Source organism: Rhinatrema bivittatum, chromosome 2 (assembly GCF_901001135.1).
Source record: "Rhinatrema bivittatum chromosome 2, aRhiBiv1.1, whole genome shotgun sequence".
NCBI lineage: Eukaryota > Metazoa > Chordata > Amphibia > Gymnophiona > Rhinatrematidae > Rhinatrema > Rhinatrema bivittatum.
In genome coordinates this window covers 10,921,041-10,992,862 of record NC_042616.1, presented here as the reverse complement: position 1 = coordinate 10,992,862, position 71,822 = coordinate 10,921,041, and the positions used below count along the sequence as shown (strand labels likewise).

At 47.1% G+C, this 71,822-nt stretch overlaps 1 protein-coding gene across 4 annotated transcripts; it reads right to left on the bottom strand.

Annotated features, from left to right (window-relative positions):
* Positions 1-15,436: 15,436 nt before the first annotated feature.
* Positions 15,437-60,386, bottom strand: LOC115083533 (gastrula zinc finger protein XlCGF57.1-like). 4 transcript variants are annotated; one of them, XM_029587414.1, is made up of 5 exons: positions 60,247-60,386; positions 59,029-59,494; positions 46,697-46,820; positions 17,169-17,414; positions 15,437-17,099 (listed from the first exon to the last, which is right to left on the bottom strand). In XM_029587414.1, exons 2-5 carry the CDS (start codon positions 59,302-59,304, stop codon positions 15,475-15,477), a joined length of 2,271 nt encoding a protein of 756 aa, XP_029443274.1. In that variant the 5' UTR covers positions 59,305-59,494; positions 60,247-60,386; the 3' UTR covers positions 15,437-15,474. The 4 variants fall into 4 exon arrangements, with proteins under 4 accessions (XP_029443274.1, XP_029443275.1, XP_029443272.1 ...); XM_029587415.1 differs by having other exon boundaries at positions 15,437-16,611; positions 17,224-17,414; XM_029587412.1 differs by having other exon boundaries at positions 15,437-17,414.
* Positions 60,387-71,822: the final 11,436 nt, after the last annotated feature.

Sequence of the window (71,822 nt, the reverse complement as noted above, 5' to 3'; positions counted from 1 at the left end):
TCAGCCTTTCCTCATAGGGGAACTGTTCCATCCCCTTTATCATTTTGGTTGTCCTTCTCTATCGCAACTATATCTTTTTTGAGATGCGGCAACCAGAATTGTACACAGTATTCAAGGTGCGGTCTCACCATGGAGCGATACAGAGGCATTATGATATTTTCCGTTTTATTAACCATTCCCTTCCTAATAATTCCTAACATTCTATTTGCTTTTTTGACTGCTGCAGCACACTGAGCTGACGATTTTAAAGTATTATCCACTATGATGCCTAGATCTTTTTCCTGGGTGACAGCTCCTAATCTGGAACCTAACATAGTGTAACTACAGCAAGGGTTATTTTTCCCTATTTGCAACACCTTGCACTTGTCCACATTAAATTTCATCTGCCATTTGGATATCCAATCTTCCAGTCTTGTAAGGTTCTCCTGAAATGTATCACAATCTGCTTGTGATTTAACTAATCTGAATAATTTTGTATATCTGCAAATTTGATAACCTCACTCGTCGTATTCCTTTCCAGATCATTTATATATATATTGAAAAGCACCGGTCCAAGTACAGATCCCTGAGGCACTCCACTGTTTACCCTTTTCCACTGAGAAGATTGACCATTTAATCCTACTCTCTGTTTCCTTTCTTTTAACCAGTTTGTAATCAACAAAAGGACATCGCCTCCTATCCCATTACTTTTTAGTTTTCTTAGAAGCCTCTCATGAGGGACTGTTGTGTCTGTCGGTCTCAGACGGCTTCGCCCGACATGCCTCACCTCTATTTCAGCCTTCTCCACCAGCCTCGGGAGAATGGCATCCTTAGCGTCTCCTTGCTGCACCCTCCGGCGTCCCCGGAGCGGCTTTGGCGCGGTGTCCCGCCATGTTGACCTGAGACCTCCTAGGGCACACGCGCGCGCATGCCTCACGTCTTGTAGCAGTGTTGGTGCGAACCTCGGGGGTGTCCCCCTCGAGTGACGTCACTGCTTCCGACTACAAAAGGTTGCCCATTTGCTGACTCTCGCCGAGTTAGCAAAGGATTGGATTTGTTCCAGTCTGAAGCTGCTCTGCCGCTTCTGCTGCTGCTGGAAGCTATCTTCACCCTCCGGGATTCTACTAACTTGGGTACCCGCTCCTCGGGGGCCCTTTGCTTATTTCCAGGTGCCTATCCTGAATCCAGGTACTTGCTCCTCGAGGGCCTGTGTGTCTATCCTGGTGCCTGCTACCAATTCTTTTACCTGCTGGAACATCACCTATCAGCTACAGAGAGTGAGTACAACTTCTTCCAGTCTGTTCATCTACAGCTCCTCATTGTCTATCTGCATCGGGCCCTACACCACCATTGTGGAACGGGACTCCTCTGCCGAGTATCACAGACTGTTGCTACCTATCCTCTCTACTGCTTATTAAGAACATAAGAACATAAGAATATGCCATACTGGGTCAGACCAAGGGTCCATCAAGCCCAGCATCCTGTTTCCAACAGTGGCCAATCCAGGCCATCAGAACCTGGCAAGTACCCAAAAACTAAGTCTATTCCATGTTACCGTTGCTAATAATAGCGGTGGTTATTATATAAGTCAACTTAATTAATAGCAGGTAATGGACTTCTCCTCCAAGAACTTATTCAATCCTTTTTTATTTAAAATGGTTTTTATTAATTTTTGCAAAAGATTAACAAATCAAGGGAAGAGTGGCGTAACTCTGAACCACTCCCCACCGTCAGTGAGATAACAGTTTAACAGAGTTTTCCCCCCGTCCTTGATCCCACCCCCCACCCCCTTCCCCAAGACATCAGTCCACTTGTAAAGTTCAGTATCCACTCAAAACAGCAAAGTCAGCCACCAGATAAAGTTAATGTCCATCCGGGATCACTCATTGAGGACGGAACTACGAACACGCTGTGGAAGTGACTGTAAGTAGACATCCCAAACATCCAGAAGCGCTTCCTGTGACGCGGGGAGGACCGCAACGCCTCTGCATCCATAAGCATCATACGGTGAAACAGGTTGCGCTATGTCCAATATGAGGGAGCTGACGATTCCCTCCAGTGTAATAAAATGACCTTTTTCCCCACTAGACATGCTTTACGTATAAGCAAACTGTAAAGCTTACTCTATGCTTATGGCCAGGGACACAAGAACACTTAGACTCAGTAAAAGTATAATGTATTTTTATTAGTCAATATAAGTGTTCTCGGGAGATGCTGGGTACTGGGTGCCCTTAGTCTTACAATCTGACCAGCATCTCTCTGGATACAGGAAGTGATCCTTCTTTTATAGGTAACATTCAAATACAGGAAAAGGATAGAAGGTTCTAGAGACTTGCATGACTGCCCAAAGAATCATTTACATAAGTTGTGATGTCAAATGCATGATTGAATCATCCCTAACTATCCCTGATTGGCTTCCCAGGATGTGTAGCCCATTTCCCATGGCTCTCTTTGTTCTGTTAAACTCTTACTGGTCAAGACAATCAACACATCTGTAACTGTGTGGATTACAAACTCCTGAGAATAGTTCCTGAAGCTCCCCTGTGGTTTCTTCTTTGTGACTCTATGAATAGACATCACCTGTCTGGTGCCAGCTTGCCTCCACAGATATCCAGGGACATTCTGTAAGTCACTCAGAGTCCATTCAGCCCAGGCAGGCCAAAGACACGCAGAGGGTTCTGGGGATTTCCTTCTCCATGTTGGTTTTGTGTTCAGGCATACTTCTCATTTCCCTCTTGTGCCACTTACAAATGGCAACGTGGTACACCCAAGTACCAGTTCGGAGGGCAGAACTGTATGAAGTCATTATGGCAAATGGGCTAAATGTGTAAGCTAAGCTAACCTTGTGTGTGTTATCCCTCTAGATCCCCCCTAAAAGTAAATGAGACTCATAGGCAGACATGCACTGTCTAATTGACAAATAATAACAGCATAACTAAGTTTCACTAGGTAGCCATTAGCTCTATGATTGAGCAATAAGGATACCTGCGTTATAAAAAGGACCTAATTTATAATAGCAAGACCACATATGTTATTTTTCAGAGTCAAGTAATTACACAATAGTGGTGTAACAGGTAAAGGTAAGGAGAACAAAGAGAGACTAGTATGAAAATATTATGTTTCTCATATAATACTAGGTATATTGGGCAAATCTTTACAAGGAATACTGTTATTGTAAACAACTACCCAGGATAATATTCATTACAATGGCAAGCAGGGATATAATCAATGCACATTACCAGAAAAGTGAAGGACAGCATAAGGACTCATACTGTGTTGTGCATACATCCTGTAGGACAAGTTATAAAAGTGTTGCAAAAAATAAGACATGTTCTGGTCATAGACAGAAATGGGCTTAGGTGAACAGAAGTGTCACACTACCAGAGCACATCTGTGAGCGCTTGTGACTAAACTCTAGGTAAAGAAACCAATAGGTAGTGTTACAGGAAGAAATGCTCAAAAAGGGAAAAATACTTGTGCAGAAGCAGCAATAGAGCAGAATTTACCTCAAGGGAATATTTGATTTATACCAAGACATATCACACTGTCAATTGGCCAGCAGTGGGTCAGGGTGTTTGGTTAGTGTGATCAGATTAGCTTTCATAGATTAAAGTAAAAAAAGAACATATCAAATAATCATCTCACTGATTCAGCAAGTAAATGCATATACTCATTATAAGGTGTAGGACTGCATAATGCTACAAAATACTGGAACTGTAAGGCTACTAAAGACTGCTTCAATTCAGACTGTGGTATTAACTTAAAATCTAAATAGTGACAGTTTTAAATGTGTACATAACTAAAATATTGACTAGGTGTATCATTTCATATTTTTTGTTATTGACAATCAGTTATCACATATGAAATTAATGTCCATCTGATGAAAAGTTCACAATGACTTCTGTGCATAGGATGGGATGATTTCTGAAGTCAATGACATTTGACGTATGCAGATCTCTCAGCTGGGTGGATTTCTGACATCCGAGCATAGCCTCTTAAATCAGTATTAGATGTATATGTAATTTAAAGCCTAATATAACAAGCAAAACAAATTCAAATTAATCAATGAGACAAATTCTGTCATGGCCTTAGCTCCCTATATCTGGTAATCCCTACATCTGCTATAATAATAATCCTTCTTTATTATTGGTAACATGCAATAGTCAGGACCACAAACAACTTAAGTGCTCAGACATTACACAGACTCATGCATTTCACTAAACTGACACACAGATTCATTCATTGCATTCTTCAGGTGTCATGACCCACACATAACACAAAAAAAAAGACAGATAACAATTAACATATTTGAGCTCAAAAAGTAGACAAAAAAGTATTTGGATCGATCCAGAATAAAACAAAAATTAAAATTAAAATGATCTATTTAAAAATGAGAAAATCAAACTGAGGAAAAATATAATCTTCAAGCTTTACAGCTCAAATGGCAAGGAAGGTGTTTTCTTTTTCAATCTGAAAAGATATAAACTCTGGCATACAATAAAGTAAGGTGATACAGTTAAAGTGAAATTGCAGCATTATTGAAATTAACATTATGATATATCTTAATTCAGCAAATAGCAGTCAAGCAAATTTCTTGTTTCTTTTGTTAAGTAACTGGGAAATAGTACACAAGGTGTGGTGAGTGAACTGTTCTCCATCTGGGATTTAAAACCCTTTGTGTTCCTTTTCTTAAGGTGATAATGAAACCTGGGACAGACAGTTTTGTACTTTGGTAGAATTTATTTTATTTCCTTTCTATGCTGCTTATATAAGTAGTTCTGTAGGGTGCCTTGCACATAGATCCTGTAAATACTGTACTTAATAGATCGTTTAGATAATCACAGATGCATCAGTTGGAAGTCTGAAGGTCTTGGACAAGGTTTAAAAAATAGAAGGGCTTCAATTGAAACAGGCACCTATAGAAACTGTTCCTGTCTGTATGTGAAAGTAACAAACTGGCTGAATGCACAACTTTGGAGATTGATGCAAAAGAAAGCTCTATTTCTGTGGCTTGTAACAAATCCCTACCTAACAAATTTACTGGATAATCTGGTGCATATATAAAACTGACTTGTTACTTCTTTTCATTGTAACTGTATGCTAGTCTTAGCTGTCTTATGTACCAGCTTATTCTGTCCTTCAAATCCTATCAACATTTCAATACCTGTGCTTCTGTCAGGATCAAAACTAACTCCTTATGAAGGGCTAAACACCTCTGCCATTTATCCTTCTTTTAATACAGACCTGGGCAAGGGGCGGCCCGCGGGCTGAATCCGGCCTGCCTACGGTCTGAATCCGGCCCGCCCACTGCTGAGGGCAGACGGAAGGCAGCAGTTCATTCTCCGCTCCCTCGCTCCCCGATTGGCCGGCCAATCGGGGAGCGAGGGAGCGGAGAATGAACTGGTTTTTTTTTTACAGCGTCCGGGGGGGGGGAAGGAGGGAGTGACTCGAGCGAAGGCACGCTGTCCGATTGGCCGGTGCTGGGCAAGCCTTGCCCAGCACCGGCCAAGTGGGCAGCGTGCCTTCGCTCGAGTTTCTTTCCTACATATGTCACGGAGTTTTTTGCTGGTCCGCAGCGCGCGCTCCCGGTCTTTCCCGCTGCCGTTGCCGCTGGGCTGTCAGCACGTTCAAGCCCAGTGGAAACGGCAGCGGCAGCCTCCCGCGGCCGAAGGGATTCTTCTTTCTTGGCCTGCGGGGGCTCATGCTGCTGACTCCTTTCTCGATTGCCGGCTGGTTCAATTGCTCGGGGACCGATGCTGCAGCCGACGCGGCACGGCTCTTTCTCCTTCCCGCGCACCGCTCCATGTATCACTTCCTGTTTCGGGTCACGGGAGGGGGGGGGCAGGCGCGGGAAGAAAAAAAGGCCAGCCGCTGGTGCCACAGCTTCTTCCAACACCGCTGCCGTTCCCACTGGGCTTGAACGTGCTGACAGCCCAGCGGCAACGGCAGCGGGAGAGACCGGGAGCGCGTGCCGCGGACCGGCAAAAAACTCCGTGACATATGTAGGGGGAAGAGGAAGTGAGTAAGAGAGAGTGAGAAGCAGCCAGCCAGCCTGTGTGTGATTGAATGGTCAGAGAGCTGATGTGTGTGTGTATGTGAGAGACAATGAAAGTGATTGCTCAGGGAGATGACTGATGTGTATGTGAGAGTGTGAGGCATTAGTCAGGGAGGTGACTGATGTGTGTGTGTGAGAGAGAGAAAAAGCATGGAAGTGAGAAGTCTGGGTATGTGGGAAAGCATGAGCGAAGGAAGCCTGGAGTTGTGGGAGTGAGAAACCTGGGTGAGTGTGCATGCATGAGAGAGAGAGAGAGACTGCTTGGTAAGGTGACTGTGTGTGTGAGAGAAAAAGACTGGTGTGTGTGAATGTGAGAGAATGTGATTCAGGGAATGAGAAGCCTGTGCACGTGGAGAGTGAGCATGGAAATGAGAGAGACTGGTGTGTGTGTAACAGAGAGAAAGTGATTATGGGAATGAGAAGCCTGTGCATGTGAAGAGAGTGAGCATGAGAGTGAGAAACCTGGGTGTGTGTGAGACACAGCAAGGGAGGGAGAAGCCTGTATATCTGAAAGAGAACTTGGGAGTGGGAAGCCTGTGTGTGTGTGTATGCATGAGTGAGATCAGGTGACTGGTGTGTGTGTGTGTGTGTGTGTGTGTGAGAGAGAGAGAGAAAAAGTGATTATGGGAATGAGAAGCCTGTGCATGTGAAGAGTGAGCATGGGAGTGAGAAACCTGGGTGTGTGTGAGGCACACCATGGGAGGGAGAAGCCGGTATATCTGAAAGAGAACATGGGAGGGAGAGACTGGTGTGTGTGTGTGTGAGAGAGAGAAAGAAAGTGATTTTGGGAATGAGAAGCCTGTGCATGTGGAGAGAACAAGCATGGGAGTGAGAGACTGGTGAGTGAGTGTGTGTGTGTGAGAGAGAGAGAGACAGAGAAAGTGATTATGAGAGTGAGAAGACCATATATGCAAGTAGAACACGGGAGTGGGAAGCCTGTGTGTGTATGTGTGTGTGTGTGTGTGTATGGCATGAGAGAAACTGTTCAGGAAGGTGACTGGTGTGTGTGTGCCAAAGACTGTTTGGGAGATGATTGGTGTGTGAGAGACAGAAACTGGTCATGGGGGCATGACTGGTATGGTGTGTGTGTGAGAGACATGGGCACTAAGGAAGAGGACCATAAGTATAGAGCTTAGCTTCTACTGCTGCTTCTGGTGTGTGCCATGGCCTGCAGGGAAGGGGAGTAGGAGAGCTGCTGAAGGGGGTAAGTAAAGGTGGCTTTAAGTTTATTTTTCTTGACTGCCATTTTAATTGTGTGATGTCTGCTTTTTTGAAATATTTTATTGGTGTTTGGAGAATGTTTAATAGTTTTTATGAGTTTTTAATTGTTGGATGTTATTCTGTTCATAGCTGTTTAGAAACATTTATTCTGCTTATTAGTATAGTTTTACAATTATTTCTGTTTGGGGATCTATAGCTGCTTGTTAGTTCTGTTTTCCTAATAAGAGGTGTATTGGTGTTTAGGGTCTGATGTAATATTTGTAGTGTTGCCTTTTCATAGATAGGGTTGCTCCTGTTTGAGTGTATTCCATAATACAGGTGTAACTGTGTGCGGATTAGTTTATGTGCATTACTACAGATCCTGGGAGTATGTTAGGTCGGTTCTGTGTCTGTTACCGAGATGAGATATTTTGCTAGCATGTAAGCGTTTGTATCGGTCTTATTTGTTGTGTTTTCTCAGAGGACATACATTGGTGGTAAACTGCTGTCTTTTCATAAGTAGGGCTATTGAGAACTGAGTTAATTATATTAGTCCGGCCCTCTAAAACCATCCCAATTTCTCATGCGGCCCCATGGGAAAATTAATTGCCCACCCCTGTTCTAATACTTCCCATCCTTCTAGATTACTGCACCTATTAATTAATTCTGGGAATACCAAGCATCACTTCCACTGGTTCTATATTCCGCATCATCTGAAACCTGTTTACCACAGATACTTTCTATCTAGAAACACTTTTCCCTCTTTCTGCTTATGTAATTCCTCCAAAAAATGAAAAACATTTCTAGCCATAGTTTATTTTCCAGCCCTGGTTACAGAGAACAAAGTGTCTGTAGATTTGGAACCTACATGCTGGGCATAGGCCAATGAGACCCATGTAATATCAAATTTAAACATTTAAAGCATAACAGATAATACCAGCTGGGTGTACCCAGTTTCTATTTCCTCACAAATTCATGCTGCTGCTGCACTGTTCATAATCCTTTGTGCTCTAGTTTGTACACATTCCTTAACTGCTAATTAACAAGCTTGTTTAGTAATCTCTTGTGCTGCAAAGTCTACAAATGTAAGAGAGAGATTTCTCCTATTCCATTTTCTTAGGTGAACACCCTGAACTGAAATCATTATACAGTACCTAGACTACCTTCTGCCACATTTGAAAATCTTAAAGGCAATTATTTTATCACTCCTATGAAGCCCTACTCAGCATGTGTTGGTTTCCTCAACTTGCTTTACATCTATAATTTAAAAATCTTTAGGGATCAACAAAAACATTTTATGCAGGTAATATGCAGCTCTAATGTTATTTGTTAGAAAAGGCTATATCAGATAATTTGGTTGACTAGTTCAGGTACATATTTGGGTCCCTGACAGCTTGTCTCCACAGATATCCAGGGACATTCTGTAAGTCACTCAGAGTCCATTCAGCCCAGGCAGGCCAAAGACACGCAGAGGCCTCTGGGAATTTCCTTCTCCATTTTGGTCTTCTGTGTTCAGGCATACTTCTCAGGCATTGAGGGACGTGGCCAGTAGGTCCATGACCGGGAGTCCCCAGCAATTTATCAGCTGGAAGCTTCTGGCTGACAGTGCCCAATCTCTGGGATCCAGGCTTTCCCTGCTGAGAAAGTCCGCTGACACGTTGGCTTTCCCTGCATTTGTGAGGCCGATATCCCTTGGAGGTATGCCTCCGCCCACTTCATGAGACCCTTGTTGGCTCCTGGTTCCTCCCTGGCGGTTGATGTAGGCCACCATTGTTGCGTTGTCTGACATCACTCGGACTGCTTGCCCTTGGATTCTGTGTTTGAACTGCTGGCATGCCAATCTGACTGCTCGAGCTTCCAGGCGGTTTATGTTTCATTCCACCTCTTCTTTGATCCACTGCCCTTGGGCTGTTAGCTCCTGCCAGTGGGCTCCCCATCCTTGGAGGCTCGCGTCTGTGGTGAGCACTATCCAATTTGGTGGGGATAGGCTTACGCCTCTGCTTAGGTGGTCTTCCTGTAGCCACTACTGCAGTTGAGAGCATACTTCCGCATGGAGGTGAAGGCGAATTGAGTAGTCCTAAGACAGTGGGTTCCAGCGCGACAGTAAGGAGCGTTGGAGTGGCTGCATGTGAGCTCTTGCCCACGGCACTACTTCCAGAGTTGATGCCATGAGACAGAGGACCTGGAGGTAGTCCCTGTTGCATCCGGTCTCAGATGGCATCGACCTTTGTGCCTCACCTTTCTCTCTGCTCTCCCTGCTAGCCTTGGGAAGATGGCTGCCGCCGCATCTGCATGCCACTCTCTCCGGCATCCCCAGAACGGCAATGGCAAAGCCTCACGCCATGTTTCTCCTAAGGGCCTCCTAGGGTACGCGCGCGCATGCCACCCACGTCTTTACCCACGTCGTGGCGGGAACCTCGGGGGCGTCCCCCTCGAGTGACATCACGCCATCTGGGTATTTAGCCTGCCCTTGTTTGCTAGTTAATCGAGTTAGCAAGGATCGTGAATGTATGGAAAGTCTCCGGTCTGAGCTACTCTGCCGCTTCCTTGCTGCCGCTGGAAGCTCTCTCTGCCCTTCGGGGTATTTCTCTAACCTGGGTACCCGTTCCTCGGGGCCCTTTGCTTTCTTTCAGGTGCCTACCTGGGATCAGGCACTCACTCCTCGAGGGCCTGTTCTCCCGGGCTCGGTGCCTATGTTCAACTACTTCTGCCTGCTGGGATCTCCACCTATAAGGCTAACAACTTAGTGAGTAATCTAACATTCTCAGTCTGTCTCATCTACAGCTCTGCTGCACTAGGAACCTGCATTCGGATCTCCCTATACTATCTCTGTGAGACGGGTCCCTGGACTGCTACCGCTGGATCACCTCACTACTGCCACCTCTGGTGGTATATCTCAGCTGTATAATAAAAGACAAATCTCTGTGTTTGTGCATCTTGAGTCTAGCCTAGTACTGTGGTTCCTCACGGGGCTCCTCCCCATGGGCGTGGTCATCTCCACAGTACCCAAGAATCTACTCAAACACCTCAAAACCATAACAGTCCTGTACCCTGGGCACATAGTGTTCTTCACTCGAAGTACTTGTGCCATCAATTTCCTCCTCCTCCTTGGGGGAGGAAGGAAGACTCTGTTCTGTTTGGTGTCGAATTGTATCCCCAGGTATTCCAGGGACTGGGAGGGCTGCAGACAGCTCTTGTCCGAGTTCATGACCCAACCTAATTCCTGAAGGAGGCTCTGGATTCTGCTGGTCGCCTGAAGGCTCTCCTCCTGAGACTTTGCATGGATCAGCCAGTCGTCCAGGTAAGGTGTACCAGAATCCCTTCCTTTCTCTGCGTTGCTGCCACCACCACCATGATTTTGGAGACTGTCCTGGGAGCAGTCACCAGGCTGAATGGTAGAGCCCTGAATTGGTAATGGCAACCCAGTACTGCGAATCGTAGAAAACGCTGGTGTTTTTTTTTTAATTTATAGTTTATTGAGTATTCAATGATATAACAACACATATGGAGCAAAAACAACCAGAAAGAACATGCATACACAATAAACAACAAAACCAGGATACTCTCGTCTATACATCGGAAAGTATAACAAACAGAATGTTGAGAATATAGCACAACTTGTTCTTTCCCTGTTGTCTTCCAGACTCGTCTATGAGCTTCCGCCCTTCCCCCCCCTCCCTCTGCGATATAAGGAAGCTATAAATCGATGGGTATCTGTAGAAATGTGACACATGATGGTTACAATGCTTAGTTATGGTAGGAATGTGCAGAACCTTAGAGCAATGTGTGTATGGTGGTGTATGCAGTCAGGCTGAGAATATCAAGTCTTGGAGAGAAATATCCTAGTTCATGAGGTATAAATAGATTGCCCCTTACAGAAGGGTCTGTTGTGATTTAGGAATATATAAGCAAGGATCCCCAATCTATCAAAGAGCTAACCAGTTTGCAAGAGGTTGCCAGATTAATAACTGCTGAGGATTTCGATGCCGGGTAGCTATTATCCCTGTATGTAGGCGCCATAACTTATATACCCGACTCTTCACCTCTAGGGCTGTGGGTATATTAACAGATCTCCACTTCATTGCCAATTCTCCGCGGGCTGCCATGATGACCAGATGGGTTACTTTCCTCTGGGCTGGGGGAATATCGACAGGTAAATTCAAGAGGGCATTCTCCGGACGTGAACGCTGGTGTTCTTGATGGACTGGGATGTAGAAGTAGGCTTCTGACAAGTCCAGGGAGGTTAGGAACTCTCCCGTCTGTACTGCCATTATGACGGAATGGATAGTTTCCATGTAGAAGTGTAGGATCTGCAGATGCCGGTTGACGCTCTTGAGATCCAGTATGGGTTGGAAGGACCTTCTTTCTTGGGCATGATAAAATAGATGGAATAACACCCTGTATTTTGTTGTGACACAGGTACCGGGGTTATTGCTTTTAGACTGAGTAGTCTTCTCAGTGTGGATTCCACTGCCAGTCTCTTGAGGTGAGAGTGGCAGGGCGATACCATGAACTTGTCTGAAGTAATGCTGCGGAACTCCAGTGAGTAACCTTCTCGAATAATGTTCAGACCACACCTCTGGCCGAGGTTCACACTAGGTCTGAGCGTGCATCTGTCAGGAAGGCTGAATCCGGTTCCATCGTCCCTCCGGCCTGGGTCCTGGAACTATCTGCCTCTCTCGAGAGGAGCAGGCAGGTGCGGGCTATCAGCGTGCAGAAGGAAGCGATCTGCAGTGTCATTGCTGTCGCATCAAAGACCTGCGCAAGGATGGACTCTAATCACCTATCCTGCGCATCCTTCACTGCAGCCCCTCCCTCAATGGGGATGGTTGTTCTCTTCGAGACGGCACAGACCATGGCGTCCACTTTCAGAAAGCGAAAGCGATCCTTGGTTGCTGGTTCTAGAGGATACAAGGCTTCCAATGCCCGCCCTCTTTTAAAATTTGCCTCTAGGACTTCCCATTCTAGGTCAATCAGTTCCTGGATAGCTTCCATCATAGGGAAGTAGCAGGAAGCCTTGCGGAGAGACACCAAGTTAGGATTCTTCTTTGGTTCCACGGCAGGGTCTGAACTCGGGATCCCCAGGGTTTCTATGGCCAGGGATACCAGGGTTGGAAATTCATCCCTGTGGAAGAAGCGGAGCATAGTTCTGTATGGCTCCAGGCCTGGAGGGATTTCTCCTTCCTCCAAGGTGTTACTATCGTCATCAGTGGTGTCTGGATCCCTATTCAGAACATTGGTAAGGCAAGGCATGTCCCGAGACCCCAGAGCTGGCCCGGGAGGGATAGATGCTCCAGGTGTTAGTTTCGTCTGGGGCACGGCCGGGTTGATTGTGCCTGCATGAAGGCTTGAAGTCCCTGGAGAAATTCTAGCCATGAGAATGACCCTGAGTCCAAGTTGGTTTCCGGGAGGAGCCAAGGTAGGAATTGTTGATCCTCCCTCTCCCGGGAAGGACGCCATCCCAGAACTGTAAAGTTCCAGGGAGCTGTCTGATATGGTCGCTCCCGACCCGTCCTCTGGTTGGGATGGACTAGATTTTGAAAATTTTTGAGAGTCTAGTCCTCCCTGGGCTTCTTCACAGTGCTGGCACTGATTGGATTCCAGGTCAGGTTGTGCGGCTCTGATGTGGCAGGCAGGGCAAAGGGAATGCCTTTGAATCTTCTTTGCCGCTGGTGCCATAGCCCTTTCTTACTTTCGGTGTGCCCAAAATGTGCTCAGTTGCGTGTTCAGTTGTGCGCGCAGCTATGTGCGTATATGTGCATTCGCCTCAGCTAGGCGCCCAAGCGGTGTGGCCTGCTATGCGCGTACCGATGGTCGGGAGGATAAAATGGCGCCAAAGACCCCCCCCCCGCGCGCAAGATGGTGAATCCGGGGGTCACCATGTGGCAGACCCACCGGGATGGAATGGGGCCTAGCCCTCCAGGCTGCTCAACCTGTCCGGGGGCCCTCCCTTTGATCGTACCAGAATGGGAATAGAATCGGTATGGCGAGCCAAAAATGGAGACTGGGGAGGGCTCAACAGAGTGCTTCTACTCACGATTCGAGTTCCCTGCCTTACCTGATCTCGGTGCTTACCATCTGAGTGCAGGAATGGTCTCCAGCTGCGGGGGGGAGAGGGCTGTACCTTCAACACCGCGCTCAGCTTGCACCCGCTGCCTCAGCCGCTTCAGCAGCTAAGTCCACGCTGGAGGGCTGGCTACCAGACCGAGGTACACCTCTGAGGGATCGTGGAAATCACCTCAGGAATTCTTGAACATGGGAGGACCTTTAGGTATCCCCACGGGAGAGTGAGGCTCGATTCTTGTAAGTAAATTTTCTTTTCTCTTGCTGTTCTTTTCCTAACTCATAGAGCTTGGGAATGTATGTCCTCATCTGCTAGGAGACGGAGAGATACTGAGGAAGTGAGGTCACTGCAGGGGTATATCTAGGGCGGCGTCAGCTTTGAAATCTGATTCCGTCTCCCATCTGCTAGCAGAAGAGGCGTATGCCCACTGGTTCTGAGTCCATCTGGCTACACACTAGGAAGTTCTTTTTCGAAATCGAAGCAATCCCCTTAGGGAGATGCACATCCACCATCTGCTGGAGACAGAGAATACTGGCAGACTGAGGTCACTGCAGGGGTATATACTGTGACATCAGCTTACTCCGTCTCCATCTGCTGGCAGTGGAGCATAACCCACTGATCCTGAGTCCATCTGTCTACACGCTACGAATCTATTTCTAGCTTGCAGACGGCTGCGCCCTCTCTTCTTTACCTCTTTTCTCTCTCTTCCTACTCCTCTGGGAAAGATGTCTGCCTCTGCTTCTGTTTGTCATTCACTCCGGTGTCCCCGGACTGGCATTGGCGATTGCGTTCGCTATGTTCCTTGAGGCCTCTTAGGGCATGCGTCACCTCTCCTTATGAATACATCATGGTGGGAACCTCGGGGGTGTCCCCACCGCATGACGTCACTACCTCCAGGTACTTAGCCTCTGAGTTCCAACACTGCTACGAGTTAATTTCGACCTCCACTGAGATGCTTTTCGGCTTACCTACTCCTTCAAACCCTCTAGGATTACTCTCGCTTCAGGATGCTCTGGGTACCCGCTCCTCGGGGGCCCTCTGCTCCTGCCTACCCGCCCAGGGTTGTCTCGCTCCAGAAGACTCCTGGGACACCCGCTCCTCAGGGGTTCTACTCTCTTCTGCTTCTCTCTAGGTACCTGCTCAGAAGGACGCCTGGGTACTCGCTCCTCAAGGGCCTTGCCCGCTCCTACCTTCCGGTTCCAACGCTACAACTCCAGCACGGGTGTCAGCCTGCCTCGCTACCTTCTACTTGTGGAAGCCTCATCCTCGGCAGTATTACCGGCCTAGTGAGTACCTCTGCCTTCATTCTCTCTACTTGTCTCACCATCACAGATTCTCGGTGTACTCCACCCTGTGGACCACTACCGGATCTGTCATCACTTCTTCATCAAGGAAGGGTTCTCGGCGTACTCCGCTCCACGGACACTACCGGACCCTCCATTACCAGCATCGGGTGAGACCCATCCTGCACCTCTGCAGTGCACAGACTGAACTACATCTTCTGAGACTACTCTGTGGCCAGAGGGAGAACTGCCGCTCTCCATGAACCATCCTACTGCTGTACAATAAAGCTTCCTTTCATTGTGTCTACTTACTCAAAGAGTTTAGCCTATTGCTGAGGTTCCCCATGGGGCTCCTCCCCGTGGGAGGATTCATCGCCACAACAACCAGGAGTCCACAACTATGCCACAAACACAACATGCTGCAATTATCAATCCCTCGTCTCTATGTTTAAACTCACCATTCCAGGGCCATTCGTGTATCAGTTTTTGATTCATGTTGCATTTCTGAAATAACTCTTTGCATTTCCTACTATATTTGTATTTTTGGCAATTGATTGTCCATGTTTACTGGTTTGATTCTTTACAAAGATTTCTATCATTTTGCAAATTCCATTGCTTCTTACCCTTATGTAAAGGTAGAGTTTCACTTATTCCTTCTACTCATTGTAATAACTGTCCAAGCTTAAGGATACAGACCAGTTTTGAACATTCACTTTTGTACTTTAGCACTGTTGGAGTATTTGCATCTGTAAGGCTCACACCACCTTCAGTTGTTCGAAAGTACAATCTAAGTGTACACGGACTCTGATAGGTTTAATGATGGATATAGAGATTTATTGTTCTTGCATCCAACTATTTAAGAACTTTATCAGACAAGTCTACAATTCCAAAAACTATAGGAGAGTTTGTGAATTACATTTGACTCCTGTGTGGTTTCTCTGGTGGCTTGCAAGTTCTTCCTTTGTTCTAAAGCTTTTACCACACAAAGTACAAGGACTTGGTTTCACTCTAGTGTGGATTCTCTGATGCCACATGAGATATGTCTTCCGACTCAAACTTTTACCACACTCATTACATGTAAATGGTTTCTCTCCGGTGTGTATTCTCTGGTGGCGTGTGAAGCCTAATTTCTCACTGAAGCTTTTACCACATTCACTACATGTAAATGGTTTCTCTCCTGTGTGGGTTCTCTGGTGCCGTGTGAAGGCTACTTTCTCACTGAACCTTTTACCACATTCATTACATTCAAATGGTTTCTCTCCTGTGTGAGTTCTCTGGTGCCGTGTGAAGGCTACTTTCTCACTGAACCTTTTACCACATTCACTACATGCAAAGGGTTTCTCTCCTGTGTGGGTTCTCTGGTGGCATTTGAAGTTTCCTTTATGACTGAAACGTTTACCACACTCACTACATGTAAATGGTTTTTCTCCTGTGTGGATTCTCTGGTGGCTTTTGAAGTTTCCTTTCTGACTGAAATGTTTACCGCACTCACTACATGTAAATGGTTTCTCTCCTGTGTGGATTCTCTGGTGGATTGGGAGTTTGCTTTTCTGACTGAAACTTTTACCACACTCACCACATGTAAATGGTTTTACTCCAGTGCGGACTCTCTGTTGGATTATGAGGTTGTGCTCATTCCTGAAACTTTGATCACACTCAGTACGTATGAATTGACTTTCTACTTTGGGGAATTTCTTCTGCTGTGACACATTTGCCTTCCTACTGAAACTTTTTTCAGCCTGAATGCAAGACAATGTTCTTTCATCAGTATGTTGTTTTCCATCTTCTGAAAAGACTTTCCCACACAGTAAGATTTTATTGCATTCATTACTTAAATTCACCCTTTCTCCTTCTTGGAATTTTAGTTGTCTTTTGAAGTTTTCTTTCTGGTAAAAGTTTTTGTTCCCATCAGTACATATGAATAATTTTTTTTCTTTCTGTGTTTCTTGATTTATTATCAGGTCAAGCTTTTGAATGATGTTTTCTCCACTTTCAGGACTTGATAATGGTCCCCCTTCTGTTTCCATTTTCTGGTGATTTAATAAAGAGAACTCAGAGTTATAAGATTTCCCATCTTGAGGGCAATGAAAGGGTCTGTGAGCCCTGTGTGTTCTTTGGTGTATTACTAAGGACTGACTGCTAGAAAAGATTTTCTTACATTCAGTACACTTGAAAGTATTCCCTTGAGTGTGAGTAGAAGTCATTTGATCACTGTTATTACTCTGGATGAGTCTATCTGCTCTCACGTGGCTCTCGTGAAGAGTAGAAGTCATTTGATCACTGTTATTACTCTGGAAGGCTCTCTCTGCTCTTAGATGTCTCTGGTGGAGGTCAGAAGTCATTTCATCACTGTTATTACGCTGGAAGGGTCTCTCTGCTCTCTGGTATCCCTGGAGGGGGCCAGAAATCATTTGATCACTGTTATTACTCTGGAAGGGTCTCTGTGCTCTCTGGTGTCCCTGGAGGTCAGAAATCATTTGATCACTGTTATTACTCTGGAAGGCTCTCTCTGCTCTCACATGGCTCTGGTGGAGGTCAGAAATCATTTGATCACTGTTATTACTCTGAAAGGCTCTCTCTGCTCTCAGGTGTCTTTGGTGCTCAGAGATGTCTATGACCTCCCTATCACTCCTCTCACATACGATTACTCCATCCAGTGAATCGCCTGCAGGGGGTCGCTGCTTCTGCTCCAGTTCCTGCTGACTTTGGCTCGTGCCTCCCCCCTCAGTCCTCTGGGAAAGATTCTCATAAGCATTTGATTGTCTTGGTATAAGTCCCAATACTGTAGGGTTTTCTTCTCTATTCTCCTCCCTCTTCTCATTGTCTGCTGGATCTAAAAAAAAAGGAATAAATCATGCAACAGTGACAATGGAATGGAACACTACCAATCACCTGGGATCAGACTTCTTGAAGGATCACACAATGACCACATGGGATCCCTGATATTAAAGAATTCTGTGACTTAGCAGAATTTTGGGGGTTAGCCTGGAAAACTCCTGTGTGATGTCTTTACAGAGCTCCTGTGGTTCTCTTTATCATACTGTGTAGGATCTATTTTATTTATTTATATATTTATAAAAAAAACTCATACCCCGCCACCTCCAATGCAATTGTTCAGGGTGGGTTACAAAGATACACGCACATTCAATCACAAATAAAACAACATAACATAAAATGGATAAACTAAAACCATCTTTACACAAATTTTTCACACTATATCTGAATTCCTGTTTATTATAATTTGACAATTTTTATTATATAACAGACTGTCCAACTGCAATAATAAGCAAATATCCACAACATAAGCAAACACTGAGTAGTGTCCAATATATAAGAGGAATACCCTGCCCTCTCCCACCTACCCCAGAACATTAAATAAGCGATGGAAAAGGTACAGAGAAGGGTAACCAAAATGATAAAGGGGATGGAACAGCTCCCCTATGAGGAAAGGCTGAAGAGGTTAGGGCTGTTCAGCTTGGAGAAGAGACAGCTGAAGGGGGATATGATAGAGGTCTTTAAGATCATGAGAAGTCTTGAAAGAGTAGATGTGACTCGGTTATTTACACTTTCAAATAATAGAAGGACTAGGGGGCATTCCATGAAGTTAGCAAGTAGCACATTTAAGACTAATCGGAGAAAATTCTTTTTCACTCAACGCACAATAAAGCTCTGGAATTTGTTGCCAGGGGATGTGGTTGGTGCAGTTAGTGTAGCTGGGTTTAAAAGAAAATTGGATACGTTCTTGGAGGAGAAGTCCATTACCTGCTATTAATCAAATTTACCTAGGGAATAGCCACTACTATTAATTGCATCAGTAGCATGGGATCTCCTTAGTGTTTGGGTTCTTGCCAGATACTTATAGACTGGCTTGGCCTCTGATGGAAACAGGATGTGGTTTGATGGACCCTTGGTCTGACCCAGCATGGCATGTTCTTATGTTCTAAATGATTATACAAATGATGGAATGAATAAGACAGTAACTACATTGCTAAACAGATAAATGAACGGAGGCAAGGATAACAATTCAATGATGGAAATAAACAATACTCATAACCCGAGAACAGCTAATGAGGGAAAACTCATTCCTTTTCACACAAATCACCATCAACCTGTCCCGACTTAGAAGTTAATTTTAAAAGACGCGCGTGGATGTCCATGTGCATGCGATTCCCGGCACGCGTACATGGATGAGCTGATGTTGACGCACGCATGTTATTAAATCGCCTACCTGCTTGCACATGAGTACATGATTTTATATTGGTGCATGCATGTGAGTGTGAGTTGGCACTTGTGCACGCAAGGGGGAGGGGGATTTTCTTTAGAAACATTGAGCAGTGCCATGGGCCATTTTCCCAGTTCTTTCCCAGTGCAAGAGAACTTCCTAAGCCCCTAGGCTACCCTGCCTGCCTTTCCCCTCTCTTCCCCGACTCCTAAAACCACCCTAGCTACCCTTTATTTTCCTACGGAGCAGTAGTAAGTTGAATGGGCCGGCTTGCTGCCAGCAGTGCTGTCCTGGCCCTCCCATGCCCCTCCACTTTTAGTTTGTCTTCTCTTCCGCGTGTACCTGGAGATACACGCGCGGCTTCGAGCCTTGAAAAAGCCCTCGGTGCGCGTGCGGCTCGGCCACGCACGTATCTCCCGGTTCCCACAAGGCCTCAGATTTAGACAGCTTCTTTCTCCTAATCGCTGTCAGCCTGTTAAAGTGGTACAATCGTCCCATACTCTGCTGGATATCCTTCATAGATGGAGCTGCCCAATTCCTCCAGAATTTAGCTCTCTCGCATCTCGCAGCCAAGCACAATCGTAGGGCCAGTTGCCGATGAGAAGCCTGTAAGACTCCCTCAGATGTGTTAAGCAATCCTCTCTGTGCAACGCATTCTACATCCTCTCCCAGGGTTGCTCTGGTTGGTATAAACAGAGCTTTCCAAAAGTAGGCAATCATGGGACAGCTCCACCATAGAGGGGAAAAGGAGCCTCCAGCACAAACCTGAACAAGCGGCGAAATATTTATGGGTTCTGAGTGGCGTCAAATACTAATTGGATCTGTAAGCGTAAATAGGATGTCAGCTACAGACATGGACATCTTATAGTTCTCATTCCCCACTGAAATCCCAGATATATTGGAGAAATTACTTACCTGATAATTTCATTTTCCTTAGTGTAGACAGATGGACTCAGGCCAAATGGGTATCGTGTACTCCTGGTAGCAGTTGGAGACGGATCAGATTTCAATCTGACATCAGCCTACTGTTGTAAACTGTGAAGTTTGGGTGGACCCTTGGACACTATGGCAGCTGACCACGCCCACGGGGGGAGTCCAGTGAGGGGCCACAGGTCAGGATTAGCTCAGGACACACAAACACAGAGTTTGATCTTTTATTAGACTGTGTAAGGAAGGCACCAGAGATGGCAGTAGTGAGCAGCAGCCCAGCTGGGCTAGTATCCCTCAGGCGCCGGAACAGCGACTCCTCTGGTAGCAGTGCTGTAGTGGAAAGAACTGAGAATAATGAGTACAGTGGAATAAGCACAAAGCCCCAGTATGCAGAACCCCAGGATAGGGAGAGCAGGCCCTCGAGGAGCGAGTACCTGATCCCTGAGAGGCTTGAAGGTAATGTACTCACACAGCGGTTCCACGTAGGAGATGGCACCAGGGCTGGAACGGAGGCAGGCCCTCGAGGAGCAATGGCCTGGTTCCAGGGAACAGCTCTGAGGTGAAGATGGTAGTACTCACTGATGTTGAAGATTAGCGAATCCTTCCAGGCAGAAGAGAAGGTGGCGAGTTAGGGAACATTGGCCCTCGAGGAGCGAGTACTGGTTTCCTGATAGTGACCAGGAAAGCAAGTGAGGCCCCCGAGGAGTGGGTACCTCGTTAGCATTAGACAGTCCAATAGAGATTGGAGAATCAGAGTAGCTGGGTACAGAGAGCGAATCCCATCCGTAGGATTCCCTTAGGATTACCCTTGCTAACTCAAAGGCTAGCAAACATTGTAGGCTTTAAATATCCAGGCATCATGACGTCATCACGGGGGGACGCCCCGGAGGTTCGCGCCAAGTAGGAAATAAGAATAAGGGCTGAGCGGCGCGCGCACTATGGTACAAGCGAAGCATGGCGGGAGGCAGCACCCAAGCCGGTCCGGAGATGCCGGAGAGGACGGCAGGCAGACACTGCGGCAGCCAGGCATCCATCCACAGCATGAGGAGGAGCAAACAAAGAGGTAGGCGGAGTGAAGCCGTCGGAAAGGGACGGTTGCAACACCTACATATACTCCGGGCAAAAGCCTCCCCCTTAGGGGACACAGACACCTCGGAGGAAGAGCCGGACTCCCTGGAGAAAGGGGAAATCCCTCCAGGAACAGAACCATACCAAACCATGATGCGTTTCTTCGCCAAAGACTATCAGATCTCGTGTCTCTGATCCTGATGATGCTGGCCATCCCAGGCACAAGCTCCGCAGCGGAGCCAATGCGAACTCTGTTTTGGTCGGGCTCCGTCAGGCCTCATGCCATTTCCCAATGCTGCAGGCCGTACAACAACTGATTGACCTGGAATGGAATGCCCCGGAGGCCAGCTTCAAAAGAGGACGGGCCCTAGAAGCCCTATACCCTCTGGAACCTCAGCCAAAGAACACTGGGGTTCCCCAAAATGGACGCCACGGTCTGTGCGGTCTCAATGCACACCACCATGCCAGTCGAAGGAGGAGCTGCACTCAAGGATGCCCAGGACAGACGTCAGGAATCCATCCTTAAACAGTCATTTGATGTCGCAGCTATATCCCTGCAGATTGCTGCCTGCTGCGCCATGGTGACACATATTGATTAGGTATCTATGTTTTTTTATGGGACTAGTTTTGGGAGTTGAGGTCATCTTTGGGTGTAATGGTGGTTGCGTTGTGTGTGGTTTTCTGTTAGTTTTCAGATTTGTTGTTTTAGTTGAGTGCTGGAACAGTTGAAGAGTAGTTACTTCTGGTGAACTTATTCGTAAGGATTGGTGATCTGGCTGATTTGAGTGTGTTTGATAAACAGGTTTCAAGCAGTCTGTGAATTCTTACTGCTTTTTAGTGGGATGCGCTAAGGGGCGCGCCAAAGAGCCTGCCCCTTTGTTGTGCTCCTTAGGCGCACGGCGCCAGAGGCACGTTCCTCTTGTTTTTCAAGAGGAAGAGGAGATCGGGTCCCTCGGCACCTCCTCGTGTGCGTTGGTGGGTGGGTTTCGCTGCTGGGTCCTTCCCCCTGCTGGTCGGGGGAGCAGTAGTTCGGGCGTGGCCTAGCGCGGAGGTAAGCCGGGCCAGAATGCGCCGTTCGGGGGGGTTCGCCCGTCGGTTTCGGGCCTCGTCCGGCGGGGTTGTTGGCTGCGGGTGAGCTGCCGGGAAGATCTGGGACTATCATTAAGGCGCCAGGGTCTATCCCCCTTATCCCTGCCAAACACATCAGACCACTACAACTCTTGCAGAATGCCGCAGCACGCATCCTTACTAATACCAGAAAACATGACCACATTACCCCGACACTCATCGAACTCCACTGGCTGCCAATACAATCCCGCATCCTTTTCAAAGCCCTTTCCCTTATACATAAAAGCATCAACAATGAGAACACTGACTGGATAAACCCCCCTTTACTTACTCGTAACTCCACCAGACCAACTCGTCTTGCTCTCCAAGGAACTCTCCGCACCCCCTCTATCAAATCCACTAAACTAATTACCACAATGAATAGAGCGTTCTCACTGGCCGGCCCCACCCTATGGAACTCCATGCCCCCAGATCTACGCACAGAGTCTTCCACTCCCAAATTTAAAAAAAAGCTAAAAACCTGGCTGTTCCTACAGGCCTTCCCTTCATGCGACCTCCCCCAGTCTGACAACCCACAGAGCTGCAGTTAGTACCACTGCTCTGAACTATTGCAGCTAATACCACCGCTCTGAACTTCCTTTTACAACTCCCTACCTCCTCACCTTGTGTCAACAATTATTTAGACTCCTTATGCTGTCCCCCCCTCTCCCCCTGCTATAACTCTCCCTGAAACCCTACCCATTTAAGAGTTTGCTCGACCCCTAACTACCCAATCACGCTATGGTCTGCTTTCCCTGTAACACCATTACGCCTGTAATACGCTCTTGCCTTCCCTGCTACTCAATCACACTATGGACTGTTTCTCTAACCAAATTATGGTCTATATACCATCGAATTCTGTAAATAGTTTCTCAGTTACACAGTTTATCTTGTTATTGTAAGTTACTGTACATTTTGTTCCTGTTCTATGTAAGGGCATTCCCAACTAGTTATAAGTTATATGTAAACCGATACGATGTGCAAACGGTTGTCGGTATATAAAATTCTCTAAATTTATTTATTTATTTATTTATTTAAGGTTTTTATATACCGGCAATCATGAGCACATATCTTGCTGGTTTACATGAAACGGGAGTGCATTAAATACATCAACTAGAACTGTGGTGATCGAAGGAGCAGTTACAAATAACAAGGGTAGCAGAACTTGGATAAGAAGGAAGAGATAGGAAAGAATAAACGGTTGAACGGTATACAAATAAATTAAATGCTATGTGAAAATGGCATGATTAATGGCTGAGTATTTGAAGTCCTTGGTTTGTGAGTATTTGAAGTCCTTGGTTTGTAAATAAATAAATAAATAAATAAATAAATCCTGATCTCCAATTTGAAATTCTAAACACAGAGGATCATGATAGATAGTAGTACCCGGTCCTATTTCTGCACTAATTACTCCTGGCATGAACTATTTTCCCACCAAAAGGAAGTCAATCCGCGAGTATGATGCAGGGGATTGAGAATAAAAAGAATAATCCCCGCCAATATGGTGGCGTAGTAAAAGACATAGAAAATATCTATCTATATAGTTCTCTCCTAAACAGCTCTATCTTTTACGATAGCTGCGATCCAATAAACTAGGAGTTGTCCAGGAAGCTGAAACTTCAAATGCTAACCTCTGTGCCCAGTAGGGGATCTGGGACTACCAGATTGTCTAACCAGCCACTTCCCCACCTTACCAGCTCTCTGCCATTTCGAATGAGTGCTGCTGGCATGCAGTTTGGCCAGTGTCGGCGCTGGCAGTCTTTCAGGAACCCAGAAACCTGCTTCCTTAGGGGCTGCCTCAGCCTCGGCAGGAGATCTCGCCCTAGTACCGCCGCCATTGACAGAGAACGCAATTCCAAATGGGGAAAGCCACCGATAACAGATTTTCTCCTTCTGCATAACTCTGGTGACGTCCCTTAAGTCCTGCCTTCTGCGAGGCGTAGCGGGAGCCAAATCACGAAGATCAAGATCGCAGGCCCCTGCCAGTCCCATGACATCTTCTTCCTGGCCAAAGAGACTATTTTCTCCTTCAGTGCAAAACTGTGATACCAGACCACCATATCTCGTGGTCTCTTAGCAGTTTGGGGGCCCAGAGGTCTATGCGCATGCTCCAATCTTATCTCTGTCTCAGCAAGGATAGCTTTACTGAGAGCAGCGATCACAGAGCTGCAATCCGCACACTCAGAAGACTCGGGGACCCCTCTGAATGGTAGGTGGCATCGGCCGGGCCCATTCTCCAGGTCCTCCCGTTTATCTAATATCACCTGCTCTTCGCTGCCCCATTCTCGCACTGAGCCCTGTAGGTGGTCAATTTCCTCAGTGTGTGGGCATCGAGCTGGTTTTCCACTTCCTCCATTCTGCGGCCAATGTCCAAAGCTCCTCCCGAAGCTCTACCACCATTTCAACAACTTCTGATTTCATGGCCCTCATATCTTTACGGGCATCGCTGAACTAGGAGCAGAACTCTTCGCAGGTCGGCAAAGCTTCACATGATTTTTTTTACTGTCTCAGCCGCCTCCTCCATTTGAACATCTGACAACTTGCGATCCACCTCCATTTCAGCTCCGCTCTCGCCCTTTAACGCTGTCGCCGCATTAGCAAAAGAAAAAGCACTTCAAGTCTACTGATTTTTTCTTTTCCGCCATCCCAGTTGCTTCCAACAACGATCCAGCTACCGCTGAACAGCTATGAAGCTCCGATGGAGAGACAGCAGGGGGATTATGCTCGATGGGATCGGGAGCTGCTCAGTCATGCTGCCATTAGGTCTGCCGACGTCACTTCCTCTATCCACATTCATCTGAATTCTTTTAAATCACACTGGAGAAGCTTTCTATATAAAAGATGCCAAGGAAGAAAAGGTCCCCTTACTTGTTAGAAGCAATCAGTACTGACGAGCAGAGGGAACAGAAGCAGCCCTGTCCCTTCAGCCCTCAATGATATCAGCGGCTCATAACGTCCTAACTCAGAAGACATCAAACCCTTTATTTCTGAATATCACCATCAGTTTCACCTAAGAGCGACTCTGCACAGGGAGCCAGCAACGATCGTTTTTTTTTTTAATTTATATTTTTCAGAGGTAACAACATATGTTCAATGGAAACAATTGTACATATTGACCACCTTTTACATTATGGATCCATTTCCTTCGATTAAGTACCTCATATAACCTTTTCATACCATTCCCCCCCATACAGTCTATATCACATGAAGATTGAGTTGTGAAGTTCAATGATGCTTGTCCCGATGCCTCTGCCAAGACACAAACCTTTGCCAGCGTTCCTCAAATTTATGGGTTTGTTGCTGTCTAACAGCCGTCAGTTTGTTGAGGTACCATACCTTTGGTCAATCTCTGGAGAACCTTTGTCAAAGGAGGTACATCTCTCTGCTTCCAGAAACTCGTGATTTCTGCTCTGGCTGCCAAGATGACCTGTTGTATCAAGTATACATTCTGCACAGTCGGTTCATCGGGATAAATGTTTAGCAAGAAAATTAATGGATCGGTGGGCAAATGCTCACCTGCTAGCTGAAAAATTAGCTTGGTTACCTCGTCCCAGTAACTACGAATGGCCAAACACTCCCACCACATATGTAAGAACGTCCCTACTCCCCCACGCGCCCTCCAACACGTGTCAGCACTCGCTGGGTAGTACCTATGCAGTTTCTCCGGGGTAATGTACCATCGATACAACATTTTGTAACTTTGCTCCATTATGGAGGTTGATACATAACATTTTCTAGCCGCATTGAAGCAGGATAACCATTTTTGAGGGTTCAAGTTAGTTTTCAGGTCTCTCTCCCAGTTAATGATATGAGATGGAGGCGGGTTTAAGTCTTTATTTAACATATTGTAAATCTTCGAGATTGCCTTTTTAATTTTTCCCGCCTGATCACAGTATCCTTCAAACAATGATGATTTACATTTGCAAAGGTCTTTCCTTACTGAGAGCTGAGATAGATAGTGGCTGAGTTGTACACAGAAGTATCGATCCACTAACGCAATCTCATATCGTTCAGCCACATCCAAGAATTCTCTGAGTTTACCCCTTTGCCACACATGTTCAAATCTTGTACAGCCCCCTTGTTCCTACCTTCTTGCTATAACCCGTGAGTTCCCAGCACTAAATTCTCGACTGAAAAATATGGGAGGTTTTGCATATATAGATCTGTCTCCTACGAACTCTCCTTTCCATCTATCCCAAATCCTCAGAGTAAGTGTTGTGGCTGGTGCAACTGATGGGGTTAGTCTCCTAGTTTCGTGTGGCAACCATACTAATGAAGCCGGATTTATTCCATCTAGAAGGTCAGTTTCCAGTTGCATCCACCTTTTATTGCCCCCTACTGTAGGCCATTCTATTATAGGGCGCAACTCTGAAGCCATGTAATATCTTAGTAGACATGGCACCCCTAAACGTTCCTTCTCTTTAGGGAGGCACATTACTTTGCCACTAACCCTGGGAAGTCAGTGTTTCCAAATAAAGCAGAAACGTTGCTTCTGCCAGGCCTTCAGAAAACTGTCAGGAATAATCGATTGGTAACGTTTGAAAGAGAGATCCCAGCCTAGGCAACACATTCATTTTGGATTGTTGAGATTCTACTGAGCCATGGAAGTTCTGTGCGCTCCCAGTTTTGGAGACCCTCTCCTATCTTTTTCCAAGTTGTTTCGTAATTGTTTTTAAAGAGCTCCGCTGTGTCCGGATCTATCTTTACTCCTAGGTATTTTATTGTCTTGGTAGCTAGCTTAAAGGGAAAATTCTGTTTAAGCTCTTGTACATCGCTCCTTGGTAGTGAAATATTTAGGAGTTCTGATTTATCGATATTTAATAAATAGCCCGATATTCCACTAAGTTGCCCAAGTTCCTCCACTGGAGGCACAAAGGAGTCCCGTGGATGAGCAATGGTAAATAATATGTCGTCAGGAAACAGCTTAAGTTTCTATTCTTGCTCCCCCACCTGGGGACCTTGAATTTCTCTGGCTTTTCTTTTTTTTTTTAAATTTATTCTTTATTTCTCTGGCTTTTCTAATGCTGGATGCCAGGGCTTCTAAGTATAGAGCGAAAAGAAGTGGGGAGAGAGAGGACACCCCTGTCTTGCTCCCCATTCAATCCATTCACCTTTATACATGCACTAGGGAAATTATAGAGAGTTTCTTAATCCATGTCAAGAAATTTCCTCCCATGCCCATCTTTCTTTAATAGTGCAAATAAATAGTCCCAGTGAACGAGGTCGAACGCCTTTTCAGCATCTACCGTGAACAGTACCATGGGCAGCTGATTTTTTTTTTTGTGCGTGCCAGATTAAATCCAACACTCTGCGGGCATTGTCTGCTGCTAATCTGCCCGGGACGAACCCAGTTTGGGCGGGATGTATAAATGTGTTTGCTATACTACTCAAGCGGGTAGCCAGTATTTTTGCTAATAACGTTAGGTCTAAATTTATTAAAAATGTGGGTCTATAGGATTCACATTGGGTGACGTCCCTGCCTGGTTTTGCTTAAATTAGCAATTCCTGCCCTGTTTGCATCTTCTGCTATCCGGCCGTCACCCAGCAGATTATTAAAGGCAGCTGCCAGTGGGCGTGCAATAATGGAGCTCAGGTTCTTGTAGAAGCTAGCTGTAAAACCATATATGCCCGGAGATTTCCCGATTTTAATTCTTTGATGGCCTTAAGCACTTCCTCCTCCAAGATAGTCTTATTTAGGTACGTCTGTTGTGCGCTTTCTGCATAAGGCAGTTGTATTTCCCCCAAAGAGGAATTGATTGCTTCTTGGGATATATCTGTCCTTTTGGAATAGAGCTGTTGATAGAATTGAATAAATCGCTTACGAATATTCTCATTATCTGATATTATCTCTCCTTTATCTGACCTTATTTTCAAAATTTGATTCTGCGTGGCCCTGGCCTTGAGCCTCCCGGCCAGTAATCTCCCGGCTTTATTGCCCCCTTTAAAGAATTCTTGTTTTGCTCTATCCAATTGAAATACAATTTCTCCAATGGATATATTTTTCAATTCCTCCTGTAATTTTTCTAACTGGGTTGCCACATTCTGGTCTGTTCCTGATGTAGGTATGCACTGTCTTTCTGACACTTCTTTGTGCTGTATTCCTGTATACCAGTGTTAGACAAAGAATGCAGAGGACTTTGAATACGTGCTGGAATGCAGCCAGCCAACACCCCAGACCCATTAGCTGATTGGTCTAATACATTCTCAAATCAGATGAACTGCACTTATCTAGAAACAACACTAAATATGCTTTGATTGGTCTGTATGAAGGGTATATAAGGTTATGCATATTACTGGAACATTGGGTGACTGGGTGATTATACAATTGTATAGATCTGTTGCTCCCTGGAACAAACTATTTCCCTCGTACTTTGTTCCAGTCCCTAACCCCCTTTGTCTCTGTCTTTCTCTTATTAAAGTTTCATATTACATATTGCTGCAGTGTTTCTTTAGAATTTACACTCTTTTGTGCCTTATTTCTAAAATACCCAGTTGTTGCATCATTTCCACTCTCCTCTTATTTTTAACTTTTTGTAAATAAGATGCCCTAGCTATTAATTTGCCTCTAGCCACTGCTTTAAAGCAATCGCACAGCATGTTAGTGAACGCTGCTCCATTTTCATTTTCCTCCAGGAATTGCTCCATCTCACGACCCAATGTTCCACAGTAAGCAGTGTCACTGAGTAAGCTATCGTTTAGTCTCCAGAACCTCTCTCGTCTGTACTCCTAATTTCTGTAGAGTGACTCGTATCGTTGCATGGTCTGACCACGTAATTGGGGAGATCTCTATTGTTTTAACCTTATTAGTGATGGCTTTGTCTAGCAGGAAAAAATCTATCCTTGAGTACTTTTGGTGCGCCTTTGAGTAGAAGGTATAGTTTCGTTCCTTGGGGTGGAAAAATCTCCATACATCTATCAAATTCCATTCTCTCATAAGAGTTTTCAGACCTTTCCTCTTATGCCTTGAGCAACTCCCTCCTCCCCCACTAGAGTCCAAAAAGGGATAGCTTGTGATATTAAAGTCACCACCGATTATTAGGGAGCCCTTTACCCATTGTTGCAGGATGGTAGAGAGCTTTTCAAAAAATTTACCCTGACCTGAATTAGGGGCGTAGACATTAGCTAGAGTGTAAATTGATGTGTCCATTTTGAATTTAACAATGATATATCTACCTTCTACATCACGCACAATGGAAACTCTATCCGCTGTCACATTCTTGGAAAAAAGGATACCCAAACCTCCGTATTTAGGCCCTGCTGTGGCCGCTGCAAAGAATCGTGTGGGAAATTGTTGTGAAATAAACAGCCTCTCATACTTTTTCCTGAGGTGGGTCTCCTGGCACAAAAGTATGTCAATTTTATCCTTTGTGGCATCCTGTAGAAGACGTTTACATTTATAGAAAGAATTTAGCCCCTTAACATTCCATGACATCAATTTTAAGTCTCCCATCGGGTTGTTTTCTCCCTTACTCTCTGTGTTGGACCCAACATCTTATCATCTGTCCCTGACCAGCCATCAGTCATATATAATTGACCCAACTCTGTTGTATCATTCCATCCCATTTGAGTGTGTAATAGACTGTATACTCTCTTCCGCCCTCTCTTCCTCCCCACCCAATGTTCTATCGCACCTGGAGGACTAATGTCACACTAATCCATTCTGGCAAACACGCCACCCTCTACACCCTACCTCTTTGAACCAACTACTGAGAGCATCCTCAACATATATTTTGCTAACTTTTCTTGTATGAAACTTTCAAGGTTAATACAACTATTGCCTCTTATATTTGTATTACATTTAGGTTGTAAGTAAATAACCATAATTCTAAGTAGCCATTTAGTACTGACTAGGCTTTCGTTACTGTCCCTCACACCTAGTCCCATGCGTTCTCACGTGGTTGTTAGCTGTCCTCCCGACTGTCCTCCCGACTGTCTTCGAAGCCTTTTTCCTCCATGTGGGGACTCGCTGCCACTTCTGAGTGTTCTCTGAAATGGGTCCTGAAGCTTGTAACTTGTCCGCTTCCCAGTGATGTTTCAGTAAGCCAGCAGCCTGGAGTGATTTTGAAGCTTCCTCTACTGTTTTAACTCTGGATGATACGCTTTGAATCGTGAATTGGAGGCCAAAAGGGAATAATCACTTGTAGTGTTACCTCTCATTCTGGTTAGGGCTCTATGTGCTCGGTCCAATTTAATGGGTGAAATCGTTTCATCTTCATTCTGTGTGCTCAAAATGAGCTCACATATATCCTGTATTACTTTTACACAGTCCTGGTAAGCTTCTCCCGCTGGTATCCCCCTGAATCGCAGGTTCCCTCTTCGTGAGCAGTTTTCTAAATCTTCCAGCCAGCTTGATTGCTCTACAGCTCCCTGCTTTAACAGCTCAATTTCTTGCTGAGCTGCATTTATTGCTGCCTCTTGCTCTCCAGCCTGCGTTTCTATGGCGTCCATGAGGTTTCCCAGCCCTGCAAAGTCACATCGGAGCTCAGCTGCAATCGCCTGGAGCTCTATTTTTAGCGTGCCCATACCTTCACGGAGTTCTCCGAACCACTGCTGAAATTTTTCGCGGGTAATATCAGTGTCCCCGTTTGCCCGCGGGGTTGGTGAGCTCGAGTGAGATTGTGTCGATGCAGGCCTCTTCTCTGCTGGCTCCGAATCCGGAAGGCTTGTCTGCTGCTTGTCAGCCGTGGCTTCATAGGAAAACTGCTGAAGCTCTGCGATTTTCTTCCGCATTGCCATCAATAGCTCTCCGCAGGTCAGAGCTGCGTTTTTATACTCTTTTGAGTCGTTGGTATTTGTGATTGTGAGGGATTGGATTTCTGGAGGAGAGGAGCTCAGGTTTTATGCCGCCATCTGGACTTGTAACGTCACTTCCTCCAGCCAGTGAGGATCGTTTAACACAGGAGTTGGGATCCTACTTACCCCTGCCACTATTGATGTTTTTTTTTAAACAAACGCTTTTATTGGTTTTTCACATCAAGAAAGTACAGCACTAAGGAAGGTGGGTTCCTGAACCAACCTCAGACTACCTAACCCATACAGAAATATACCCACAACCCTATCCACCACAGAACACCCTCCACCTATCCCATCCTGACCCTTCCCACCCTTCTCCCCCTCTTGCCTGCACAGGTGAGCGATGTAAATCCACAGCATTCAATACCCAACAAAGTCGGCACCCCGCAGGGTGGTAAAAGCGGCGAATTAGTCATTCACTACTAGGCTTCGAGCCCGAGGTGGGAGTGTCTGAAGATACAAGTTCCAAACAGCAAGAAACGCCCACCTCCGGCACGGGGACCCTCAGGACGCCAAAAACTCTCCATATTCGTCACAGCACGGAAGTGGTTTCTCCAAGCCCAGAAGGACGGCGCGGCCTGAGACCTCCAGACCGATAAGATCACCTTTTTCCCCCCCCCACAAGACTAGCCTTTTGGAGAAGCAAGCGCAAGCCGGGATCTCGAACCCTAAGAGGAGAGATACACCCAAACAAAAGCCACAGTGGAGTGACTGGAAAGGCTACATCCAAGTAGATCCGCCATGTAATCTGCTACCCAGCGCCAAAACCGACAAACAGAGGCGCACGCCCAAAATGCCTGGGACAGAGTACCCCAGTGGTTCAGTTGCAGCGGGCACATGTAGCCGAGGGCGCTATGGTCAATTGATGGGCCACTTGGAGAGACACATACGCACGGCTCACAAATTTAAACTGTGACTCCCGGTAGTACATACTGGTGGAGATCCTGGCTACGCGCCGGAAAACACACCCGCAAAATAGACTGTAACAATAAATTCCCCATCCCGGTTCCAGCAGGCCCTCAAGCGTGAGCAAATATCAACCCAAACTCGCTGGCGCACATATTTATAATAAACAGACAAAGAAGGGACCTTACCACATTCAAAGTGAAACACTCTGTCCAAGGCATGAAACACCGAGAGGTGCTTATAGACATCAGGTAGTGCACCAAGATAATGTCGAATCTGCAGGTACGGAAAGGTGTGGGTCACCCCCAGACCACAAAAATCGCGTAATTCTGTCAGGGATAAAGTCTCCCCCTTCCTGTGTCAACAATTGCCCCAGTGTTGCATCCGGTCTCAGATGGCTTCGACCTTTGTGCCTCACCTTTCTTCCTTCTCTCTCCTCACGCCTTGGGAAGATGGCTGCTGCCACTGCGTCTTCATGCCACTCTCCCCGGCGTCCCCGGATCGGCAACGGCATTCGCCATGTTTTTCCTAAGGGCCGCCTAGGATGCGCACGCCACCCACGTCTACATCCACGTCATGGCGGGAACATCAGGGGCGACCCCTCCGAGTGACGTCGTCACATCCTGGTATTTAGCCTGCCCTTTGTTTGCTAACAAACAGAGAGTTAGCAAGGATTGGAATCGCCCCGGTCTAAGCTGCTCTGCCGCTTCCCAGCAGCCACTGGAAGCTCTCTCTCTGCTCTTCGGGGTAATTCATCGCTAACCTGGGTACTCGCTCCTGAGGGCCTGCGCTCCCTACTCTGGTGCCTGCATCTGATCTGCTACTGCCTGCCAGGATCTCCATCAATACAGCTAACTACTCAGTGAGTACTAACTCTCTCAGTCTGTTCCAGCTTCAGTGCTTGGAGTCTACATCCGGGTTCTGCCTCTACTACCCTCCGCTGCCTTTCATCTACTTAAGTGTGAGACTGGTCTCCTCTGCCGAGGACCCCTGGACTGCTTCTGCTGGGTTACCTTCACTGCTGTCCACCCCGGGCAGTGCCATCGAGCTGTACAATAAATACAACTTCTCTGTGTCTGCGTGTATAGAGTCCAGCCTAGTTCTGGGGCTCCTCCCCGTGGGAGCGGCCATCACCGCAGTACCCAAGAATCCACTCCAACACCTCAAAACCATAACACCCAGAAGAGTGAATCCCTTAAATATCCACACTCGAAAACTATAAGACTGAGACCCCGGGGTAAACTCAACATTACCCACTATAGGGAGGAAATGTGTGCAGAATTTAGGCACCTGCAGCAACTTAGTTAACCGCAACCACGTTTGCCGGATAGGCCTGGCAAGTGCAGTTGTCAGACAGAAGGTGCACGGACCCCGATTGCAAAACATAAGTAAGGGCTACTGGTGCCGTCAGTGCACTTTCCGCGGGTATGGGGGGGGGGGCGGCATAAAACGATTTGCCCAAAAGCCAATCCCGTATTACCCGCAAATTTCTGGCTAAGTTATAAAGGGTTAAATCCGGTACCCCCCCCCCCCCCGCCCAGTGCACTTTTAACCCAGAGAGGGGAAAAGCCTGGACTTCCCAACCCCTCCAGATAAAGCCTCGGAGAGCGCTTTCCAACTGGGCGAGACATCTCCGCTTCAGCAAGACTGGCATATTTTGCAAAAGATAGCGCCATTACGGAAGAATGGTCATTTTAAATGGGTTTACCCGCCCGCCTAAAGAGAGCGGCAGGTCGCGCCAATTAGCCAGAGTGTCCCGAGTTGGGCGTAGCAACCTTGGGATAATTTGCCTTATATTCCTGTTCCGGGTTCGATGGGATAGACACTCCTAGATATCGAAGGCCATCCCCGGCCCACTGCAGGGGAAACGCATCAGGCCGGCGATCTTTCAGTGTGGCAGGAAATGCTAACGCAGAGGACTTAAGACTCATTTAACCTTAACCCTGAGAATACCCCAAAGCTCCGTATCAAAACGCAGCAACGGGGGCAGAGAGGCCCGAGGGTCTGCGATAAAAGACTAGCAGATCGTCCGCGAAGGCCACACACTTGAAAATGCTAAGGCCGAAGTGGAGGCCCTGAACCTCACGTCGTTGCTGAATCGCAAGCAGGAACGAAGAATGAAGAAGAGCTGCACATTTTCAGAGTGAGAAAACCACTGCTTTAGGTTTCACTTTAAAGTTCCTTTTTTGTCCTCACAGATCTAGAAAACAGTTTAAAAATGACCTTCCATCATGCTGGGGAGGAGAATTCTAGCTGTTTTAGACTGAAATAATCACTTTTCCAACTCTCACAGCTGAGAAGTAAATACTTTTACTTTTGGCCAAAACTAAGGATTTACAAACTAAGAATAACAGCTTTTTTTTTTTTTTTACTGTTGGCACTACAGTAGCTTTAACTGTGCAGAGAGATTCAATAGAGTTAAAAGCTTGCTTATGGAATGCTTTTCAGTTCATTTCTTACAATTTTATACTGAACGAAGCACGTCTTCAACTTTTTGGAGAGGTTCCAATTGTAGGATAATAAGGGACACCCCTGCCTCGTGCCTCTCGTCACCACAAAGGGCTCCGACTGCGCGCGGTTAGCGGTTAAGAAGGCCCGCGGGGCATGGTACAATAACTGGATGGCCCTGGGGAAAAAAAACCCAACCAACCCTCGAACCCCATTTTATTCAAAAATATAAAATAAATAGTGCCACTCCACCCTGTCAAATGCCTTTTCGGCATCAAAACTAATTGCCAAATAAGGACTAGACGTTTGCTGGCACATAGCCGTGGCAGTCAATACTCGGCGCGTGTTAACGAGAGCATAATGCTGGCGGTACAAACCCAACCTGATGATCACCAATGAGAGCTGGAAGGATGATCACCAGCCTGTCCCACCACCAGTATCTTGGCCAACAGTTTCTGATCGAAATGAAGTAAAGATATGGGGGCGGTAGGATTCGGGCAAAAGTGGATCCTTGCCTGCCTTGGGTATGAGGGAGATGAGCGCTAATGTTAGTGTTAACCTGGGAAGGAGGCTTGGTCTGCTAATTCCAAACACACCGAGGCCAGAGGGCAGGCTATCTGCCCCGCTAGGAGCTTAAAAAATCCCACTGGGAATCCATCCGGCCCCGGGGCCCTGAAACTTTGGGATCGCTGAATGGCAAGGCGGACTTCCTCCTCCGTTATGGACAGATTAAGCGCCTTCCTTTGTTCCCTCGTTAAACAAGGAAGAGAGAGTTGAGAACAAAACCTGTCACACGCCTCTTCATTCCACCCCTCAGTAGCATACAAGGTCGAGTAAAATTCTTTAAAACATTTTAAAATGGAGGGAGTGTCTTATCAACGTGTCAGGGGATGTTCGCAGCGCAGGGATAAACCTACTCGTTCGGGTAGACCTAATCAGATTTGACATCGTCTTCCCTGCTTTGTTACTATCCTGATAAAGGTGGAATTGATAACACATGAAACTCTTTTTCGCTCATTGGTATAGAAGAGAATTCAAGGCGTACTGTTGGGATAAATATGTAGCACGGGCCTGCTCCGTCTCCGAAGCGGCCAACTGAGTGCTAAGCGTCAAGATACACCGATTAAGGACCTTCCGGCGGTGGGAAACATAGGAAATTATATCGCCCCGCAATACCGCCTTCACAGCATACCAAAACAAAGCAGGTTGAGTTGCACGAGTCTGGTTAAGGGCAGCAGAGTCTGCCCATTTAGTCCGTAAAAATTCCTGAAACTGTGCGTCAGTCGCCAAAAAAATTAGGGATAATGCCAAATCTTGGTCAAGGCCGAGTTGTCCAAAAACCGGAGGTCCATCCACACCGGGGCATGATTCGAAACAACGATGATATCAACTCCAGCATCACAAATATGGTGAAAAACATGGCTACTAAGGAGAAAATAATCAAGCCGCGAAAACGTCGCCTGCGAGACATGGGTGAAGTCCCGTCGGATGGAGGGCTCGCCTCGCGTCTAACAAATGCAGAGTTATTTTCCAGCATTTTGAGGCCCCTGCCCATACCAGGTTCTTGTCTACGGCTCTGAGAGGCATCCACCTGTGGATCTCTAATGGTGTTAAACTCCCCCCCCCCACTCCCCCCCACTATTATAATGCCCGTTAGATATGGGATCAAATAAGAGTAAAGTCCTCTGAAAAAGTTTGGATTATGTGTATTGGGCGCGTAGATATTGCACAGTCCAATGACCCGATTATATATTTCAGTAGCCAGAATAAGAAAGCGGCCCTGGGGGTAACCCTATTTCCTTGCAAATGTTAATAGGGAGTTGCTTGTTAATCAAAATCGCAACCCCGCCGACGTCGAGGAAGCCGAGGTAAATCTCACCTCTCCCACCCAAGTACGGCGGAGTTTTGCATGTTCAATATCAATGAGGTGGGTTTCCTGCAAAAGAGCCACTGCTGCCGATTTCTTCTTCAAAACGGAAAAGCACCTTAGATTGCTTCATGGGCGAATTAATCCCACAAGCATTCCATGCAACAAAGCGTGTATGATTACTCATAGCCCAACAGAGATAAGAAAAATAAATGCCTGGTAATCAGTAATACCCCAGTGGTGACCCTCCCAGCTGAGGTCCCTACCTGTATGCCCCATCGCCAAGTGCGCCACAGGATTACATGATAGAAAGGCAACAGACCCCTCCCACTCATGTGCAAAATCCTGCCCCCGATTCCCCCTCCTGCCCCCCCCCCCTTATCCACCCCACCCCCAAGCCCCCCTGAACCCCTAACCCCACTCTCCTAATCTCCCATTCCATCTTAGCCTCCAACTAAGAAGGCAAGGAGATCCAATATTGATGTGTCCAGGGTCCCACTCCGAATTTAAGCTACAAGTACTCAGTACATTTTAGCACCCAAATGACAATAAGGGGTGAGGGCATTGCAATGTAGCCTCCTCTGGAAATCAAAACTGGGATCACCAGCCACATAGTCACATACGCAAGAACCTCCAGAGTGACCGCCGGAGTGTGCACTGATAGGCAAATTCTTCACTGCACTCTTGACAAACTGCAACACATAGTCCAGGGGGGGATTCAGCTGTACCTCCTCAAACAAAAACCAATCACACCCCAGAGATAATGAGTACATCTATGAACAATCGTAGGTGCAAACTTCAGAAGTTATTCACAACAACCCCCAGCGAGGCGAGTGCCTGTCATGCTGCGGCTGAGGAAGTTGAGACTCAGCGATTCCCCTGTGCCCAGGTCTCTCAGATGCCGGCAAGGAATCTCTGCGCACCAAGTCTTGTAAACTACACGGTAAACATTTGCCCGCTTAGACCAACCAGTTGGGCCTTAGAGGGAAAAACAAAAACCAAGGCCCACGGGCAAGCGGAGCCAGCGGTCCCTGCCAGCCAGGGACTAGCAAAACAAGCACTGGCTAATAACATGATTCTAGTACAAAACAAGCAAACGTAGAACAAATACATTCGCCGGAGCGAAAACCGGGTGCCATAAGAATAGTCCCCCCAAGCTGAGGCCATGTATTAGAGATATGATTTATACCCTATCACCTGGAGCCGGAAACTTGCAAGCCCACCAGGAAACCACCGCATCATTTATCCAAAAAAGCCTAGGCTGACTCCGGGGTCTCAAAAAAAAAAAAAAGTGCACCTTGTCCGCGTGCCAAATCCGCAGCCGGGCTGGAAACATCAGTGAGAATTTTATTGCGCGATTATGCAGGGTGGTACAGATTGGTGTAAAGGCCCGACGTGCCTCGGAAACAGAGGCCGAAAAATCCTGGAAGACGCGGGTGGGATGACCTTAGTATAACTGCACCGATTTCGCTCTGGTAGCCCGCCAAATCTCAGTCTTATGGGCTGAATTCAAAATCTTTGCGATGACCAGCCGCGGCCGTCCTGAGGCCGCATTTTTCGCCCCGAGCCGATTGGCACGCTCCACCACCAGCATCCCCTGTAGGTGAGATAGCGCTAGCGTTTCAGGAATCCACTCCTCTAAAATTGTGCAGAGAGATTTGTCTTCATTGTCTTCCGGAAAGCCCATAAAACAAAGGTTATCCCGCCGGGCTCTATTCTCCAGCTCATCAACTTTATTCTGCAGGGCTTGCAATTTTTTATCCCGGGCAGCCATTTTACCTTCAGTCGCGGTTGAGCCATCCTCAAACAAGGAGATCCAATTTTCAGCGTGTTCTTATCAGGGATGTAGCACGGTTAGGGTTTCTCGTACCTCCCCTAATAGGGATGTTATTTGGGTCCATTTTTCATCTAGTGCCTCCCTAATATCGGCGATCGTGAGCGCTAATGGAGAAAGTACTTGCCTGATAATTTCGTTTTCCTTAGTGTAGACAGATGGACTCAGGACCAATGGGTATAGTGTGCTCCTGATAGCAGTTGGAGACGGAGTCAGATTTCAATCTGACGTCAGCACTAGTACATATACCCATGTAGGAAGCTCAGCTCTTCAGTATTCTGCTCGAAAAGCGATTGTGGATATATGTGTGTCTGGATAATTTGATTAACTTGGTTAACGTTGAATAACTTGAACTGGTTAACGTGGACTATAGCTGGAGACCGCCAGTGCATTCAACTGAGAAATGCCGACAACCGGTAAACTATGGGTGTCTTAGCTGAAGGGAAGCGTGGCTTACCGTGCTTGTCTTGCTCTCGGGAATTGTCACCCGAGGTTTCCGTGTATTGCGGCAGCCGTGGGCGAGATACTGAGTCCATCTGTCTACACTAAGGAAAACGAAATTATCAGGTAAGTAATTTCTCCATTTCCTAGCGTGTAGCAGATGGACTCAGGACCAATGGGATGTACAAAAGCTACTCCCAAACCGGGTGGGAGGCTGCCCGTGGCCCACTTAGAACTGCCCTTTCGAATGCTGTGTCCTCCCAAGCCTGAACACCCAGGAGGTAGAACCTCGAGAAGGTGTGGATGGAGGACCATGTCACCGCCCGACAGATCTCAGCAGGTGACAACATCCTGGTTTCCACCCAGGACACTGCCTGGGCTCTAGTGGAATGGGCCTTGACTTGTAGAGGTGGAGGCTTGCCTGCCTCTACGTAGGCCGCCTTGATAACTTCTTTGATCCAGTGGGCTATAGTTGCACGCGAGGCCGCTTCCCCTTGTTTCTTCCCGCTGTGAAGGACGAATAGGTGGTCCGTCTTTCGTACGGATTCCGACCTTTCCAGGTATCGGACTAGCAGTCTGCTGACTTTAAGATGGCGAAGATGGCGAGATTCTTCAGAGTCCTGATGCTTGTGTGGAGATGGCAGAGAGATGGTTTGGTTTAGACGGAAGCGAGAAACCACTTTTGGGAGGAAGGAGGGGACCGTGCGTAGCTTTATGGATCCTGGTGTGAACCTGAGGAACGGTTCTCAGCAGGATAGTGCTTGGAGTTCGGAGATGCGACGGGCCGAACATGCTGCCACTAGGAATTCAGTCTTCAAGGTTAGGAGTCATAGGGACAGACCGCGGATAGGTCTGAATGAGGCTCCTGCTAGGAAGTTTAGTACTAGATTGAGGTTCCATAAGGGTACCAGCCACTTTAGGGGTTGTCTGATCTGCTTGACCCCTCTCAGGAAGCAGGAGACTTCCGGATGAGATGCTAGGCTGATGCCTTCCACTTTGGCTCTGAACCAGGTCAACGCGGCTACCTGAACCTTGATGGAGTTGAGAGACAACCCCTTCTGTAAGCCGTCCTGCAGAAATTCCAGGGTCATGGGAATTTTGGCTGTCCGTGGAAGGATGTCGCGGTCTTCGCACCAGGTTTTGAATATTCTCCATATTCCTATGTAGGTTAGCGATGTGGAAAACTTGCTTGCTCGGAGAAAGGTGTCAATCACCGCCCCGAGTATCCGCTCTTCTTTTCAATGGCCAGACCGTAAGAGAGAATAGAGTCTGGCCTCCGTGGAGGATCGGGTCTTGCTGGAGCAGATCCCTGTGTGGCGGTAGGGGGAGAGGGCTCCCCATCAAAAGTCTTCGCATGTCTGCGTACCACGGCCTTCTTGGCCAGTCCAGGGACACTAGAAGTACTAGCCCTCCTAAGGTGTTCTATCTTGCGGATGATCCCACCCAGTAGTGGCTACGGGGGAAGGCGTATAACAGGCCTTCCTGTGGCCAGGTCTGGACGAGGGCATCGATCCCTTGGGATTGTGGTTCTCGTCTGCGACTGAAGGAGTTGGGAACTTGGGCGTTGGCCCGGGTTGCTAGGAGGTCCATAGCTGAGGTTCACCAGCGGTTTACTATGAACTGGAAGGCTGTGGTCGACAGAATGCCTTCTCCTGGGTCTAGACTCTCTGCTGAAGTAATCCGCAGTGACGTTGTCTTTTCCCACGATGTGGGCAGCTGAGATCCCTTGTAGGTTTGCTTCCGCCCATGCCATTAGGGGATCTATTTCCAGGGACACTTGTTGGCTTCTGATTCCTCCCTGACGGTTGATGTAGGCAACTGTTGTGGCGTTGTCAGACATGACTGACAGATTCGCCCTGGAGCCTGTGACTGAATCGTAGGCAGGCTAGTTTGACTGCCCAGGCTTCTAGTCAGTTGATGTTCCATCCCGACTCCTCCTTGTCCCATTGCCCTGTGCCGTCAGTTCCTGGCAGTGGGCTCCCCACCCTCGTAGGCTCGCATCCGTGGTGAGCAAAATACAGGTCGTGGGGATAGCCTTACTCCCTTGCTCAGATGGTCTTCTTGTAGCCACCACTGGAGCTGGTTACGCACTTCCTTCGGGAGCTGGAGGCGAATGGAATAGTCCTGGGACATCGGGTTCCATCATGACAGTAGGGAGCACTCTAGTGGTCGCATGTCAGCTCTTGCCCATGGGACCACTTCCACGGTTGATGTCATGAGACCGAGGACTTGAAGGTAGTCCCATACTTTGGGGTGAAAACCTCTTAGCAGGTTTTGAAATTGGTTGATCAGTTTTCTTCTCCTTGTAGGAGGAAGAATGACCTTGTCTTGTCTGGTGTCGAACCGTATTCTAGAGATTGAGAGGGCTGCAGACAGCTCTTGTTTGTGTTGACAACCCACCCAAGGTTCTCCAGTAGGGTCTTGCCTCTGGTGGTTGCCTGATGACTTTCCTCTGGAGATTTTGCCCTGATCAGCCAATCGCCAGATATGGATGTACGAGGACTCCTTTCCTCAGTGTCGCCGCCACTACCATGATTTTGGTGAACGTCAGAGGGGCTGTGGCTAGCCCGAAGGGTAATGCCCGGAACTGGTAGTGGTGGTCCTGGATCGTGAAGCATAGGAAGTGCTGATGCTCGTGATGGACCAGGATGTGCAGGTAGGCTTCTGACAGGTCCAGGGATGTAAGGAATTCTCCCGGCTGTATCCCCCTTATGACCGAGCGCAGGGTTTCCATGCGGAAGTGTGGTACCCTCAAGTAGCGGTTGACCGACTTGAGGTCCAGTATGGGCCGGAACATTCCCTCTTTCTTGGGAACGACAAAGTATATGGAATAGTGTCCAGTATTTTGTTGTTGCGTGGGCAATTTGGCCAGTTTGGTTTCCACTGCCATCCTCTTGGAGGGTGCGTGGTAAGGAGATTTCCCGAACGTGTCCGGAGGGATGTTGTGGAAGTCCAGATAGTATCCCTCTCGAATGATGGTTACGACCAACTTGTCCTCTGTTATCTCGACCCATCTTTGGTAGAACAGGGCAAGCCTGCCCCCTATGGCTTCTTCCTGTGGATGGGTTGGCTGTTTCTCATTGTGGGGTGTGGTTGGGGCCTGAGCCAGAGCCGGCTCCCCTCTTGTTGTGTTTGTCCGAAAGGACTGGCCCCTGCCTGCGGGGCAAGGAGCTTGATATGTGCTCTTGTAGGGTCTAAAACGCTGTGATCCTCTGCCCTTAGTTATTCGGGGAGAGGGGCATTGGCTTCTTTTGTTCTTGTCTTTCTGTAGCCGAGGTACTGGGGATTCGCCCCATTTGGCGGCTAACTTCTCCAGTTCGCTTCCGAACAGGACGACTCCTTTGAAGGGCATTCTCGTGAGTTTTGTCTTGAAAGTCGCATCGGCTGACCAGCTTCGGAGCCAGAGTTGCCTTCTGGCTGCCACTATGGATGAGACGCTCCTGGCTGAGGTGCACACCAGGTCGGAGGTAGCATCCGTGAGAAAAGATATTGCTGTTCTAGTGCTTCAGTGGGCGTGGTGGCATTCCTGGTCAGTGATAAGCAGGCATGTGTCACCACGGCAAAGCAGGCAGCAATCTGCAGTGACATAGCTGAGATGTCGAATGACTGTTTAAGGATGGATTCCTGATGTCTGTCCTGGGCATCCTTGAGTTCTGCTCCTCCTTCGACTGGAATGGTAGTGCGCTTTGTGACTGCGCAGACCATGGCGTCCACTTTGGGAAAGACCAGGAGATCTTTGGCTGAGGGTTCCAGTGGGTATAGGGCTTCTAGGGCCCGTCCCCCTTTGAAACTGGCCTCCGGAGCGTCCCATTCCACCAGGTCGATCAGTTGTTGTACGGCTTGCAGCAATGGGAAATGGCGGGAGGCCTGACGGAGCCCTACTAGGAGAGGGTTCGTCTTCGGTTCCACTGTGGCACTTGTGCCTGAGATGGCGAGCTCCTTCAAGCTGAGAGACACGAGGTTATAGTAGCTCGTCTCTGGAGAAGAAACGCATCATGGTTTGGTAAGGTTCCGTTCCTGGAGGTATTTCCCCTGCCTCTAGGGCAGGGGTCAGGAACCTTTTTGGCTGAGAGAGCCATAAACGCCACATATTTTAACATGTAATTCCATGAGAGCCATACAATATGTTTAAAACTAAATACAAGTAAATGTGTGCATTTTATGTAAGATCACACTTTTAAAGTACAATAAGTCTCTGAAAATATTACACCAGGCCTTAAGACACCAATACATCTCCTATTAGGAAAACGGACCAAGTCAGGCTGCTATAGAGTCCTACACAGAAACTACACGCCAGCAGAAAACCTCACCTGAATCACGTGCTGTCCCTCACCTAACATAGAATAAAGAGACCAAAACGCATAACAAGAAGCATGCAGACAAAAACTGAACTGGAAACTGCAACAAGCCAGAGTCTCTGTATGCAGTGTAACAAAGGAAAAAAGAAACATCACACATCCTTATAAAACAAATCAAGAAATATAAAATCATCAGCAGTAAAACTGTACTAACAAAAAGAACATATTTCGAAACAGCTGATGAGTGGAATATCCAATAATTAAAAACTCATATAAAACATTTCCAGATACCAACAAAATATTTCAAAATAGCAGACACAAAGATCCAGTAATGAAAAATAATAAGGATACAAAAATTTTTTTGCTCTGCATACCTGGGAACGTTTGATATCCAGGTGTCCTGAGATTGTTCTGAATTAGCAGGAGGTGGGGTGGTTTGCTTGGAACTTTCTCCTCTCTCAGTCACATACCAGCGCTCTCTCTCACACTGGCTCTCAATGACACACCTATACACACATGCTCTCAGTCACTCACATATACAAATGTTTTTTCTCTCTCACTTATATAGGCTCTTAATTACACATTTACACACATGCTGTCTATCTTTTCACGCTTACACACACACAGGCTTTCAATCACATAAATACATGCTGTCTTTTTCTCTCACACACAGACTCTCATTCACATGCTTACAAACATGTCCTCTCTTTCTCTCATTTACACACAGGCTCTCAATCACATACTCACATGCTCCCTCACCTAAATCAGCTCTCAATCACACACAGACACACATGGTCTCTCTCTCTCATTTAAACACAGGCTCTCAATCACATACTCACATGCTCCATCACCTAAACCAGCTGTCAATCAGACACAGACATACATGATCTCTCTCTTACTTATACACACAGGCTCTTAATCATACATACACATGATCTCTCTCACACACAAAGGATCTCAATCATACACACATACTCTTTCAAACAAACAGGTTTTCAATTACAAACTTACACATACAGGTTCCCAATGGTAAACTTACATTCATGCTCTCTCTCTCACAGGCAGGATCTCAATCACAGACATACTCTCTTTCACATATACAGGCTCTCAATCATTCACATACATGCAATCTCTCACTCACACACACAGGATCTCAAACACACATGCTTGCTCGCTCATTCACTCTCTCTCTCCCCCTCCCCCCCCCCCGGGAACTCGCAGCAGCAGCAGCCACCTCCCAACGCTAACCTCCTTCATTTTCAGCCCTCGCGGAGGCGAAGGCGGAGTCCCATCGGCCGTGGTTGAAGATTTTCATTTTCCTCCGAGCCGCGCTGCAGTCTTCTTCCCGCGCAGGCACCCGATGCTCTCCACTTCCTCTTCCGGGCCGCGGGAAGAAGAGAGCACCGGCGTGCTCTCTTCTTCCCGCGGCCCGGAAGAGGAAGTGGAGAGCATCGGGTGCCTGCGCGGGAAGACCCGCGCAGGCACCCGATGACTCCAGCGCTGGCACCCGGCTGACACCCGATGACTCCCGCGCAGGCACCCGGATGACTCCAGTCGGCGTGCTCTCTTCTCCTCCCCCCCGCGGCCCGGAAGAGGAAGTGGTGAGCATCGGGTGCCTGCGCGGAAGAAGAGACCACGCTAGTGTGGTCTCTTCTTCCCGCGCAGGCACCCGATGCTCTCCACTTCCTCTTCCGGGCCGCGGGTGGGGGGGAGGAGAAGGAGAGCACGCCGGTGCCGCTGACTCCAGCTGTCCTGCCGCGTTCCGCCCGGGCTGACAGCATTTTAAGCCCGGGCGGCGGAGGACCGGGGAGCAGCTGGGTCAGCGGGGAACCGCGAAGTATGGCGACACGTGTCTGCGAGCCAGATGCAGCCCTCAAAAGAGCCATATCTGGCTCGCGAGCCATGGGTTCCCGACCCCTGCTCTAGGGAGTCTTGATCTTCGTCCGAAGCGTCTGTGTCCCCTATGGTAAGGCTTTTTGGCCGGGGGAGGCACGTCTCTGGGAGGCCTAGAGGACTCTGGGAGGTTAGGGTCCTCTAGTGGCGGCTGTGGCATCGGTGGCGCCGGTTGCATGTGGACAAAGATGTGTAGACCTTTAAAGAATTCTACCCGGGTGAAGGATCCTGGGTCTAGATTGAAAATAGCTGTGTTCCCCGGAGGCCCCGTTTGAAGGAGGGTAGCGCTGGGGATAGAAAGGTCCGGTGTACTATTTGTGGATCCGGACTCCTGTAGTGGCTGGGGAGGGCCTTGTCCTGGTTCTCCCAGAGCCTCCTTGCACTGTAGACACAGGGCTGTGGCCTCCTCGTGCTGCACAGCTCTTAAGTGGCAGGCTGGGCAGAGGGGCTTGTGCCTTGGTTTTCTTGGCCGGTGGTGCCATGGCTTTCTGCGCGTAGGTAGTTGAAACCCCGGTCTGCGTGATTAATGTGCGCACAGAGAGGCTTAGTTATGCGCTCCGGGTGCGCTGAAGATGTGCATGTAGGCTGGGATGCGCGCTCACTGATGCACGTGCCAATGTGCGCACAAGTAATTTGTGCGCCCGGCTCGTCTCTGTGCGCACGGTTCAGTTAGGCGGACAGAGCGGCGATCAAGGGGAAATGGTGTCGGCGACCAGGCGAGCAAGATGGCGACCACCCCAGAAGGTCTCCACGTGGGAGGACCCTTGTATCAGATCAGGGTCTAGCCCGGACTGGGCTGATCAACCCAATGGTACAAACGCCAACTGGCAATCTGTGTGGCTATCCGAGCCTCGGAGACTTAGAGAAAGTTTTCTACCTTACCTCGTCTCGGCGTTTCCCGGTCTCGTTCCGGGCGGTCTTCGGCTGCGGGGGGAGAGGGAAAAATACCTTCACCGCCGCGCTCGAATTTGCATCCGTTGCCGGGGGCTAAGTCCACGCCGGGAACCGGCTGCCGGACTGAGGCTTACCTCTGAGGGATCTCGGAAATCACCTCAGGAATTCTCAACTGGGGGAGGGACCCTTAGGTATCACCGCAGGAGAGTGGGGCTCGTCTTCTGGAGGTAAGATTTCTTCTTTGTTTGGAATTTTCTTGGTTTGAATACTCTAACGCTGTGAGAGCGTGCATAGAGTCCCTAACTGCTCTGGAGACAGAAAATACTGAAGAGCAGTACTTCCTGCAGGGGTATATGTACTAGGGGCTGACGTCAGATTGAAATCTGATCCGTCTCCAACTGCTATCAGGAGCACACTATACCCATTGGTCCTGAGTCCATCTGCTACACGCTAGGAAAAGGGGGGAGGGAGACTCACTGTTGCTGACGGCCGCCATCTTTGTATCAGGAGCTCTCGGTTTTTCCTTCTCCCTTTTCCCACCTTTAGTTGTTATCGCGGGCGAGGTTTTGTTCATAAAGCAGACAATGGACATAGGCACTGCCCACCTTGGTGTCCAACGCTCAAATTTAGTGTCTAATGCTCTGTGATGGGTTGCGATGAGCGGAGTGGGCCCTGGAGCCAGAGAGAGACACGTCCACCTGGCTCACCACATCACGTGATCTCCGATGTGACATTTTTATCCAAGCAGCAATAAAGCTGCTGTAATACAGGAACACTGGAGATCTTACAGGTCCCTCCTTTAGGATTCCTGTGGGTCCGATTCCTCTGGGCTTATCTACTACTGATTTATTGAAAAACATTTATTATCTGCTTATAGTGAACCTGCGATACTAAGCGGATTACAATAACAACTTTAAAAAATAATAAACCACATTTAATATATATACAATAGCACATCGATATCTAAAGCATAGATCAGTTAAAAATCTCACATCCCTAACATTTCCATCTTCTCTCTTATATTATGTAAATAAAGTAATTTTCCAACCTTGCTTGTGTCTGTAAAAATTTATTTTATTTTTGAGGAAAAGTGATGTCACGTATCAGCACCGAGAGGAGATCTCAGGGATGGGGATAAAAAAGGGAGGAGATGAGCAGGCCTGGGGAAGGAAGAGAAGGAGAGCAAGAGGAGCAGGTGTGGGGAAGGGAGAGGGAGCGAGGAGCAGGCTTTGGGCATGTATTGGTAAATCCAGGCCTGCACGCACATCTTTGGTGTGGAGCACTGTCCTGATATAGGACACCCTTTCAGTTTTATCTCTGTCTCCATCTGCTGGACAGGAGGCTCAACCCACTGATCTGGGTAGGTGCAGGGAACCCCTGTATTTACTAGAAATAGAGATAACGCAATCCTTACCTAGAGAGCTCAGGGACTCATAATTCTCCTTCACATCTCTGTAAGGCTCCTTCTGTCCTTCATCTAAACACCTCCCTTCCTCCTGGGAGAAAGAGACAGCGAGGTCCTCAAATGTCACCGGCACCTGAAACACAAATCAGAAACACTCAGGGACATGAGGAGGGGCTCAGCGGCTTTAATCTCTTAACATTTTATCATGGAAGAGAGGAGACCAGGACCCCTCATCCCCAGGAACTGCCAGACTTGTTCCCCTGGAGTAAGTTTCCTTTCTGGACCTCGGGGTTTACAAGTCTAATCCCAGAGACTGAGAATATCAAACATCTCTGCCTGGATAAATCAGTGAATAATAAAACCCAGGATCTAACAGAGCATTACCCAGAACCTCAGGAACATCTGATTCTGTCACATCAGGAGGGCTCTCTGTGCTCTCATCCTCCTGACTGCTCAGCCCCTAACCTTGGGGCATCTTTGATGCCGTTCCCTCCTTCTGCACATCCAAACCACTGCTAAAGTGAGTCCGTTCCTCCTCTATAACTCTGCTTAAATCTCTCCCTTCCTCCTCCAGCCTGCCACCAAACCCTCCTCCCCTCTCTTATCTCCTCCTGCTTAGACTTCTGTAACTCGCTCTTTGCTGGCCTCCCGCTGAATCGTTTTTCTCCCCTGCAATCTCTTCCACATTCAGCTGCATGACTTCTCCTTCTTTAACCTCAGTAGGATCATGTAACCCTTCTTCTCAGGTCACTACATTGGCTCGCTGGCCACTTCCACCTACAGTTCAAGCTTCTCTCCCTCCCCTACAAATAAGCAAGTTTGCTTACCGTAAACGGTGTTTCTGTAGATAGCAGGATGAATTAGCCATGCTGTCATGAGATCTGTCAATCAAGTACGGGAGGCGGAGCTTTACCAAGCAGAGATTTCGATTTTAGCTCTCTGCGGCTGCACGTGTCTTCCCGCGCAGGAAAGTAACAAATTCTCCTCAGTCTGTGATTAAGCTGTATTGTAGTCAAAAGACAGTGACTGGCAGGGAGGAGGGTGGGTCAGCATGGCTAATTCATCCTATCTACGGAAACACCATTTACGGTAAGCAAACTTGCTTTTTCCAGTTGATAGCAGGGCTGAATTAGCCATGCTGTCATGGGAGTCCCAAGCTCCCGATCACGTTGTTTATGATATATATATATATGTTTGTACATGATCATTAACAGTGTGGCATTCACCGTGTACAGGAGGATAGAGATTGGAAGATTGCATGCCCTATCTTCGCATCAGCGGCTGCTTGTTGATCAAGGCAGTAATGAGATGTGAAGGTATGGAGCAATGACCATGTAGCTGCCTTACAAATGTCTACGGGTTGTACATGTTTAAGGTGTGCCAAGGAGACTGCCACTGCTCTAACTTGATGAGCTTTGGGAATAGAATGTAGCTGTAGGTTCTGTTTGTTGTAGCAGAACTTGATGCACTGTGCTATCCAGCTGGAAATGGTGCATTTAGCCACCGGTACTCCAGGCGCCTTCGGGTCGAAAGAGACAAGAGTTGAGAAACATGGGAGTCCGAGTTTGTTCTTTGTAGTAAGCTAAAGCTCTTTTGCAATCTAGTGTATGCAGTAATTTTTCCCTGTAATTTGCATGAGGTTTAGGGAAAAAGGTGGGTAGTTCTATGGTCTGATTGAGATGGAATTGAGAAACCACTTTTGGTAGGAAAGACAGGTGAGTTCGAAGAACCACATTTTGGTGATGAAACTGTAAATACAGAGAATAATGGACCAAGGCCTGTAATTCACTGACTCGTCGTGCTGATGTTACTGCAACCAGTAACACCATCTTCCATGTGAGATATTTAATATGTGCTGAGTCCATGGGCTCAAACGGGGAAAGCATAAGCTGTTCAAGAATTATGTTGAGGTTCCATGGAACTGGAGGTTTGGAGATCGGAGGACGAAGGTGAGTCAACCCCTTGATGAAACGAGATAGTAAGGGGTGATTGGAAATAGGAATATCGTTAAGTGGTCTGTGATGTGCCGCTATGGCACTGAGAAGAACCCGAATGGATGATGTTGCAAGACCAGCTGTGTACAATGTATGTAGATAATCCATGAGTAACTCAGGTGAACAGTCTAGTGGTGGTACACCGTTAGAAATGCACCAGGTCGAGTATCTTTTCCATTTGTAGCTATAGTTTTTCCTTGTTGAGAGTTTCTTGGATTCTAACAAAATGGATTGAGCCTCTCATTCTCCATGCTGTCAAATGGAGAGATGAGTGTAGCGGGTGTAGAAGCATTCCCTGATCTTGGAGGAGAAGATCTGAGCGATTCGGTAACCGAATTGGGTCCATGATGGACAGACGGAGAAGGAAACTGTACCACGGTTGCCTTAGCCAGGCTGGAGCTATGAGTATCAGTTGAGCCTCGTCTGCTATGCACTTTTGAAGTGTCCTTGTTATGAGTGGTATGGGAGGAAAGGCATATAGGAGGCCTGTCATCCATGGAATGAGGAAGGCGTCCTGGGCGATTCTGAATTGACTTGGTTTTATCGAGCAGAATTTGGGAACCAGAGCGTTGATCTCTGTTGCAAAGAGATCTATTGCAGGCGTCTCCCACTGTATGAAGATGTCTTGGGCTACCATTCATGAGGATGAAAGATGCGAATTAGCCTGTCCGCTCTTGTATTTGCTACTCCTGGTAGGTAAGTTGCTTGCAGACGTATGCAATGTTGGTGAGCATGTTTGAAGACTGTCAGGGTCTCCTTGCAAAGGGACCATGCACCGGACCCTCCTTGCTTATGGATATAAAAACACTGCCACTTGATTGTCTGTGTAGATCATGACCCTGCAGCTCTTTAAGTGATCTTGAAACACTTGTAATGCATTGCGAATTGCTCTGACCTCCAATAAATTTATCTGCAGAGTCTGCTCGGAGATTGACCATAATTCTTGGGTTTTGTAAATCTCGAGATGTGCTCCCCATCCCTTGCGAGACGCATCTGTAGTTAAGACTGCGCTGTGAGGAGGAGGACTGAATAATGCTCCTTTGGACAGGGTGGAGTCTAGGAGCCACCATGTTATGTCCTGTTTCATCTCAGAGGTCAACGATTACTTCTGTGTCAATGGTTGTGAGTGTTGTTTCCATTGACGTTTTAGTCCCCATTGCAGGCGTCTCATGTGTAGCCTAGTGTTGGGAACCGTGAAAATAGCTGCCGCCATGTGGCCAAGGACTACCAAAATCTGTCTCGCTGACGGCCTTTGAGTGTTGTTCAATGAGTAGAGAAGCTGACGTAGTTGTGTTATTCTGTTGGGAGATATGCCCGGTTGTGAACTGTGTCCAGGCCTGCTCCTATAAATTGTAGTCTGTGTGTTGGTTGGAGATGTGATTTCTGAAAATGTATCACTAGCCCCAATTCCTGTAAGCACTGTATCACCCAGAGGTGATAGAGTAAGATGTCCGGGGTCGAGGCTATTATTAGCCAATTGTCCAGATATGGGAAGATGGTCATACCTTGTTGTCTGAGATGAGCCACCACCACAACCATGCATTTGGTGAAAACCCTGGGTGCAGCCGATAGTTTAAAGGGAAGAACCTTGTACTGGTAGTGTTGATGGCCGTAGCGAAAGCATAGGTAACGCCAAGAAGATGGATGGATTGGAATGTGTGTGTAAGCATCCTTCAGATCGATGGAACACATCCAGTTGGGTTGAATCAGATCGATTTCAATGATACCATTTTGAATTTCTCTTTGGTCAGGAATTTGTTCAATTCCCGTAGACCTAATGTGGAGCGAAGGCCACCTGACTTTTTGGGTATGAGGAAGTATGGGGAATAAAACCCTGTCTGTCAGGTTTTCGGGAAAATACGAATGGGCTGCTGTTTGAGAAGCAAAGCAATTTCCTCCCCCAGTTGTGGTTGGAAGCTTTGACTCTTCAGAGTGGAAAGGTAAGGTAGTATGGGTTTTGTGGTAAATTGGAGTTGGTAGCCATGTCGTACTCTCTAAAACCCATTGATCGGTTATTCTCTCCCAGGCTGCCAGGCAAGAATGAATTCTGCCAGGTGGAGCTTGATGTAGTGGTGGTGGCTGGTTTATTAAAAAGATGGCGTTGATTTTACTGCAGTAGCCGGTTGTTGAGACTGCTGTCTCTGGTTACGTGGCTTACCCCTACTTTGAGTCTGGTTTTGTTGTTGCGGCGGAGGACGCTGGTAAGATGGATACATCTGTGTACGAAAGGATTGATAAGACCTATAAGGCCTAGGGGTATAGGATTGTCTATGAGTAGATCCCACATAACGACACGTGGTTGAGTAGTGAGGTTGTGACATTAAGGATTGGACTGCTAGAGCCTCCTCTTTTAAATTTGCTGACTGTGTCTTTAAACCGTTCTCCGAACAGGTTGTCTCCTGTACACGGGAGGCTCGTTAGTTTCTCGTGTAAATGTTCTTGTATCGTACTAGAATGTAACCATGCCATGCTGTTGAAGACGCCCTAGAAGATGTTTCAAATCCCTCATATATTGACTGCAGGTGTCGAGAACACTCCTCCATGTCATAAAGAGGTGGTGGTACCTGATCAGCCGTTGAGGAAAGCATACCTTTTGTGGCTTGTATGCACTCATATAGATATTGTACCATGTAGAAATGATGGTGCATAATGCGGGTATTCAACATTGAGTTGTGGTACATTTTACTGCTAAACTCATCTAAGTATCTGTTGCCTTTCCCCAGTGGATATGAGATATGCGACTTTGCTTTTTTGAATCTTTGCATTGCAGACTCTACCACAATTGAAGCATGTGGTAGTTGTGGCAGAGTAAGGGGATGCTTTTCGCATACGAAACTTTATATCCATTTTCTTTGACACCGCTGACAGAGAGTAAGGTGTTTCCCAAGATTTCTGTAAGACAGTATGTAATAGTTCATGTGGTGGAAGAGATGTTGGTTCTCCCGGAGCATCGAAAATCTTTAGGAGCCCAAAGGTTTCTGATCTAGGGTCTGTCTCCTTTTGGACCTCCAGATGTAATATCAAGCCCAATTTTTCTAAAAATTTTGGGTATGTCAGATCCTCTGGAGGGGAATATGGTTCGTGCGGTTATTCCTGTGGATCCGATGGGAATGTTTGCGGAGACAGAGAATCGATAGGTGTATCTTGCTGCTGAATTGGTGAAATTGGTCGTTTTGCTATTGGGGATGCCGGAGGCTCCACTGAAGGTTCTCTAGAGGCGTGTATGCTGTGTTCCAGGGAACTCCCAGATAGTTCGTTAGACATTTTAAAGGATGATTGAAGGTTTCGTAAAACTCTGCCAACAATTGGGATAATTGAAAAAATGCCTCTTTTGTTTGAGGAGGCATTGTTGAACGACCAGATTGTTTCGGTAACTCACATGGTTTAGGCTGGACCAGAGGAATTTGAGGGGAAGCATTTGGCACATCATACTTCTTCCCCACTGTGCTCTTTGCGATCCTAACAGAATTATCTGAGGATGTAGATGCAGCAGAGGAAGTGATTTGTATTATGTCTCTACGAGATAAGTTGTCTACACTTCGTGGGTGAGATGACCTAGAAGTAGAAGGGCTCACTTCCCATGTGTCCCTCGTCTTCACCGCCTTTTGATGTGAGTGACGTGATCGCCTATGGTGATGGCATGACGATGATCCTGTGTGGATTCCACGTCCCGATGGCAATCGTCTCGTATGTTTTGATTTCACCTCTGTAGAATTGGAATCTGAAGAGGTGGAATTAGGTACATTTGGAGACTGATGTCTTCGTTTTAAACCATGTGGTATTGAATGATATGAGTGAGTGGACTGTTGTAGTCCACTATGCGTCGATTTCTTTACTGCCTTGTATGCTGTTGTTTCCGGCGCCGAGCACACAGACGGCTCCGGCGACGTGCACGCGGATATGGTTGGCGCTGTGTGTGCCGATGTCTTGTGTGCCAATGTTTTGGGCGCAGAACTTTTATACGCCGATGGTGATTTGGGTGCAGAAGGTACTTTGGGCACATAAGTCGTAGGTGCCGAAGTTTCAGGCGCCGTTGTTTTCCGCGCCAATCGCTGAGGCTCTTTCAGTCCTACCAGATCCGATGGCCTATGTCGACTCGGCAAGTCCTTACCTCCAAGCCTGGAGAGTTGAGGATCCCACGACGACGCTCGTTTTTGCGGTGGAGCCGTGGTTGTCGAGGGGCCAGGCGAAAAATGAGCCTCCAATGGCTCTGAAAAACTGAAAAGTTCCCGTATCTTATACGCCCGCTGTTTTTAGGCTCTTGGGGACATTCGGGCACAAATTCACAAGTTTTTAAATTGTGCTCTGGCCCCAGGCATCGGTAACATCGGTCATGGCCATCCATGACCGACATTACCTTGCCACAGGTACAGGGTTTAAACCCCGACTTTTTTGACATTGTAAGAAAAAATAAAACACTGAGGAGAAATCAGCCCCACGTGCGATCCCGCTCATGGAAAAAACAGACTGAGGAGAATCTCTTAAATTTCCTGCGTGGGAACACATGCACAGGCGCAGAGAGCTAAAATCTAAATCTGTGCTTGGTAAAGCTCCACCTCCCGGACCATGGGATTGACAGATCCCATGACAGCATGGCTAATTCAGCCCTGCTATCGACGGGAAAGCACTCACTCTGCAGCTCCTCACTGCCTTTCTTCTCTTCTCTCTCCCTTCCTCCTCCACCGCCACCTTCCGATTCCCTGCTTACTGCCTCGCTCTGCCGAGTGCCTGGAAGAGATGTCCTGAGTCCTTGGGTCTTGTTCCTTTCTCTGGCCATATGCAAATCCAGTTTAAAAACTCGCCTTCTTGAAGCTGCTTTTACATCCTAAGTATTTCTCTCTAAGACACTTCTTCCAGATTCATGTTTGCCTTGACTAGACTGTAAGCTCCCTGGAGCAGGGACAGTCTCCTTTGTGTGTCTGTACAGCACTGTGTATGCTTAGTAGTGCTAAATCCTAACATACAATTATACATTTCAATGTCTGTGTGTGCATCGCATCAAAATGTTTTTTTCAAATTAGGAGATTAACAAAATACAATCAACAATCAAATAAATAGCAGGGCTGAGAAAGTTTGGGGTCCTGGGGAGCAACCTGGCTCCTATTTCCAGTTATTTCCGTGGTTCACATGCCGGACGATTAAGCGATGCATTATATTTAATGTAAAGTTCTGATTTTCTATAGTTTCCGCCTCCGTAACTCCTTGCGTAACTTCATAAGCTACACTCCGGGGGGGTGTGGGACATTTTGGGGGCCTATCCTAAATCTGTGTGGGTGATTATAAATCTCAAAGTGGGTGAGTTTTAGTGGCCCATTTAGGGCTGAAGCTTGGGTGTGCAGAGCACGCTCGAGTCTGCTTTGAATATTATCCGGTGCAGGTGAATCCCAGTGCTGCAGACGCATTTACACTGTTTGTATATAAATAATATCCCCGCCCCAGCACACATCTCTCTCTTACTGTTACACGCACAACCCGAGGGCAATGTTTAAAGCTCATTTACAGGCACAATCCCGGGTTTTATGCAGGGATCCGGTCCTAATAGTACGAGTGTAAGGTGCGCTTTCCCTAATTGTTTTCTCTGCAGTCCAGGACACATCAGGAGTACACGAGGGCTCTGACTGTATCACTTCTGTTGCACTCTTCAACAAACAGAGAAGAGATTGTAAGCTCTACTCAGCAGGGACTATCTAATCCAAATAAACAGACAGGATAAGAGAGGCTTGGAGAATTTCTTTTATTAAGAAACTAGTTAAAGGTTGGATGAGGCTGTAAGGGCGATAGCTGGGGTTAAGATTAAAATAGCCTAAAAAATGTGGGTTTTAGATTGGATTTAAATCAGGAGAGAGGGAGCAGGACATATCAGCTCAGGAAGTCTCTTCCCAGCACACGGTGCAGTCAGGAGGGAAGCACAGAGTCAGGAATTGGGAGGGAGGGAGAGGAGAAGGGCACAGATAGGAGGGACTTGCATGATGGGGGAGTGCACGAGGAGGGGTACAGGGGAGAGGGAGTGAGGAGCTGCAGAGGGAAGGCTCTTGTAGGCGAGTAAGAGGAGCTTGAACTGTAAGTGGGAACAGATAGGGAGCCAATGCAGTGAGGTCAAAGGAGGGGCTATCTGGGTGTAGGGACTGTGGTGAGAGAGAAGTCACGCAGCTGAATTTTGGATGGATTGCAGTGGAGAGAGACGGATCACTGAGAGACCTGCGAGGAGCAGGAGGAGATGAGAGAGTCGATAGAGAGTGTTATAGAGCAGGGGTCCCCAACCACCGGTCCGCGTACCGGGACCGGGCCGTGGGAGTTTTTTGCTGGTCCGCGGCAGCGCCAAGCACCGGCAGGTGTGTTGCGCGCTCCCGGTCTCTCCTGCTGCCGTTGCCGCCAGGCTGTCAGCACGTTCAAGCCCAGTGGGAACGGCAGCGGTGCTAAAAGAAGCTGTGCACCCGTGGCTGGCCTTTTCTTCTTCCCGCGCCTGCCCTCCCGTGACCCGGAACAGGAAGTGATACTCGGTACGCGGGAAGGAGAAAGAGCCGAGCCACGTGGAAAAGTAGCAGCGGCGGCTGCAGCATCGGTCCCCGAGCAGTTGAAGCAGCCGGTGTAATTGAGAAAGGAGACAGCAGCATGAGCGTCCTGCGGCCGATGGGATTCTTCTTTCTTGGCCTGCGGGAGCTGCTGCAGCTCCCATTTGTGCTCCGGGGGAGGGGAGAGGAAGTGAGTGAGAGAAAGAGAGAGAAGCAGCCAGCGAGCCTGTGTGTGATTGACTGGTCAGAGAGCTGATGTGTGTGTGTATGTGAGAGACAATGAAAGTGATTGCTCAGGGAGGTGACTGATGTGTGTGTGAGAGAGAGAAAAAGCATGGAAGTGAGAAGTCTGGGTATGTGGGAAAGCATGGGCGTAAGAAGCCTGGTGTTGTGGGGGTGAAAGAAAGCATGGGAGTGAGAAACCTGGGTGAGTGTGCATGCATGAGAGAGACTGCTTGGTAAGGTGACAGTGTGTGTGAGAGAAAAAGACTGGTGTGTGTGAATGTGAGAGAATGTGATTCAGGGAATGAGAAGCCTGTGCATGTGGAGAGTGAGCATGGAAATGAGAGGGACTGGTGTGTGTGTAACAGAGAGAAAGTGATTGTGGGAATGAGAAGCCTGTGCATGTGAAGAGAGTGAGCATGGGAGTGAGAAACCTGGGTGTGTGTGAGACACAGCATGGGAGGGAGAAGCCTGTATATCTGAAAGAGAACATGGGAGTGAGAGACTGGTGAGTGTGTGTGTGTGAGAGCGAGAGAAAGTGATTATGGGAATGAGAAGCCTGTGCATGTGGAGAGAACAAGCATGGGAGAGAGAGAGAGAGATTATGAGAGTGAGAAGCCCATATATGTAAGTAGAACACAGGAGTGGGAAGCCTGTGTGTGTGTATGGCATGAAAGAAACTATTCAGGAAGGCGACTGGTGTGTGTGTGTGCCAAAGACTGTTTGGGAGATGATTGGTGTGTGAGAGACAGAAACTGGTCATGGGGTCATGACTGGTATGGTGTGTGTGTGAGAGACATGGGCACTAAGGAAGAGGACCATAAGTATAGAGCTTAGCTTCTACTGCTGCTTCTGGTGTGTGCCACGGCCTGCAGGGAAGGGGAGTAGGAGAGCTGCTGTAGGGGGTAAGTAAAGGTGGCTTTTTAAGTTTATTTTTCTTGACTGCCATTTTAATTGTGCGATATCTGCTTTTTTGAAATATTTTATTGGTGTTTGGAGAATGTTTAATAGTTTTTAATTGTTGGATGTTATTCTGTTCATAGCTGTTTTGAAACATTTATTCTGCTTATTAGTATAGTTTTACAATTATTTCTGTGTGGGGATCTATAGCTGCTTGCTAGTTCTGTTTTCCTAATAAGAGGTGTATTGGTTTTTAGGACCTGATTTAATATTTGTAGTGTTGCCTTTTCATAGATAGGGTTGCTCCTGTTTGAGTGTATTCCATAATACAGGTGTAACTGTGTGCGGATTAGTTTATGTGCATTACTACAGATCCTGGGAGTATGTTAGGTCGGTTCTGTGTCTGTTACAGAGATGAGATATTTTGCTAGCATGTAAGTGTTTGTATCGGTCTTATTTGTTGTGTTTTCTTAGAGGACGTGCATTGGTGGTAAACTGCTGTCTTTTCATAAGTAGGGCTATTGAGCCTGGAAGTAGAAGGAGTTTGAGTTGCTGTTACCGAGATGTCACCAGAATATCTTTTTTGTAGGGTGAGTTGTATGGGGAATGTCATAATTCTGCTTTACATCCATTATTGTGGGTCAGGGGGGTTCCCGTGGATACAAACTGTACTTTTACATCTAGCCCCGTGACGATCATGGGTCAGTGTGCCACGCATGTGAGAACCTATGGTGAGTTGAGTCACATTCACATTATAAATGTCATAACTAAATGATAAGTGTGCACTAAAATCCAACCCCATCCATAACCCCGCCCTCATATGACCAAAGCCCCGCCCCTGCCCCGCCATGGAAAACTGGTCTTGCTCGAAGCCGGTCCCTGGTGCAAAAAAGGTTGGGGACCACTGTTATAGAGAAAGAAAGGACTCATTTTAGCAGTGCTATGGATGTGTGTAGAGAAGGACAGAGAGGAGTGGAAGATGACCCCATGGTTATGGGTTAAGGGGATTGGGAGGATGGCAGTGCTGCCCAGGGTAAAACAGAAAGAAGGGAGGAAGAGGGGACGTGGGGTTGGTGGGAAAGATGAGGAGCTCTGTCTGGGCCTCGATGAGTTTCAGATGATGGAGGGACATCCAGGCAGCAAGGTCAGACAGGAAGCTGAGATTTGGGACTCGATTTCTGGTGCAGAGGAGGAAATCTGGGAGTCATGAGCATAAAGATGGAATGGAAAACCAGGAGAGGATGGTTGGGGATGGGTGAATAAAACACTGAAGGTCAGTAAAGACTAAATGAATTCTTTGCTTCCGTGTTTACTAATGAGGATGTTGGGGAGATATCAGTTCCTGAGATGGTTTTTAGGGGCGACGAGTCAGACGAACTGAACCGAATCACTGTGAACCTGGAAGATGTAGTAGGCCAGATTAACAAACTAAAGAGTAGCAAATCACCTGGACCGGATGGTATGCATCCTAGGGTACTGAAGGAACTCAAAAATGAAATTTCTGATCTATTAGTTAAAATTTGTAATCTATCATTAAAATCATCCATTGTACCTGAAGACTGGAGGGTGGCCAATGTAACCCCAATATTTAAAAAGGACTCCAGGGGTGATCCGGGTAACTATAGACCAGTGAGCCTGACTTCAGTGCCGGGAAAAATAGTGGAAACTATTCTCAAGATGAAAATCACAGAACATATAGAAAGACTTGATTTAATGGAACAAAGTCAACATGGATTTACCCAGGGGAAGTCTTGCCTAACAAATCTGCTTCATTTTTTTTGAAGGAGTTAATAAACACGTGGATAAAGGTGAACCGGTAGATGTAGTGTATTTGGATTTTCAGAAGGCGTTTGACAAAGTCCCACATGAGAGGCTTCTAAGAAAACTAAAAAGTCATGGGATAGGTGGCCATGTCCTTTCATGGATTACAAACTGGTTAAAAGACAGGAAACAGAGAGTAGGTCAATTTTCTCAGTGGAGTGCCTGAGGGATCTGTACTTGGACCGGTGCTTTTCAATATATATATATGATCTGGAAAGGAATACTAGTGAGGTTATCAAATTTGCTGATAACACAAAATTATACAGAGTAGTTAAACCACAAGCGGACTGTGATACACTACAGGGGGACCTTGTGAGACTGGAAGATTGGGCATCCAAATGGCAGGTGAAATTTAATGTGGACAAGTGCAAGGTGTTGCATATAGGGAAAAATAACCCATACTATACTTACACAATGTTAGGCTCCATATTTGGAGTTAGCGTTCAGGAAAAAGATCTAGGCATCATAGTGGATAATACTTTGAAATAGTCGGGTCAGTGTGCTGCAGCAGTCAAAAAAGCAAACATAATGTTAGGAATTATTAGGAAGGGAATGGTTAATGAAATGGAAAATGTAATAATGCCTCTGTATCGCTCCATGGTGAGACCGCACCTTGAATACTGTGTACAATTCTGGTCACTGCATCTCAAGAAAGATATAGTTGCGATAGAGAAGGTACAGAGAAGGGCAACCAAAATGATAAAGGGGATGGAACAGCTCCCCTATGAGGAAAGGCTAAAGAAGTTAGGGCTGTTCAGTTTGAAGAAAAGATGGCTGAGGAGGGATATGATAGAGGTCTTTAAAATCATGAGAGGTCTAGAAGGGTAAATGTGAATCTGAGTGAAACACTATCTTGAAGGGAGGCAGAAGAATTTGTGAATAAACATACTACCTTGTTCTCCAGAGTCTGCAGCCGTTTAGCATGAGCAGAGATTTTCTTCTCCTGCGAGGAGATTTCCCCTTGAATCCTTTCCAACTTGCTGCTAAGTGTCGCTTCCAGACGCACCAGAACCATCCACAAAGAGTCCAAAGTTCTGGGCTGCAGTGGATCTGGAAAGGGGGACAGAGCCACCCCTGTAATATTTTCTGATTTTGGGGGATCAGCCAGAGGCTTCACCAAGGAGGGATCGGGCTCTGGAGAAGGCAGATCTCCCAGTGCTCTCTTCATAACCTTCCTGTACTGCTCCGGGCGAGGTGTTTGAGCTACAGACTGTGACCGCTGTACCCCGGCAGGTCTGGACCCCAGCACTGAAGTCCCAGAACTAACAAAACCATCCACTGGTCTGACAGGAACCTCCGTAAGAGACAGATGAGATGTTCCCTTTCTATTCGATTTTGTAAGCAGAGACAAGGTCGGGCTGAGGACAAGAGAAAAAGAGAATCTGGAGAGTTAACTCCCTACAAAATCCTGCAGAAAACACACTCAGTACCTTTGTATCAAAGCTATCACACCTAGACAGAACTAATACACAAAAATCACACAGCAACAATCTAAACTCTGAAACATTATCACTGGAAATAAGGCAGCTTGCCCTAGAGCAGCCTTACAATGTGCTTTTTGTCATATGTGACATAAAAAAAGCTATTGGAAAATAAAACCAGCTGGAGTGCTACAGATCCTTATACAAAGACTACACATTAACTGACTCCCTCAGCTCAGTCACACATGGGACAGACAGAGACGCCTCACCCAATAAGGAATATCAAATTGAAAAAAAGTAATAAAAATTACAAATTAATAACACTAAAGAGAAATCTCAGGTTTCTGTATGGAAGTAAAATAGGGAGCTTTGCGCGGAGCCTCTCCTGGGCTAACTCCCCTCTCCTCTCCTCACCGGGGTGGGGCTTAGCCCCCTCACTCAGCTCCTATTCAAACCACTTGGTCCTGTGGGGATTTCTCTTGACAAAACTTTGCCCCCTAAATCCTAACATTTTTATGCTCAATTTTCTGAAAGCCAAATTGCTGGGAATCCTCAGGGAAGCAGAGAGAGGAGCCCCTCAGGAGGGCGGGGAGGCTGCTGAGAGTGGGAACCAAAGCCCTCACCCCGCTTTGCTTTCCCTCCCCTGCTGCCTGCCTGCAGCTCCTCAAGACCGGAAAGGCACCGCTTACCCGGCTCCGTGGCTGAGCTTCCCTGCAATCTCTTATTCCTGCTTGGGAAAAGGAAATTCCTGGGTTAACAGTACGAGAGGCGGAAGAGCTCTCCCTCTGCCGCTTTCTTCCGGTTTGTTGCTCCTGCCGACTCTGATTGGCTACGGCCGTTGAACAATCATCCCTCTGCGACTGCGGGCGGGGCTGCTGTGCGTCATCAGTCTACCTGCAGCTAAGAAGGAGGATTGCAAGCACTCACAGTCGTTCGTCGGGGGGTCCAACCCAAAACGAATCCAATCAGCTTAGATGGGTTTTTTTTTTTCTGCAGAACGGGAAACGAAGTAGCCAAATCTGGCAACAATGAGTGAAGTACTATAATGTTTGCAAGTGAGCATGGGGGGGATCCCTTTTTCCCTCCTCGCAGTGTCTAGAAGTTATACTTAATGCCAAAGAAAATATGCAAAAAGAAATTAGAAATTATCACATTAAAAAAATGCAATACGTATTCCAACAAACTACACCTGGAGAAAGCTTGAAAGGCAAAGACGAAAAATATCTTGAAAAATGCAGTAACCTAACTTAGCAACTCAATAAAATGCATCACCATATTGTGCTTTTTAAATAAACAGAATAGCAGTATGGCATTCACTTGCCCCTTCCCTTACAATAACTATTTACTCTGCTCCTGCCAGACCCCCCCAGCCCGTAATGTTCACTTTCTCATTCCTTCACTTCCCCAGGTTAGAGCTGCCAAGGGGGAGCAATTTTAAGTGGGAGATTTTCAGTGCTGGGCTTCACAGTCTGGGCCGGTGGAAGCACTGGGTGTACTACGTAGCTGCCTAGCATTCCACAGTTTTTACGGCAGCAGCAGGCTGGCATCGATTGAGGCCCAAGCCTTGCTGTAGCAGTGGGAGCAACCTCGCTGTTGTTTCTTCTGTCTCCCTCACCCAGATGGTTCTCTCCCATTGCAGTGGCTTTCAGTTGCACCTTATCTCAACCTCACTTCAAAATTCACTGCAGAAATGGAACTGCTGGCTGTGTCCTCAGAACCTCACGTATGATTGTGGGAGCAGGCGAGAACACTGCCAGAGCTGGGAGGGGGGTCAGGAGACAGAGGAAGAGGAAGGCTTCTGAGTGGGGCTGGACGGGGAAGGGGCACATGGCTGAAGTTTTCCCTAGGGCATCTCATACCCTTGCACTTGTTCTACTTTACAGTAATAATCACTTGACAGGCTGGTGGAATCAAATTTTCAAATTACTGGACAGAGTTGAACACTTTTCTACCTTTCTTGAATTTTCTTCTTAGTATCTAGAGATGCCATACACGAATCGGAAAGGGGAAGCTGAGGGAGGTAATAACCACATCCTCCCCAGCAACCCCCTCCCAGTCTAAAATCGAAAAGTTTTTCAACTCAGCCCCAGAAGTACCTCCCGTAGAAGGAGGCGCTGTGATGCCTATGATTGAGCATAAAGAAGTATCACCTGCTTCATTGATATCTTTAAGTCCAGTAGCGCCGAATACGCCTTCACCCCCCCCCCCCCCCCCTTGGTGGATTATCTGCATTAAAAACTTTTGAGTTAATTCTTCTGTACTAGGGGACAAGGCAATACAAGAAGGAGGAGGTATAGAACCTTGTAATCAGGATGAAGGAGAAGGCTCTGACACATACAATGGGGTGATCAGTGCCAGAGCCTTAGGATCAGAATCCATTTTGCCTCAAAAATTTGAAAGTTGCACATTTTACTTTCAGAAATTAGCGCTGACCCAAAGGTCGGCGCTAATTTCTTCCGGCACTGGGAAAATGTACAGAAAAGCAGTAAAACTGCTTTTCTGTGCACCCTCCGACTTAATATCATAGCGATATTAAGTCGGAGGTCCTGAAGAGTAAAAAAAAAAAAATTGAATTCGGCCTGCGGCTGTCAGGCCGAAAACCGGACGCTCAATTTTGCTGGCGTCTGGTTTCCGAGCCCGTGGCTGTCAGCGGGCTCGAGAACAGACGCCGGCAAAATTGAGCGTCGGCTGTCAAACCCGCTGACAGCCGCTGCTCCTGTCAAAAAGGAGGCGCTAGGGACGCACTAGTGTCCCTAGCTCCTCCTTTTCCCCGTTTCTACAGCGCAACCTAATTTGCATACTGCATCGTGCGCACAGGTGAGGGGCCGGTGCACGCGCCGGGAGAGCGGGCGTTCGTCTGCTCTCCCGCTGACTTTACTGTATCGGCCAGCAAATAATTACTCAACGAACAAGCAAAACAGAGAGGGATCATAACATGGTGATGCTGAGTCGCCGTGTTATGATCCATTTAGAGACGTATGAAATGGCGACGCTGAGTCGCCATGTTATGATCCGTTTAGAGACGTATGAAATGGTCCGGGATCTGAGAATATTTTGCCGTTAATAAAAAGATTTCCCCTGAAGAAGACTTTTTAGTCGAAACATGGCCCATGTCGGGTTTTGAATGATTCACAGTGCGGCTAAGAATTCTTTTTAAATATTTTTGTAGGCTGACATACATTATGCAGCTATAGATGCTACAAAGAAATGAATTGAGTACTTTCATAAAAGAGAAATATTTGTGTGGAATATTTAGAACAAGAGACAATAAATGATTATATGAAATTCGCTCAGAAGGCTGAATACTGCCTGAGGTCCATCGGGGGCGAGAGACAGCAGATTAAACACTCTTGAGCATAGGCATATGATATTGTCTGTTTGTTATATTTAATTGTTGTTTGGAGAATTATATTCCATTTCCCTCTCTGTTTTGCTTGTTCGTTGAAAAATTAAATAATATAAATTATATCTATTATGAACCCTCAGATCTAAAAAAGTTCCTAGAGGCTAAGAATTTGTTGGGGGAAGTGGTTTCTGAATAATGGTATTCGCAAAGTAGTTGAGAAAAGAGGTTATTAGTTCCAATCTATATATGTAATTTAATTTTGCTTTGATGCTCTAATAAGATGTTGATTCCTCCTATTTCATAGTACCAAGGATGTTTAAGAGAATGTGTAATGTTTTGAGGTCTTTATAATGGATTTTTATGAATTGATATATTTACTTAAATAATCTTTGATTGGGGAATTTACAAATGTAGACACCCGTATTGTGTAAATGACAGTATTATGTCATGAATTGAAAAATTTAATAAAGATTAAATTAAAAAAAAAATCACTTGACAGGCACCTTCACCCAAATATATATATTATTGGGTACTCATCCCACAAACAACAAAAGCTTAAAAGTGTGCAGTTTATTTAATCCCACAATCCATTTTCCTAAAAGCTGTTTGAGATATCTTTTAAAGGACCTGCAGAAATGATATATTACATCCCACAAAGACTCCAGTTTCTCCAGGAGTGATACAGTTATCAGAGCTGTAATCACTGATCTAATGAAGATGATAACAGTTTATCACATCGCATGTGCTACATATTTATTATTTATTTATTATTTAACAGTTTTATATACCGACCTTCATAGTAAATAACCATATCGGATCGGTTCACATTTAACAAGGGGTATAAATGGAGTAAACAATTCAAGTGAACGAAAATAACAATAGGTAGGAATAAGTCAAAGTTACAATGAACAGGGGAGGAGAACTTGGAAGCTTGCAACAGGCTGGAAGGAAGATAAGGCAGGAAGAAATTATAACGTATTACAACATAATACCAGAGCGTACGGGTTAAAGCTTAAAAGGTGCTTTAACCTGGAAGTTTAACCTAGAATTTTCAGAGTCCATTGTTCATGAGTATAAATGCCAGGCTGGGTTAGATTGAAGGACACTAGTGTAAGACTGGTGGATCGGCGAAGGCTTGGTGAAAGAGCCAAGTTTTAAGTCTTTTTCTGAAAGTTAAAAGGCATGGCTCTAATCTGAGATTTGATGGGATGCTATTCCAGATAGATGGGCCTGCTATCGAAAAAGCTCTGTCTTTGGTCGTAGAGAGGCGTGAGGCTTTAGTGGGGGGTTATTTCAGAGTGCCTTTGTGAATATCTCTAGTAGCTCTAGTAGGTCTAGTATGACCATAAAAACAGGAATTCTGAGTCAAACGTAGGGAGATCCCCACGAATATGGTGCACTCTGCTGGGATTGGGCAGCAGTACCAGAGGATCTGGGTAGGGGAGACCCAGGGATGTTCATGGTTTCCCTATTTGAAAGAAAACAAAATGTTTAATAGCTCTGTTCAGGTAATATTATTTGAAGACCACTAGATGGCACTTTATATGTCTAAACACTGTATTAATCTGGTAATGTGGTGCTGGGAAAATAGCGCGGATGTTGCCTTAAAGACGGGCTGTTGTGATTGGTTGATCTGGGTTTAGCGGGATCGTTCCATGGTTAGAGTTTTGCTCTTTCCACCCTGCCCATAACCACAGCTGTACCTGCTTTACCGACCACTGACCGAGATCCTCCGATTTCACTCAAACGAGCCAGTCGTCCAGGTACGGATGTACTGAAAATGTTCCCCTAGGATCTTGAGCCACAGAAAGCGCTGCTCCTCTGGCTTATGGCTATGTGTAGATATGCCTCTGTCAAGTCGAGAGGTGCCAAGAACTCCCTCTTGCGTACCGCCGCTGTGACTGACCTCAGAGTCTCCATGCGGAAACGAGTCGCATTTACCTTCTTGAAATCCAAAATTGAACGAAACTTCCCCTTTTTGTTTATCATTTTTATTTTATTGAGGAACAGACAATAACAAGAAACAGTATATAGTTAAATCAGACAAACAGAATAATAATAATAGGTTTCTCTACATCTCACACCTTATAGTACTCATAACAGGTTCCTCCTCAGATCCCATTTTGCCTCCCCATCCCCATTTCTCCCTCCCCTCTCTACCCAATCCCACCCCCCCCCCAATTAGGTCCACCAGCTCTCAGAAGCTTTCTAAATGACTGTAAAAATCTTAATTTTATTCTTCCTATAAACAGTGAGATGTTCCATTCTATGTATCACTTCCAACTGTTTATACACTTGCACCATCCTCTGAATCATCCGTGCCCCTCTCGGTCTCTCTGGCTGAGGGGAATGACCCAAACATCGTCAAAGGCTTGTGGACCGCTTCCTGTTTGCCAGCTCAGGTCTCTTCACCGGCCGAGAATCCTTGGTGGACAAAGATTGGGACCAAGAGCAAACATCTCCTGCTACCTTTTTTTGCTAAATAAGTTTTATGCACGAGTAATATAGAACACACAGAAAATTCCTGCAAATCCTCTGAAACTGGATCCAGAGGATCTTCCTCTGTGCCAGAGCCTCTCTGCACTTCCCTGGGGCCGAGTACTGCTGGTGATAGCCGTGGTGGGGATTCCCTTGCCTCACCTGCCAACACTGCTGGCCCTGGAAGAGATTTTTGTTTCTATAACTCTATTTATAAATTTTTCCATCAGATATAGATAGAGCAAGAAGAAAATCAAATACAATACATGCATCTGAACATGTCTCACTGCTAGTCAGAAATACTTCCAAAATGTCATGGCCTGGCAGGTCAGTAGACTGACTTGGAAACATAAGTGAGGAGAAAATACTTAATCTCCAAGACTCATTAGAAATGAATGATGATGGACTGCGCAGGAAATTCTGGGGCTCTGCGAAGCTTGTCATGCTAATCTGTAGCTCTTAGCAGGAATTCATAGCTTCTACCGTGTGCTTTTGGACTGCACATGTACAGAAGGGATCTCTTTGCCTATTAACTTTCCTGAAATATTGCCAAGCTACTGCTAAGAAAAACTTACTGCGTATGTTCTCAGGACATATAGGAAAATTAGTTCTTACCTGATAATTTTCGTTCCTGTAGTACCATGGATCAATCCAGACCATGGGTTAAGCCCCCGTTTCAGCAGGTGGAGACAGACCAGAATTCTGAGGCTAGCTCATATAAGGACAGAACCTACCCAGGAACCCTCAGTATAACTATTGTCAAAGCAGAAAAGGTATAAGATCAAGCAAGTACCAGGATAAATAACAAATATAATTTAAAACAAAATAACAATTGAATGAACTGTGTGACTAAACGTTCTTGTATAACTACCCCTGATCATCGCAAAGATGCTTTCGGTGCCTAACAGTAAATCCCAGAAAGATGATACAGGAGACAAAAATAGAGAAAAAACCTGTAAGAAGGAAAAAAAACCCAAGATTAACAAGAACGAATTCGAGCGGACAGAATAAGAAACGGGCGGGTGTCTGGACTGATCCGTGGTACTACAGGAATGAAAATTATCAGGTAAGAACTAATTTTCCTTTCCCTGTACGTACCCAGATCAGTCCAGACCATGGGATGTCCCAAAGCTTCCCTATAGAGGGTGGGACCCAGACAGTCCCGCTCGAAGAACCTGTCGACCAAAGGAACCAAAAACTGGAGCCTGAACATCGAGTCGGTAATGACGAGCAAAAGTATGAAGAGATTTCCAAGTAGCCGCCCTACATATTTCTTGCGGCGACACCAATTGAGACTCCACCCAAGAAGTCGCTTGAGAACGTAAAGAATGAGCTTTAAGGCCTTCAGGAACTGGTCGGCCCTTGCAAATGTAGGCTGAAGAAATCGCCTCCTTCAAACAGCGAGCAATCTTAGACTTAGAAGCTTGCTTCCCTCTGTTAGGACCACTCCACAGAACGAAAAGATGATCAGAAACTTGAAAATCATTAGCGACCTCAAGATAATGCAACAAGACTCGCTTGACATCAAGACGACGGAGATCACTATTACCAGAAGCCGCGAGATCCTCTGGTGAAAAAGCGGGGAGTTCAATGGACTGGTTAATATGAAAAGATGAAACAACCTTAGGTAAGAAAGAAGGGAAACGCCCGAGTCCGAAAAACGTAAGAAAGGGTCTCTACAAGATAGAGCTTGAAGCTCAGACACTCTCCTGGCTGAAGAGATAGCAACCAGGAAAACAGTCTTGAGAGTCAAGTCTTTGAGAGTGGCATGACGAAGAGGCTCAAACGGAGCCAGTCAGAGAGCTCGAAGCACCAAATTCAAATTCCACAAAGGACAAATAGACCGAACAGTTGGCTTTAAATGCTTAACGCCTCTGAGAAAACGAACGACATCTGGATGAGAGGCGACCGGCTGACCCTCAATGGTGCCCAGGAGAGAACCAAGGGCAGAGACCTGAACACGCAGAGAGCTAACTGAAAGACCTTTGGAGAGACCATGCTGAAGAAAAGAAAGTAAAACCGCAACAGAAGGTGAGCGAGCCGAAACACCCAACTCTTCACAAACATTCTCAAAAACTTTCCAGACTCACATAAGTAAGGGAAGTTGATTGTTTGCGGGCCCTGAGAAGGGTGGCAATAACTTCATCTTTATAACCTCTGCGTCTTAAACGTCTCCGTTCAAAAGCCATGCCGCTAGACAGAAGCGATCCGCCTGGTCGGAAAATACGGGACCCTGCCGCAGAAGATGGGGCAGATGACAGAGATGAAGAGGTCCGTCCGCCGAGAGATTCACCAGATCCGCGAACCACGGCCATCGGGGCCACTCGGGAGCCACGAGAATGACCAGAGCGCGATGGAGTTCTATTCTCCGAAGAACCTTCCCCACTAACGGCCACGGTGGGAACACATAGAGAAGAATGTCTGAGGGCCAGGGAAGAACCAGCGCGTCCACCCCTTCTGAACAATGCTCCCTCCACCAGCTGAAGAACCGGGGAGCCTTGGCGTTGGCTAGCATCGCCATGAGGTCCAGGTGAGGGGGACCCCACCTGTGCACGATTAAGTCCATCGCCTCGTTTGACAACTCCCACTCGCCGGGGTCGAGATGTTGTCGACTGAGAAAGTCGGCTTGAATATTCTCCTTGCCCGCTATGTGGGAAGCTGCCAGGCGATCCAAGTGCTTCTCTGTCCAAAGAAAAAGCTTGCTGGTCTCTAATGCCATTAGATGATTTCGAGTTCCCCCTGTCGATTTATGTAAGCTACAGTGGTGGAATTGTCTGATAGACCTCGGACAGCTTTGTGACGAATCAGAGGAAGAAAAAACTTGAGGGCTAGGCGAACCACTCGGGCTTCTAGGCGATTGATGTGCCATCGAGATTGGGACAGGGACCAGAACCCTTGCGTCATTTGAGATTGACAGACAGCTCCCCAACCGGAGAGGCTGGCATCTGTCGTTACTATGACCCAAGAGGGAGTCAAAAGAGGCATTCCCCTGAGAAGGTGGGCCGGGGAAAACCACCATTGAATGCTGGCGATGGTAGAGTCGTAGAGAGGAAAAATCTCCTGATACTGTTCGGATATCGGCTTCCAACAGGACAATAATGCTTTCTGTAAAGGACGCATATGAGCAAACGCCCAGGGGACGAGATCGATCGTGGAAGCCATGGTCCCTAGAACCTGGAGGTAATCCCATGCCGTGGGAAGAGGGAGAGAGACAAAAATGTTCAACTGATCTATCAGATTGATTGTCCTCGAGTCTGAAAGAAAAACTTTCCCGATCCGAGTGTTGAAAAGAGCGCCTAAGAATTCCAGCTCTTGCGAGGGCTGAAGGGTGCTTTTGGAGAAATTGATTATCCACCCGAGAGATGTGAGAAGTGCTAAAACTCTGTCTACTGTGAGCGCGCAGAGAGAGACGGATTTGGCCCTTATCAACCAATCGTCCAGGTAAGGATGGACCAAGATCCCTTCCCGGCGAAGAGCTGCTGCAATGACTACCATGATCTTGGTAAAGGTGCGGGGAGCAGTGGCGAGACCAAACGGAGAGCCCGAAACTGAAAGTGCTGACCTAGGATCTGAAAACGAAGGAATTTCTGATGTTCCTGACGAATGGGGATGTGAAAATAAGCCTCCTTCAGATCTAGGGAAGCAAGAAATTCCCCGAGACGAACCGCTGCAATTACCGCCCACAGGGTTTCCATTTTGAAAGGGGGAACCCTGAGGGCCTGATTGACCCTTTTGAGATCCAGAATGGAACAGAAAGAATCGTCTTTTTTGGGAACAACAAAGTAAATTGAATATTGGACGGTGCCCCTTTTGTGTACCGGAACCAGAATGATTGCCCCCAGTTCCTGAAGATTCAACAAGGTGTGGCAAACCGCAGGTCGCTTGGAATGGCCGCAAGGGGAAACGATGTAGAGATCCGGCAGGTATCTGGCAAAATCTAATGCGTAGCCGTGCTCTATCACATCAAGGACCCAGAGATCGGAAGTTATTTTGGCCCACTCCTCGAGAAACATAGAAAGACGCCCACCTAAGTTTCGTGCGGAGGAATGGACCGGCCGAATCTCATTGGGAAGCTGACTTAGAGGTGGTGGACTGCTGATGGCCATTTCGGAAACCTCGACGGCCACGAAAGGAATGGGACCAAGACTGTGACCTGGATACCCCTCCCCTGGGGAAGGATCAACGGGCTCTGTTAACATAACAGCGATTCCCCCTAAAGCGAGAACGAGTCGAGAAAAAAGACTTCGACTGTTTGGAACGGTCCTCTGGCATCTTCTGGACCTTGTTTTCCCCCAAGGACTGAATAAGCTGTTCTAGGTCCTCACCAAAAAGCAACTTGCCCTTAAAAGGAAGATTGCCCAACCGAGCCTTAGAAGAAGCATCAGCAGACCAATCGCGCAACCAGAGAAGACGTCTGGCAGATACCGTTGAAACCATAGCTTTAGCTTGAGCCCGAAGCAAATCATAAAGTGCATCCGCACCATAGACGTTTGGAGCACCATAGACTATAGTGCTCCAAACGTTCAGCTTGCTCAGCCTCTGCAGACGGGAGGTCCTGGGTGCTGAGTAACTGCTGCATCCACCTAAGGCTTGCCCGCTGCATGAGACTGCTGCAAATTGTCGCCCGGACACCAAGAGCTAAGACTTAAAAAATGCGTTTTAAATAAAATTCAAGTTTACGGTCCTGTACATCCCATAATGCTGTGGGACCCACCACCGGGATGGTAGTGCGCTTTGTCACCACGGTGACAGAAGAATCCACTTTGGGAATTTTTAACATGTCCAGGCAGTCCTCAGGGAGCGGGTATAGTTTATCCATAGCTCTCCCAACGCGGAGACCCGTCTCCGGAGATTCCCATTCCCTAAGGAGGAGCAAGCGATGCATAGGATGAAAAGGGAACGTACGCGGTAAGGACCGGGTCCGCGTTTGGCGTCATCGCTGCAGCCACAGAATCATCTGGGGGGGGGGCATCAATTCCCAGTTCTTGAAGAACGAAGGGAATAAGAGGCTCCAACTCTTCCTGCCGAAATAAACGCAGGACACGCGGATCATCACCCTCTAAGGGGGGGGGGGGGGGGGGGGAGTGGAATCATCATCATCCCCAACATCAAGCGGGTCCAAAGAAGGCGGGGGAGGAGGGTCCGCCTCGGGAGGGGGGGCTCCAGGGACTAAGCAAACCCTAACAGGGCCCTGAGGGTCCAAACCCACCTTGGGGGAAGGCCTAGGAAAATTAGGAGGGATTGGAGGAGGGGGGGAACAACAGGAGGGGGGTCCACTTCCCTTTGCAGACTGGCCAGATAAGACTCATGCATTAAAAGACAAATTCTGATGAAAAACGGGCCCGGGCCGAATTTTTTGCGGGGGGGGGTCAGAGCCAGTACCCCGAGAGCGAACCGGGCTCAAATCAGGGGGGAAAAGTGAAGGAATTGAGTCTTCTGCTCTCAAAGAAGCAGGAAGAGAAGGATCAGAAAAATTCAAAATGGCCGCCGCAGCCGCGCGATCCTGGGACGGAAACGGCTTGGCAGCACGGCAGGGAGTCCTTCCCCGTGGTTGAATTACTGGCGAATCGAAAGAGGAGCCTTCACCCCCAGAAAGGCACCTAGAACAAACATCTTCGCGGGAGAGTCGGGAGGCCGACTCTTCACAGGCAATACAACAAAGTGGCCACGGCATGAGGAGGGAGCCGCGATGTAATTACAATCAGCTGAGCTGGGAGCCCCAGAGGAGGAAGGCGGGAGATTGAACCCCGCTCTCTCTTCACAAAAATAAAAACTGCTGCACTTTCCTTTTCCCTTTTTTTTTTTTTTTTAAATTAAAAGAAACTGTATAGGAAAAAAAGTCTGTGAAGTTTAAAGTAGGAGATAATTTATTTTGAATCACAGAGTGAGGGGAATGAAACTCGTCCCTGAAAGGCACAACCGAGGAATGGGCATCTCGGGGCATAGCAGCAGGTAGGTGGAGAGGGAGACTGGCACCACCAGTATCACCCACACAGGTCACCGGGAAGGGAACCTAGGCTGATAAATATCAAAGGGCAAAGCCCCCCTAGGAAACCCAAGAGCGAGGGAGACAAGAGTGTCTACCCTAAACACAGACAAACAGAGAAAAAATTCACTTTTGTATTTATTTTTTAAATATTTAAGAAAGCAAATTATAAAGGTACTTGCGTGAGCTTGCCCTTAAGAAAGAAGAAAAAAACCCAGAAGGCAAGCTAAACAGGGAACTAAGGGTGAGATGTTCCACCTGCTGGAGACAGACGAATACTGAGGGTTCCTGGGTAGGTTCTGTCCTTATATGGGCAGCCTCAGAATTCTGGTCTGTCTCGACCTGCTGGAACAGGGGCTTAACCCATGGTCTGGACTGATCCGGGTACGTACAGGGAATAGGTTCTACAACCCAAGAAAGAGATCTAGGAGTCACAGTGGATAACACATTGAAAT

What these genes read in the sequence shown, in the direction of transcription:
- LOC115083533 (XM_029587412.1), bottom strand. Translation starts at nt 59,304, where the DNA reads ATGAAGAGAGCACTGGGAGATCTGCCTTCTCCAGAGCCCGATCCCTCC. An exon ending in TGCAGACTCTGGAGAACAAG is followed by an intron (nt 46,821 to 59,028) that starts GTAGTATGTTTA and finishes TTTGTGTTTCAG; the next exon opens with GTGCCGGTGACATTTGAGGA. An exon ending in TGAGTCCCTGAGCTCTCTAG is followed by an intron (nt 17,415 to 46,696) that starts GTAAGGATTGCG and finishes CTTTTTTTTTAG; the next exon opens with ATCCAGCAGACAATGAGAAG.